We start from the raw sequence: 72,089 nt of genomic DNA, 5'->3' as shown, positions 1-72,089 counted from the left end.
TGGGCCTGCCCGGGTCACCAGCTGGCTCATAGCCCGGAGGCTGCTGCCGGGGGCCGGAGCCACAGAGCTACCCGGCATTGGGTATGAGCTTATTCTTGTCTTTTCTCGCTGGGAGAACACTGCACTCAGAGACAGAGTCAGCGTTTGAGTGGCTTAACAATTAGCTATGCTGTATGGGAGGGAGTTTTTATAAGAAGCTTCCAGAAGTCTCTCCACAGCCTTTCTACCCTCCGCCAGCAGGCACAGTAATGGTACAACCGAGAGCCCGAATCTGTTGCACCAACCAGGGTCCTCACGGGAACGAAGAACACAATCAAATGAGGATAATCCAGGAAGGGTTTATTTACACGGTTACAAAGGCGTTGGTGGGGCGTGGGGAAAGCACGGAGATAGGACAGGAACCCTTCTGCCAGTAGCTGCAGGGCCGTCCCCACCCCTAGACCTGGGGGAGCAAGGAGAGCAGAGAGAGAGGCTATCGAGTCTCGAAGGCAGCTCGGGTCGGGTGGCTCTCTTGAGAGGAGCACTGGCCTGTCGTCAGGGCTGCAGCCAGCCCGAGGTGGCCTCTGAGGAAGAGAATCAGGTGAGCAAATGTCTCATCCTAGGCCAGGCGTGGTGGCTCACGCCTGTAATCCTAGCTCTCTGGGAGGCCGAGGTGGCCGGATTGCTCAAGGTCAGGAGTTCGTGACCAACCTGAACAAGAGCGAGACCCCATCTCTACTATAAATAGAAAGAAATTAATTGGCCAACTAATATATATAGAAAAAAAATTAGCCGGGCATGGTGGCGCATGCCTGTAGTCCCAGCTACTCGGGAGGCTGAGGTAGGAGGAGCGCTTGAGCTCAGGAGTTTGAGGTTGCTGTGAGCTAGGCTGATGCCACGGCACTCACTCTAGTCTGGGCAACAAAGCGAGACTCTGTCTCAAAAAATAAAAATTAAAAGAAAAAAAAAAAAGCCCCATCCTCACCATCCTTCCCCCTTCAGATCTCTTACCCGGAATCCTCCTTGGCTAGACCCAAAAGGAGGCCACAGGGATTGAGGTTCCTTTGGTACAGTCCACACTCGTCTGCCTCCCAGGGCAGTGCGGAGAAGGGGAAGAGAGATCTGTGGAGATCTTGAAAAATACTTGGCAGTGGGGTCAGCTAGACCATTGACAGATGGAAGCTGAGGTAGAGACCATCCACAGATGGAAACTGAGGTAGAGACCATCCACAGATGGAAACTGAGGTAGAGACCATCCACAGATGGAAACTGAGGTAGAGACCATCCACAGATGGAAACTGAGGTAGAGACCATTGACAGATGGAAGCTGAGGTAGAGACCATCGACAGATGGAAACTGAGGTAGAGACCATTGACAGATGGAAACTGAAGTAAAGCCCACGCCGCTGTAGAAGGCAGGAAAGAGATTCGTCTCATTGGAGCAAACACCAGCACGGGAGGGCCTTGCTGACTCCATATTGATGGCTGCAGGCCAATAGGACAGTAGTCTGTGACTGGGGGTCAGGGGGTCGTTTTGTTCTCTGGTTGTTGCACTAAATGGTGTGGAGGAAACATCTGGAGGTAGAACAAGACCGTCTCTATCGGGACTCACAGAGACAATCACGCAGATTCGACAGTTGCGACCACAGAGGCGACCTTGCGGCATAACCTGTTTCCTTCATCGTGACGGAAGGGCTTGCTGAAAGGTGGTAGGTGCATGTATCTTCCTGTGCCAACTGTATGGAAATCTGAGACCAAAACAGCAGTTTTATCTGGGTCTCATCTGTAGCATCTGAATATGATACAAAAAAGCAGTTAGGACAGGGATCGGCAAATAGCATCTAAGGGCCACATCCATGCTGAGCCAGCTTTTGTAAGTAAAGTTTTATTGGAACGTAGCCATGGTCATTCATTAACATATTGTCCATGGCAGCTTTCCTGTTACAACAGCGGAGTTGAGTGTTTGTGACAGACACCGCGTGGCCTGTAAAACCTAAAATATTTATTTGCTGTCTGGCACTTTACAAATAAGAGTCTGCCAGCCCATGAATTAGAGTCGGTGTGTTTTGCAGCGGAATGTGATGCACAGTGACATCATGAGCGGGTTTGAAGTGCCTGTGTCAATACCTACCACTAGGCTCAAACTTGGAAAAGGCGGCAGCCATGTCTGTGTTAGTAACCCAAGCCCTGGTTCCCAGCACAGGCCCCGCGCAGAGTGGGTGCCGGGTGAATGCTTGTGGAGTAAAGGCACAACTGTTCCTGCGTGCAGAGGACATGGGCATTTCAGAGACATTAGACCCAACGCCATCACTGTCCCTAAAGGAACTTCCCTTCAAAGAGACATGAAACCCACAAGAAGATTTTATGGCATTTCTCATGACTGGCTTTGTTTGGGATCTTGTCTTTATCTTTCTTCTTCACTTGAGTGGGGAATTTTGATGGGAACTGTTTGACAAAGAGGAGAAGGAAGGGGCAACTGTCAGTGGTGCATAGACTAAATGGGATTTTTTTTGATCTGGTCTCTGTTTTCTGATTACATTTCCCGCATCAGGTCTGTACTACTGATTCAGTAAAGAAAGACTGAGCCCAGAGATGCCCACAAGGTCTCCCCATGGCTCTAAACCCTCAGACTTCACCATGTTATGTGCAAGGTCTGTCTCAGCCTCTGCTGTAAACAGGGTTGAGACTTCAGTGCAATTCAAGTGATCTGACTTCCAGGTGGGCAGGTGGGGAGAGATGGTCAAATATTCACTTCAGAGAAAACACTATCTTCTGAGGCATTCATTCATTCATGCAACACATGTTTATTAAGTGCCTATTTTGTGCCAAGCTTTCCTCCTGGTTTAGGAGACACAGCAGTGAACAAAACAGACAAAAATAAAATTTTTGCGGTCATGAGCTTATATTCTTGGACTTGTATGTAAAAAAAGAGGGAAGAGGCAAAATTTTTGTTTAAAATAAGTGGAACATACAGTATGTCAGATGGTGATAAGTTCTATGGAGAAAAATAAAGCAAGGAAGGGTGCTAAAGAGTGCCAGGTTGAGAATGTGGGACATTTCAAGTAGGATATCTTGATGTGTCTGAAATATCTACTGATCATCTGAAATCAGATGTATCTGTTGACTCTCATGGTGGTGGGTAAATGAGCTCTTTCTTACTTTAGCATTTGGCATTATGAGAAAAAAACATCATCATTGCACTAGAAAAGTAGTTGGCCATTTGATCCTTACTTCTCGGGGGAAAGTGAAAAAAGTCATCTATTGAACACTCAGCTTTGCTGAGGTTTGAAATTGTTAGCACTGCTATAGTGGCAATTCATCCTTTGACTTCTTGTGTGCCTCTTTGATATAACACACTTGGCCAAGTGCAAGTAATACCTTGATCACAAAGGAAACAAGGAGACAGAACACCAACGTTGACTGAAGCTGGCCATTTGGAGATAGGCTGGCCAACATGACGTAGACATTTTCTGATAAGGGCCAGAAACCTCGGCAAGCCAGGTCACTACCCTGCACACACTCTTCGTCCATTTTAGGTGTTTTCCAAACAGAAGGAGAGACCCTGTGCTTTGGCAGTTCTGATCAGAGTGCCTGGGTGATCACATTCGAAAATACCCCTTCCTGCTTGCCAAGGCCCCCTCTTGAAAGGCAGTGCTGAGCCTTGCAAGAAAGCGGAGACCTAGGGAGAGGACGCAAATGTGAAACATACTCTGAACACACTGAAAACCGTGAAAAATGGTCTTCTCCAACACCTAATTGGCTTGGCCCGAATAATGAGAAAAGCCTTCAGTGTCTGATGAAACCACACCAACCTCCCAGCTCTCAGAGGGTGGAAAGGGGGCGGTAGGACTTCCTCTACCCTCTGAGAACCCCAGGTGGTGTGCTGAGTGGGGACAGAGGTAAAACTGGGAAAGAGCTAGAGACACTTCTGTGGATGTTCCTGGGGGCACTTGTCAGCAGGATTGAGGGTCTCTGACTCCCACAGCTCCCCAGGGGCCTCGTTGGAGATTTGGTTCCTACAGCCTCTTTCCTGGAATAGAAGGGCCTCTTCTTCACCTCTCCCCCCCCCCATTTTTGCCAGAGAGCCAACAAGTCTCCATAGTGCAGAATGGGGTCTAGAGTTTCCCAGGCCTGGGATGCAGTCAACAGAAGCCAACGAGAGTTAAGTTCAGAATTTCCTACAGCCTCTGCACTCAGGATTCTTCCAGCTCAGCTGGTCCCATGGGGCAGCTTTGAGAACCATCCAAATATGCATGATGTCTCTGCTCTTTTCCTATGGATTTGTTGCCCTTTCCTACACTGCAGGCAGAAAAAGCAATCTTTGTATCCTTAGCTTCTCTCCTTCCTCATTGATCTTTATTCTTACCTAAAATTTGAATACAAGTTACCTAAAATTGTTCTTATGATTTTTAAAGATGTATATCAACAAAATCACTCTGACAGTCCCCCAGTTAAACAGTTTGGATGTGACCCTCAGGCTGAGTTGATCATTTGGGCTACATTTCCCCCATTTGGGAGCAGTAATAACTCCAGCCTTCTTCTTGTACTTATGCCAAGATGTACTGCATTTAAGAAGGGTTGGAATTCCTCATGGCATTTTCTTTTTAATGTTTTAAATATTTGCTTATTTTTCCCACAAGAAACTTTAGAGTGAGATGTGCATTCCTAAATCAATCATTGTTGGTTCCCCACCCCACCCTCCCAATGTTTCCTCCTTCAGCAAATCCTTGGGAAGCTCATTACAGACATTTCTCCTAGTTTGACACCTCATAGCAGTGCAAAATAGTTTCCTTTGCATTGCATGATTTGATCAATGGCGGCCAGTTTTCTCATTTGGTCAGTAAATCTTAGCTATTGCCTTGTTTAGGACTCCACTCCACACATAAGAGGCATCTCCAAAAGCCAATTGCACCCCATTATTTTTTAATCTCTCTTACATTCAGACTCATCATTTTCTCTTGACGACAGCTCCAAGAGCTCCCTGTGGGGCTGGCCATGTAATGCAAGCCCCACTGAACACTCAAAGCCAATAGCTGTTTACCAGGTTTTGTTTCCCAGTTATATATGAAACACCACAACAAAAGGAAACAGGGATTCAGTGAAGATAAACTAGAAGCAACAGCTAATGCTTGCAGAAAGAAGTTTCAATCCGAACAATCCAGGAGATCATTTTACAGTGTTTATTCTTTATTTGGGGGGAGATGAACAGACCATCAGAAAATATAACCAACTAATTTTTATCTGCCCCATCTGCCAACAGAATAAGCCAGTGAAACACATCTCTGCTGAAATTCTTAACTTCACATTTTTATCACAGTCTTGTGAGCCACACAATGGTACTGAATATCAGAACAGGTCACTGTTCAGAGGACACATGGGGAAGCCCTTTGTTATGAGAAGCCAAAGGCTGGGTGGCATTCTTCAATCTTGGAAAGATCCATCATTGAGCCTTGCTGTAAACACAAGAGCTTCCTAAACTAGATGGAGATGTTGTGGTCAGTAACGTTTTCCCATGACTGGCTGTGTATCCATGTAAGCTCAGAGCAGAACTCTGAATTAGAAGGTGGGACATTTAAGAGCTTCAGAAGCACTTTTCATGGCTGGATCTAGATTTAGATTCAACCGAATTCCCTGAGTACTTATGAAGAATCTGCATTGTGTATGCGATTGTGCTTAACATGGCCATCTCATTACACAACACCAGTGGGGGAGGTATTGATAACCTAGTTGATAACCTAGTCTCTCAGGATGGCCGCCCCAGAATTGCACAGTCCAAAGCCTGCTCAGCCATATAGTATGACCATGTTGCTAGATGCCACAGGCTTCTTGGAGTCTGAGGAGGACTCTCTCCACCTTCAAAGACTTTGTAGTAGGGCAGGAAGGAAAAGATCGCTACAGAAGTAACTGTAACACCAGGCAGAGCAACTCGGCAGTAAAATGGAAGTAAGGAACCAAAAATGAACTCACAGTTAACTCAGAGTGTAAGCAGTAGGCAACAGAAAGAGGGTAGAGGAGAGAAGAGGAAGCTGGTATTGTCTTGTGAGAGGTTCCATCCAATGCTGGGTCTTAAATTGGTAAGACATCAAGAATTGTGCTTTGGGAAGATAAAGCTGACAAGAAAAATTGGCACATTTTTTTTGAAGACTGGAAGCCAGATAGACACTTCAAATAGTCTAAATAAAAGATAAGGGGGCCTGAATTATAATAGTTTGATAACAGCCAAAAATGCAAGAAAAGATGATGAATTTGGAAGATGTTTTGAAGTTTACAAAAATTAATTTTAATTAACCATGCAGCCAAAGGTAAGATAATTGGTAAAAAAACAAGGTGCTGATCAACTCCAGTTTTAATAACAAGAATCAACAAATTAGGTTGAGTAATATGAAATTACCCTTCTTGTAGGTTAAAGAAATAGTTGGCCATTGATAATTTTATGAAATTGAAGCTTACTTTATAATAGATGCCCTTAAATACCCAATTGTAGAAAAAGCATAGCCCCAAACTCAACACCATCCAAAGAAATAAAAATTAAACATGAGCAAAAGAGAGCTGGAAATCATTTATTTAGCAGTGGGACAGGTGAAGTCATGTTTTCAAAGAACAGACACAGTTCTTAAAGGATATTGCCTACTAGACAATCTCTGGTGGCTTTCAGCCTAAGGCGAAGTTCCAGAGAAAAGTGGTTAGGTCACTGAAAGCCCAGCACTGTTTTGGAATAAAGGAAGAGCATTGTAATTTACTTCAATTTACAACCTCTTATACACCTCCCTTTGGGGATTTTCTTAACAGAAGATTTGTCCCTGCGTCATTGGCAAAGATTAAAAGCACTTCCAGTAAATTTTCCCTGAGTCCATTTCTACCCAGGCTCCCTTCATCATGGTGAAACTGAAGACAGAGATTAGAAACAAAGAAAAGTTAACTATGTTAAGCTAAACCTTGAGCAAACTTTCCATTACATAAGGATGTCATTAGGTCACCTAGCACCTGAGGGTAAACTCTGGGAATCCCAGGCAGAATGATCCATAATTTCTACCTCCAAATTCAGAGCCACATCAATGTGCTTCCAAGCCTTTGTTCTTGGCTGGCTCTTTTTCCCACAAAGTTCTCTGCCTCCCCTGCTTTTCTGTCTCCCAAGGAATGACAACTCATCCTTCAAGCCCTGAATTCCCAGTTCACTCCAGAGGAACTAATTGTTCCTCTGTTAACACTCAGTTCACACTTTTGTTTCCATTGATTTGAGTTTGGTGTCTACCAGTCTAATTTGGGTTTTCACTCTTAAATTCAATCAAGAAAGGAAAGCAAAAGTTGTGTTGATCAGTACGACAAAGTAAAATAAATTTCAAGGTTATGTGCTGATAATATGCTGCATTTGTGTTAATAAAATGTAAAAAAATGCATTGTAAAAGAGAGTGTGCAATTTCATTTGTGTATGAAAGTATACATGAATTATGTATGATAGAAATATGTTTGCATAGGTATAGAAAACGTTTGAAGGGATACACATCTTTTCCCTCTAGGAAATGGGATTGGGGGTGCTGGGGAAGATTAGGACTCTTACACTATTCTTTAATTATTTCTTCATTGCTTGATTTTATTTTAAAAAGAATCCTTTAATTAACATACCCCCCCATTAGGTCTTAGAGAACTACAGTTCATTCAAGATCAGCATTAAGATGATATGTACCAAGAGCCCACAATACCTGCTCCCAAATGAGACCTGTCCTCAAGCATGTTCCTTGGTGGTTTTTATTAGAAAGCGTTTGTCATACTACAGGATGACCTCTACAAAGCCAAGCACAGCTAAGCCAACTCACTCAGGAGGCAACTCTCCACAGCCTTTTATGCTGATAATCTGGGGTAAATGAGCCAGCCTTTTACTTACGTTTTATAGTAACATAAGGGGATTGTTGCCCAAGAAAGACACAGGACAGCAAAAGTTATACAGTAGCTCAACCTATTCACAGTGGATACTTTCTAAGACCCCCCAGTAGATGCCTGAAACTTCAGATGGTACCAAATCTTATATACACTATGTTTTTTTCCTACATATACATACCTATGATAAAGTTGAATTTATAAATTAGGCACAGTAAGAGATGAACAACAATAACTAAAATAAAATAGAACAATTATAACAAATGTCAGCATTACTATCCTTGCACTTTGAAGCCATTGTCAAGTCGAATAAAGGTGACTCCAACACAAACAAATACTGGAACAGTTGGTCTGATAATTGAGATGGCTCCTAAGTGACTAATAGGCAGGAGACGCTGGACAATGGGTGAATTCATGTCCCAGGCGGAATGGAGGGGGTTGGCACACCAGTTAAAATATGTGAATTATTTATCTCTGGAATTTTTCGTTTAATATTTTCTGAACTCAGTTGACCACAAGTGACTGAAACTATGGAAAATGAAACCACAGATAAGGAGAGAATGCTGGAAATGCAATATTTGATGTCATTGTACTAAGCCTTAAGCAGCCATTTCCTGATATAGGGTATTGCTCTCAGCCACATAAACCTTTAGCCTGAGCTGCCTACTGTCTTCTTATCTGTCTTGCTTCTCCAATATCTTCTCTTCTGATTTCTAGCCACCAGCCTTCAACCCTCAAACTCCTATTCCTTTTTTATGCTAATCTTTTTATCCCTTCAATGTAGGCTTTAGATTTACCTTTAGATATCCAAAAATGTCAAAGATTATATTAAGGAGACCCTGCCTCACAAAGGACCTTCTCTATTCACAGTGTCTTTCTGTAGCAACCAACAAATAACCTGGTGAACCCACATCAGATTCTTAGGCAGGGCTCTTAGACTATGAGAGCCCATTGGAGATTCTATCACTCGAGTCAAAAATAGGTAGTTATGGCTTGGCTTTATCAAGGGTGTGCCTGATGTCAGGACTTCGATGTTGGAATAAGCGTGGAGGGAAGGTCTTCCTAGAACAATAACAATGAACATTAATAAAGCACTTTCTATGAATCAGGCACGAGACAAAAACATCTTTTGTGTAGCATCTCATTTAGTCTTCACAGTTTTATGAGGTTGTAATAGAAAAAATTATCCCAAACCTGGTCTGTGTGATGTAATTATAGCCTCGTTCAGAAAATAAATTAGAATTTTACTGATAAGAGTTCTCTGATTAGCTTCAATGGGATTAAGACTTGCTGTGATAAATCATCACCTATGAATCAGTCAAGAATCTAGTGACTTTTTCTAATAACTTGTTTTAAGAATTAGTCTAACAATAATCATCTTCACATTCTCCTGTCCTATAAAATGTCTTTACTATAAGTGAATCCTACTTGGCCTATAAGAGGATTTTTTTTCCCCTTATTGCAAGATTTTCATAAGATTTGGACAAGCAAATCACAAGCAAATTGCCTAAAGATTCTTTTAACTAAGAAGATACTACTATTTCCCCATTGAACACGTAATAAACAGTAGTAGAACCAGACCAGGAAGGTAAATTTGTCTGACTCCAAAATCCAGGCTTCTCACTTCATTTGGTTCTCATCCTGCAAAGTTTATGAACATCAATCGCATGTCTCCACTAAAGCTGTTTTCTCAAAGTCCTACCAGGCAGGAAATCAGGCATATTTTTGATAAAGTCAAGCCCCAACTTTCCAGTTTTGACTCTGGTGATAGAATCTCCAAATAGGGAGAAAAGGCTGGATTTGCAGCCTAACACTTGCACCTCTATAGATGATCCTTCACTTGGAGATTCTCCCTCAACTCCTAACTGTCCCTGCCACCATTACACAGCCCCCAAAGGGATACACTTCCCCCTTTCATATCTTGAATTCAATGGTCACCAAGTGTATTATATCCTTCTCCCAGCTGAGCGCTGCCCTGACATTAACACTAAGCTCTACACAAGGCTTGGGAGAAATGAAGGAAGCACAGAGAGCAAGATGCAGGTGGATAACATGCCATGTAAGTTACAGGAGCTCACAGTTTAAAGTCCTCCAAGCTACCCTACAGATTAGGGTCCCCTGCAGGCCCACAGATAGATGTCATCTTTACCTGCCATCCTGGAGGGTCCTCCGGTATGTCCAAACTCCTTAAATTATAAACCCAAGAAGAAGAGGCCAAAAGGCATCATTTACCTGCCCAATTACCTTTGGAGCTCTATTTTCTGTCACACCAGGACTAAACAAGAATCTCTAGTTACCATTCATAGGAACACTCAGTCTATACTCCAAAGGAATGCCAGAGGGTGTCTAAAACACATTTCTCCCCTGTACAAAAGTGTCTGATTGTTGAATATTCATTCATTCATTCATTCAGCGAACTTCCCCTGCTCGCTCTCTTTCCTCTTCTGCCTTCTATCTTGTTATTCTTCTTTCTGAAACATTCATCATCCCCTTCACTTGAAGTAAATGACTCATTTTCATCCTTTAGCTTAAATGTTTCTTCCTCTAGAGAGCTTTCCCAGGCGCCCATAACACCTTGCTCTTCATCTGCTATAGTTCTTACCCCTCTTTATTTTAATTACCTCTTTTTTTTGTTTCTCTTTGTCACCAGACCCATAGATAAACTCCTCGAGTTGAAGAATTGGATCTACTTCATTCACCATTGTATCTTCAGTTCCTGCCTTAAAGAAGGCATTAGGTAAATTTTTTTTGAATAAATGAATTGTGTAACAAGATGCATTGCACATGGCTACAGATAAATGTTGGTTGGATTAAACAAAGTGCTCAAGTTGTGGTATTGTCCATCTGGGGTTGCTGATGTCTTCAGTAGAAAGAGCTTCAATTGCTCAATTTCATAATCAATTCAAGCCAGTTTTCTCTCTTTTGCCCTGAGAGAAAGGAGTCTGGAATATATCCATTTGCTTCCCCTATCCTTCTTATGCACCGTGTTTCTGCGAGATAATTTAGTTAGACTACATCGAGGGGGGCTATCCAGCTAATAGGACAGCGCAACAGGTGATAAGACCCCAGATTTTGTTCCTAACTCCGCTTACTACCTAGAGCAGCCCACTCCCCTGCCTGCCAAGTCCAGCCATGAATCAGGACGTTAAATGACCAGTGATCTTAGAGATTCCTGGGTGCAACCGTAATTCTCAATTACACATAATAATCTCATTGCAATCATTACTGGTGTACGTGAGGAGAGAAATTGAACCTAATTAAAATTCCATTTGGAAAAGTGCTGTTGACTGTAAATTTAACATCGGGCCACAGGCACTCATCTGACACTCACAACACTTACATACAAAGTACTCCTGTCAAGCCAAAGATTGATGCAAAGCAAACTCTAGTTAATGGGAAACGTTGAAATTATAAATCCTCCTGCATATGAGTCAGGTTCTCATCAACTTAGCTTTCGACATTAACTGCTACTTCCAGTAAAACAACAGGCTTGTGGGACTTATTTTTGGTTCAGGGACAAGTCAGATCATACTGTTTGTCACCTTTTACAGAACAGTGTTAACTTTAGTGGAAGGTGGGCAGGAACTGTGGACCACATACTGTAAACAAGTCTCCTCTGCTCTGTGAGCTTGGTTACCCCTTACATCGAAAAGAAATATACAAGGGTGATTTTTTTCTCTTTATATTTATCCCTTATAATTTATTTGTAATCTATAAAAATGAAAAGATTTACAGAATGGTATTTTAACTAACCAACAGATTCTTCGTCTATAGGAACATAATTCCAATGGGTTTCTTTTGTGGGAAAATGAAACCATAACCCTTATATGGAGGAACTTCAGAGTGATACATCTGATGGCAAGAGTGGCTCTGGACAAACACACACCAGGCACCCTCTGTGATGGAAGACTTAGTCCTTCTCAACTTGAGTGCGTTTAACAGCATCACATTTATAGCCTTGAAGATATTGAGGCTGTGTATAGCTCATTCTGATGAACTGGTCAGAGTGAGCTATACATATGTTTTAGCCCAGATTCTAAGTAGGAAGTGGCTTTGTCACCAAAAAGAAATTTCATATCCTCCTCTCATGAACTCAGTGAAGGATGCTGATCCCAGAGATAGTGCAGCTGGCAGAGAAAACACAGGCAAGACTTCAGTTCACATGAAAGAGAAACTTGCAGAGTCAAGGAAAGAGCCAAATGTTATCTCTTTGACTAATATGTAAAAAACCATCAGCACTTTGCAGAGGAAAAATGTAGAGACTCCATAATGACTGCATTCAGTGTGGACTGTGTTCTGCATAGGCTATGACTGAAGATCATCTAGAGACAGTCACAGTGTTTTGAAAGTCACATCCTAGTGCAGAATGGCATGAGATGAGATGTCATGGGACCTGTGGAAGAGAATTGGTGGAACTTGAATGATGCAAGAGAAAAAGAGATCCAAGCTACACAAGAAAGACCCTTCCCCAAAACACACTGTTTAAAGGGCCTCCCTAGATTCTTTGTAAGAACTGTAGGCTTATATAAGAACCCAGTAATATATAATATTCAAAGATACCTGTATATATGTGTAAAAACATATGTGTGTGTATATATATATATAAACACACACATATGAATATATGTGTATATATACTCTAGGCCATCCTCATCATCAGACTCAGTCTTCTTGCTTTCTATCATTTGAATATCTGTCCCCTCTAAAACTCATGTTATTTAATCCCCAATGTGGCAGTGTTGAGTGGTCTGGCCTTTATGAGGTGATTGGGTCATGAAGGCTCTGCACTCATGAATGGATTAATCCATCAATGGAGCACTGGGTTATCATGGGAGTGGGACTGGTGGTTTTACAAGAAGAGGAAGAGAGACCTGAGCTAGCACATTCAGCCCCCTCTCCACGTGATGCCATGCGTAGAGCCACCTGGGGACTCCTGCGTGATGCCACCTGCCCTCCATGATGCCACCTTGGGACTCTGCAGAGAGTCCCCACAAGCAAGAAGGCTCTTACTACATGTGTCCCCTTGATCTTGGTCTTCCCAGACTCCATAACTGTAAGAAATAAATTCATTTTCTTTATAAATCACCCAGTTTCAGGTATTTTGTCATTCACAACAAAAAACTAAAGCATACTTTTTTACACTCAAATACAGTGTATGGGGTAATATCTGTGTTGTACCCTTCAATATCCACCATGTTAATATCTGTGTTACACCCTTCGAGGAGTTTCCATGGACAAAGTCATTGTTTTGGACAGAAATTGAAACAGGACAGAACATTATGCCCTGGCTCTGAGAAGAAAATACAGGATGTGTATACAGGAAAAGCTTGTTCCCCATTGGCACTAACACTTTGCCGTGGTGCAGGAAGAACTGGGAGGAAGATAGAGCTGTGCTTCCGGTAGAGCTTCCTGCATCGGTAGTCTGCACCACCCACACAAGCCACAGGTAGCCACTGAGCACTTGAAATGAGGCTAGTGTGAGTCACAAACTAAATTTCAAATTTAATAATTTAAATTTAAATTAGATAATGAAGACCTGGAGTCTAAACATGATCAGGAGAGACTAGAAATGGGGAAAAGCTAAATGGAGGACTTGAAATGAAGCCCCCAAATTTATTCAAATCGAATCCAGTGAACATTAACAGAAAACACAGTTAAGGTAAACTAAACAATAAAGTTATGCAGATTATTATCTCTCTACCTTTTCTATGATCGTGTTTACTCACTATAAAGTACCTAAATAAATAATAAGTGAGTAATTGTGAATAAGTGAATAATAATTCACTTAATAAGTGAATAGTAATTTTGAAAAGACTGTCTATACTCATTATTCAAGTCAGCCAAAATAGTTGACCTTGTAAACTCAATGGCCACAGTCTTCCTGTATTAAAAAAGATTAGACAAAAATAATTATTCTTATGCACAAAACCCCCCACAATTTAATGAAGTGCGTGTACAAGATAAAAATTCAGTAGAAGAAAACTCCAAGAACAACAGAAAGAGTCATTAACTTTTTAATAGTAACAGGTAAAAGGGAACAGGAAAGAGGAAAGGGAGAGGAAGAAAAGAAGAAGGGAGGGTTGGAAAGGAGAAAAGTTAGAAAGAAGAGAAATAGAGGAAGAGAGGCAAAGCCAAACGAACCCTCATTTATAAATTTAAAAGCTGTTGGCATTTGGAGGAAGCTTTTGGGAAGTCCCTAAAAGTTGAAGCAACTATTATTACTTTTGAAAAGAAAACCCCAAGACAGATGGCATGAGGAAATGTTATATGGAGACATCTGAACAGAAAGATGCCAAATCCTACAGACCAGCTAGAACCTGGAAGACACCAGACTGTGATATGCTCTACAGCTGGATTTAGGATCTAGATAAGGAACTCATAATAGCATATAGGTCACTTGGAATGCTCCCTGAGCTCACCATCAAAACCAGGAATCCCATTTCTATGATAACTTAGACACAATAAAACGTTAAATCTGGCAATAATCTATTAACATTGCTAAAAACAATCTAGTAACATCCATTTTGTTGGGGGAGTTTGTAAAATTGCCCATGTCTAAAGCAGAGGAGAAAGGGGGTTAGGGGGATCCCTCAACAGTGGGGGTGGTGAAAATCACCCATATGTCAGAAAGAAGGATCAATCTTTAGAAGATCAAAGGTTGCATGAAGCTTGTGAGAAACCCCAGTGCCTCTTGTGTATGGAGAAGTGACTTAAAATTGTGTCAAATTCTATTGCATTTTTACAAAACTTGGAATCCATGACATGGATGATCAGTTAATCCAGGCTGCATACTTGTCTGGTTTTTTTTTTTTGTTTTTTTTTGTTTTTTTTCATAGCTCTGCAAATCCAGAGAATTCATTGAACTTTCACAAAGTGTCCAGAGCTGGGAGTGGTGTGGACACATATGAAATGAATGGCTGAATAAAATAGTAAATCACACTTATTTAGAGGCAGGTCTTGCAGGTATTATAAAAACACTTGTCAATCATGAAATAAGATGTTTGTGTTTTCGTAACCTGTTCGCTGATTCATCAACGTTCTCCCCAGGGACTTCCTTTGGTTTGCCATCCATTCGGCTGGCTTCCTCAGCGACAGTGGACATCCTGAAGAGGGTAGATGTGGCTCTGCCTTAGTTCCATCCATTGCCTACTCTGGTGGGTTTCTGGAATTTTCCATAGCAGCAACAGCTATGAAATATGTCCATATTGTATAATCTTATTGTTTCTGTGGATTTAAAGAAATAAGGATGGGTTATATCTATTGTTTGACTAGTTTCCATTAAAAACAATTTAAAATGATAGGTAAAATGAAAACAAACAAAAACACATTACATCTTAAATGCAACCATAAGCTGGCAAGGTAGCAAGGAATCCTCAGATTAAAAACTAAGTCAAGGCAAGCACCCAGAAACAAAAGCAGGGACAACCTTTGCCTTGAGAATATTTGCCATGAACTTAAGCCTGGGTGTTCAAGGTCTTGCAGGGTTCAGAAAAAAGATAAAAGGACCAGAACCCAACCAAGAAATGATTTAGTAGAAAATTCCTCCATAAACCCTGAATCCCAAAGCCTATATTCTAAGGGTATACCCTAGACAAACTTGCTCTCTGTCCCTCTCCCCGGGGGACAGTGAGAATCACACTATCTGGAGTCACTGAGTATAAAAGGGAAAGTCTCGCCTGAGAATTTACAACCACACGCTAGCCTTTGCACGGTTTGCAACCCAAATTCACACAATCTACGTTGTCCAAAAAACATCAAGTCACAAGTATAAAGTGATTCCAAACTGGTAATAGTACTGGTTGCCTAGCAGAACTAAATCTTTTCTGGATCTTTTCTGGAACAACTACCTTGATTCTGGAAACAAAAGACAAGATACGACCTAAGAAAAACTGTGAATTTAAAGATAAAGCTGAAGAAATCACTCAGAGTAAAGCACAGAGAGATAAAGAGATGAAAAACAGGAGAGTTTAGGAACCATGGAAGATAGAAGGTGAAAGGCTAACATAGGTCTGATGTGGGCACTTGAGGGAGAAAGGGAAGGAACAGACAGAAACAATATTTGAAGACAGAATAGTTGAGAGGTTTTTGGAACATCCGTCTACAGATTTAAAAACCCAACTAGAAATATAAACAATAAAGCAGGACAAAGACAAAGAATTCTACCCCTGGACACAGAAAAATGAAAATGTAAGAACCATGAGAAGATACTAAAGGCCTCCATAGAAAGAAGACATATAACCTTTCAAGAATTAATGATTAATTTGATAGTTCACTTTTTTTTTTTTTTTTTTTTGAGATAGAGTCTGCTCTGTCATCCAGGCTGGAGTGCAGTGGTAGGATCATAGCTCACTGCAGCCTCAAACTTCTGGGCTCAAGCGATCCTCCTGCCTCAGCCTCTCGAGTAGCTGAGACTACAGGTGCACGCCACCACGTCCAGCTGACAGGTCACTTCTTAGTGACAACAATGAAAGCCTGAAAACAGCAGACATGTACAATGTATCGAAAGGAATGAAAATACCTATGTCGAAGCTGAAACCCAGCTACAGCATCTCTCAGGAATGAGAGCAAAATACATATATTCAAACAACCAAAAACTGACAGAGTTTGCAACAGTTAGATTTTCAGTGAGGACAATTCTAAAGGATATTTTTTCAGGCAGAACAAAATGATCCCAGATGGAAATTCTGAGGCAAATGAAGGATTAAAGAACAAAGAATATGGCAAATGTGTGTAAATCAAAGCTAATATTGATAGAATGAAACATAATTATAATATCTTGTGGAGTTAGAAAAACATGATAGAACTAAACTACTTGGCAATAGCATATAGGAGGGAAGCCAACAATATTTTGAGTTTCTGTGTTTTGGGGGGAAAAAGATAAAATTACTGATTTCCTTTAGAATACAGTGTAATTTCCAAAATAGAAGAAGAAAAAGAAAGAATGAGAACATAACAATCAGTCCAAAGGCAGACGAGAAAGAAGAAATGAGGCGGAGAGTAAGAGATGACAAACCAAAGCACAAAATAACCTGGTAAAAATAAACCTAATTTATAAATCCAGTAATTATAACAAATGTACATAGACTTAATTCTTTAGTTACAAGGCAAAAGATTACAAGACTAGGTTTACATAGCGCAGATAGAGGCTTTACTTAAATCATTAAGATTGAATGGAGGGGGAAAAGATATGCAATATGAACATTAGCTGAAAGAAAGCTAGTATAATTATATTAATATCAGCCAAAATAGACTTACTATCTAGACACTGATTGGACATTAATATACAACATGTGTTTTTCTCACAGTAAATGTCAGCAGAAAACTTCATGTGGACACCTGTGCTACATATCTCTTTCTTCATTCTTTAACAATCTCAGGTAGCATTATTCCTTAGGAAAGTATTGAGGTCTCTCTCCTAGAAATTACCATACCTTTTAATTTTTTTTATTTTTTTGGCATTTAGGCTGGAGAAAAGTCTTTTATGGTGAAAAGAAGTTGTTCTACCTCCTTCAAATATTGCTTAAATCTTTAACCATTTTGGCCTTGTAACATCTCTCTCATCTGTTTTTCCCATTTCCATGAAAACGTGCCTGATTTATTTTAATGGTGCCATCCATGCTTTTCTCTTAATTTCTGAAATTTTCACTTAGACTCCATGGGATTCTCTTTCTATTGAATTCCTGTTGTTTGGATCATGGCATTCACTCATGGTCCAACTCTCTCATTAGGGTTCAGTGTATTTTTAGGTGAAATCGATCGACTTTGTTGCACTTTCAAATGGTTTCATGGAATTTTAAGTGACAACACTGACTTCAATTAAAGCCTTCCTTTTTTTAGTACATACCATTCACTTGAAATTCTCATTCCTTTAAGCTGAGTTTGACCTTGTATTTGACATTAAGTCCATCTCATTTTTCTGTTGTAGCTTGGATTAATCCCTTGGAGCTTCTTGACTCATTTGTTTTACTCTAATTCCTAAGAGGTCAAGCACATTCAATTGTTTGGTCACATAACAGGTTTCCCCTGTCTGGATTTTTACACTGCATATGTCATGGGGTTGGTGGCCTCGTTCTAAGCTTTTCCCAACAGTGTATTATGCACACAGCCAACTGCTTTGTTGCTTCTGTCATTATCACCAGCTCAGGATCATTAAGTGCTCAGTGCCTATGTCAACACCGTGCTTATGAATCAAGAGGAATATTGGTTCTCGGTCACCATCCGTTGCCTGGCTCTGATTCAAAGGACAGGAAATAATGAGATCAGTCACAGCAGACAATTGTACCCCCGGAACGGAGCCCATCTCCTCCTCCTCCTCCTGGCACTCCTAAGCTCCACAGAAAGAGCATGAGTTTTACCATCAGAGGCTTTGGATGGGTGTTTAGACTCTGTCATGAACCAGCTAAGTGAGCTTGGGAAAATCATCTAATTTCTTCGAGCCTCAGTTTCTTCTTCTGTGGTATGAGGATCTTTATTGTCATGCCTGCTCTTGTGAAGGCTAAATGTGACAGACAGGGAACACTCTTTGTGCACCGTAATCTGACTAAATGCAATCTGATCAATTAAATAAATCATGATTCACCTTAAAACTGAAACTTCCTTCAAATCAAGACCCTCATAGACAGTTTCTGGGGAACAATAGCTCTGACTCTTTCAATTAGATGACCAGTAATTAGATTTGGTCTGTTATAAGATAAACTTGGGCATATTAAAAATTTAAAGAGTATGTTTATTTGAGAAGATAGCAATTCATGAATCTGGCAGCTACAAACCAGAAGTAGTTCCAGGCTCTGCCAAAGGAGAACGAGGGAGTGGCCTTCACAGGGCGAATGCAGAGTAGGTAAAGTTTCAGCAATTGCCTTGTTTGAACTCTCTTGGTGGGAAGTTCATGACAATCTACTTTTCCTCTTTCTTGTAGGTGGCTCCTGGATCCACTGGAAGAAGTGAGGCAAACTCTTCTGTCTAGTTGTTAGAGATATTCTAGTAGATGCTTTTAAATAAAAAAGAAATGTAGTCTTTCCTCATGAATTGAATAGCTAGCTAGATAGGTAGATAAAATAAGAGAAATGCACTGGAAATAGAAACATCTAGAATTCTAAGTTGACTTTTCTTGTTGACTTGGGCAAATTATTTAATTTCTATGGACCTCAGTGTTTATTCTTCTAATCTCCACTTTATCCACTCATGAGGGTTATGATAAGCCCAACATATACATCCACCCCTCATTGCCATCATTGTACATCAGGGATTGTCTTATTCAGCTCAAGTTACAGTAGCAAAATGCCATAGACTCAGAGGCTTGAATAACAAAAATTAATTTTCTCACAGTTCTGGAGGCTAGAAAGTCCAAGTTAAAGATGCTAATAGATTCAATTCCCTGGGAAGGACCGAGAGAGACATCTTTCTCTCTCCTCTTCTTTTAAGGCCCCCTAATTCCATCATGAGGGCCTCACCCTCATGACCCAATTTAACCCTGATTAATCTAATCCAAAAGCCCAATCTTTAAATCTCCAAATAACATCACACTGTGGGTAAGGTGATGTCTCCTCACATGAATTTTGGTGTGTGTTGGGGTTGGGGGGGGACATAAATATTCAGTCTGTAGCAGGGATATAACTTCTTTGGTTGTTGTCACATTTGCCATGAGATACACACACACACATTTTTTTTCTTTTTATGCGATTACTGGATTGAGTTCAACTCCATTATGGAGAAAACCCAACCCTTCTATTGAGAAGAATCCATTTTCAGTATAGGAGTAGGTCTAGAAAATTTTAGTAACATATATAGTAAGGAGAATCTAATTTCCATATTTGACATCTGGAAAAATGTTCTGATAACAATGACCAATAAGCTGAGTCTAGGACTTTTTCAGATGAGCTCTGTGTACCTAGAGTCTATAAAAGTCTTGGTCACATTGCTTTCTGTGACTCTAGCCAGATAACCTTTGCTGAGACAAATGAATCTTTACACATTGCTTGTTTCAGATCTCAACAGCCTTGAAATATTTGAGAAGTCAGGCTGATTCATCAAAGAGTACATAAACATCAACTCCAAGAGGGGGAAGTCCACTGCATCTCTGACTGCTTGTCATGGAAGACTTCTGGTAGATGGAGGACAACAACATGTCATAGGTTCAGGGCCCCCACTAGGCCATCTTGTTGGGGGAAGGGGGGAGGCACCTTCAATTACCTCCAAGTATGACGTAAAATATTTTCTAAAAAAGCATAAATGAGCTGATTAATCTCTGCTTTTCAAGGTGAAATATTTTTCTCTTTTCTTTTAATTTTTTGTTTGGACATTTCTAGCCCCTGATATTTATATACTCTTTGATGGATCAAGTTGATGCCCCACAGGACTTATGCTCAAACCAAGCAATGTGCAAAGATTCACGTGTGTTGATAATAGTATCAGGCTAGAGTCCTTAGAGGGCGAATTGGTCCATAACAACCAAGTCAATGTCATCAGAGGTAGAACCTCTTCTCCTTGATTTTGAGAATTTTTGTTGGGAGCTCTTATTTGTTGGGATTCTAGGTATGAAAATTCCATGAGAGCTAAGTTAATGGTTTGTGTATCGAGAGAGGATTTGCATTTGCTTTTTCCAGGTGCCTGGGAATGCTATTCCTGGTTTGACTAATTTAGAAGTCTCATCATTAATCTATAATTAATTAATGTTTTTGTTATTTATGAATGATTCCTAGTTTTCTGCTCCCTAGTCAGAGAATATGGCCAATAAAAATGTTCTTTGGGAATTTTTTGAGGTTTTCTTTGTAGCCAGGTAAATGATTTATTTCCAACTGTCTGATGGATGTAGTGAAAAATGCATTTTTATCTGTAGGGCACAGAATTATCTACATACCTATTTTTACATATGATTGTTGATCATATTATTTGCAATATCCATACCCTTACTTAATGTTCACAATTTTTTTGAAAAGACATCTTATAGTCTCTGCTTTGATTTTGGATTTTATAAGATCTCTTTGTATTTCTAGTTTTAATTTGTTTGTTTTGCCTTATATCTGTCACTGCTATGTTATTTGGATACATAAAAATTTATTAATATAATCTCTTCCTTTTAGATTGTATCTTTTATCATTTTCTCATAAATGCTTCATGACTCAGATTCTTCTTTATCTGGTTTTATATTAATACAGTTGTTTTCTCTTCTCTTTTATGTTTTGTTTAAAATGTCTTTCTAATTTCATTATTTTCCACATTTCTTTACTATTTTGTTTTTGTTAGATTTATTTTTAAATAACATATAGCTAAAATTTGTGAGCATTCTGAAGTTGCTTGTGTTTTAATATAAGAATCTCTTCGTTTTCATTGTGATACTCAATATCTTTTGTTTTATTTTTCCCTTTTACTTTATGTTCATACTCTATTATCATTGTTTCTTTTTGGATACTCTTCCTTAATTTGCTGTATTAATTTTTTTTTAATTTTCACCCTAACTCTGGACATTAATTAGGAAATTTCTGCTCTTTTTCTCATTCTATCTATCTTTTTCTCAGCTAGTAATTAGTTTCCTGATTTTTAAGTCATAAAGTCATAGATATGTAGTAATAAATTTTAATTAAATATCATTAATGCTCCTCATATCAACATTTTTATTAATCTCTCTACACCATTAACTCCAACCAAGGTAAGAGCTTTCCATAGCCCTCACACTAACTTTGTTGAGATTTATTTAAAATTAAACTCTTACCCATTCATTAAGTAAATATTATCAAGTATTCACTGCCTGGGGATATGGCTACTATTTCATACAAAGCCGTGAAGTTTGTGTCTTTTGTTAGTCATTACTTAACCCACAGTTCACAGGCACATTTGCATCATCCTTTAGACGTCATTATACATTTTGTGAGAACATTGCTGTCTGCTGTTTTTTGTACTCTTTTTGTCCCAGGATCTAGGTTGTACTTAAATTTTGTTCTGTTGGAATAGTTTCCCCAATAATATAAATAAGAGTGTTTCCTTAAAAAGAGTGGGCCCCGGCACGTTTAGTAATGGCTTTCTTCTATCCTCACATTTAAATGACATTATCATTTCATTTCTCTCAAAATAAATGACATTGTCATTTCATTCCTCTCAAAATATTGTAAATGATCTTCACTATTTTCTAGCTTCTAGGGTTGTAAAAAAGAAGTTCGATGCTAGTCTCATTCTCTTCTTTATGTATTAATAACAGCCTTTTCTTTGCATGGGAAGTTTATTAAACTTCCTCTTGTTGGACTTAGAAGATTCACTTGGATGAGTATGATTTCTATGTCATTGCCATTAAAACTTCTTGGTGTTAGTTGAAAACTTTCCATTTGAAAAAGCAAGATTTTGTTAAGCACAGGAAAGCTTTATCTATTGTTATCATTTAATTAGTACTTATCTTTTATATATTCTTCTTTTCGTTTTTTAAAATCCTTACCTGTGTCTTCCATGTCTTATGTCTTTTCATCTATAGTTTCCATTTCTTTGTATTTATACTCTATATTGTGTGCTCTTCCCTCCACTTGATCTTTCAGATAACCAATTTCATTTTCATCAGGAACTGCTTTTCTTTAAGTTCCTTATAACTTTAAATTCTGAAGTGGATTTTTTTTATTTCCAGAAACCTTTTTATATTCTATTATTTTATCTCCTTAAGACTTTTATGCTTTTATTAAATCTCTAGTCTGTCTTCCTATTAATTCTGCCTCAATGAGTCCTATGTAATCTAGTTCTTCATGCTGTTAATGCTCATTGAAATGATTTGTTACTTTCTTTTCCTACTCAGGCCATTGAGTGTGGATTTCATCAGTGAAAAACGATGCAAGTCCAGCTTGGGTCTCTCTGGGGATAGATAACTGACAGGCAATCGATGGCATGCCTGCTTTTTCCTTTTAAATGGGTCAGTAGTGAATAAGTTTGGGCTGCTAGGTAAAATCCCTCCATTTTCAAGATTCCCCAGGTTCCTCAGTCCAACCTTTTTCCTCCTGAGCTTCAGATCTGCTGGCAACTGCTAGATCAGCCCCTACACAGGCAGACGTAGTATCCCTTGGAAAGATATCATCTGGCCAGCCAGCTGGTACAGGAGGATCCACGTGGCAATGTATACCCAAAGAGAAGAAGACTCCATAGACTTTGATAATTTATAACCTCATCATGACCCCACCCCAAAGCCTGTAAACAAATTTTGTTTATAAGGAGTTGAGGAAAAACAAAAAAAAGAAAAAGACATTTGAAGTCATTTATCATTTCTCTCCCAAGGCCCTACTACAATTATAAGGAGAAAATTGCAAAGGCATAACCAACAAAAACAAAAAATAGAACAGGTGACATCAGGGATGAGATTTATTTTAATGTTTATAGATGAAAAGTAGATGGAGATACAGGGATGGATTTAGCAAAGGAGAAGAGTCTGCTGGTCTTGAGAGGGGATGAGGTGAGAAGAAAGCCCACTCCCCTGCAGGGCGGATGTCTGCCGGTAGGAGGCACCTGGCAGGGGAGGGGGCTTCACAGCGCCATGGGGTAGCCTTGAGAGTCTCCTTCCAGGAATCCAGGAACAGGAAATGCAGCAACCTGGCACCTGCAGGTGGCAAGAGGCTGCCCACAGGTGGCAAGAGGCTGCTTTCTGGCGCTCTTCTGTAGGCCAGTCTGGAACAAACAGTTTGCAAATATGATTATGTGATTAAACACTAGGATACACTTTCAGGAAATTCACAGGCCTGAATTTAGAACCTTAATCCAGTGTTCTTTGTGGCATCATGTTTAGAAACAGGTGGTTGGACTAGGTTCATTCATCCTGTAACAACAACAGCAGCAACAACAAAAGAAACACATTCGATATTAGACTCATTTTATATCTTTTGTGCCTCTGGGATTATCTTATTTTATGGGGCATGGGGGCAGTGGGTACTGTATAGCAAATGATTATCTGGTTATAAACCATTGAATACCAAGATCCACAAGAATCCATAATATTTCTTCATTGCCTTTCATTTGCCCAGAGTGAAGCAAAAATAAAGACAGGGAGGAGTCTGTGGTATATACCAATCATTTATAGTTTGAGCTTGTCTCTGATAGGGAACTAATGAAATCATGTAATGCAAGTAGAATTCCTGCAACCTTCTTCTCAGAGACAGTAATGACAAGCTAAATACCCCACATTTTGTTGAGTTCATCAGCTATTTCTCACGGATGTCGATTTATGATCTCACCACCGAGTCTCCCACCACCGAGTTCCTCTGGCTCACTCAAGTCTGGATTCACCCGCACCTCCTAATCACAAGCTCTGCTGGCAAAAGTCATCACACCATTATCCTCTCAATTGGCAAATACAAGGTACTTTTCTCATCAGAGTCTCTCTCTCTGCCCTGATATCTCTGCAACACACAGTTGTGTTCACAACATGCTTCACCTTGACAGTGTCTCCCGGGTTAACACTTGTTCTTTGGATCTACCCCTTTGCCCATCCTTTAGTGCTGATTCCCCTTAGTTTCTTGATCTTATTAGTCTGCGCCTACACCTACTTACGTAGTTCGGTTCCATTCCATAAGCTGACAGCATATGCACACAAAAATATATGGAGGACACACTTTTTGCTGCACCCAGGCCTATGTACTAACATCTGGATGTTTCCTCTGGAGCTCACATAGGAAGCAGTTTGATATAGAAAGATAAAACAAGGATTCTGGACACACAGTGCCTATGTTCAAAGTGCCACGCTGTCATTTGCCGGCTGTGGAATATTAGGCAAATTACTTAACTTCTCTGTGCTTCAGTTTCCTCATCTGGTGAACTGGAATAATAATAATAATATTACCTAAACTGATTGGTTGTTAGGTGCAATGAGTTATTATTAAGGCATGTGAAGCACTGGGACCAGTGCATGGTATATGGTAAGATCTACGTAAAATGTTAGCTAGTGTTGCTATGATTGCTTCAGATAAAGGATTTGAAAACAAATTTATTTTCTCTCCATTCTTATTTATTTGTCATGACAACATCGTTTTTCTCCTGGTCTTCTAGACCAGAAATGTGGAAGGCATACTCCACTCCTCTCTTCATATTCATTAAATGCAGTTGACTTGACTTCCTCTCTATTTCTCTATCAGCCACCCTCCCACTGTTCCTCCTGCCCTTGGCATAGGCTCTCTGGACTCTCACCATCTCTCATCTGAAATATTGCAACAGGTTCTCAACTGGCTGTGTTTTCTATCTCCCCTTATTTTAAAATCATTGTCTGCTTTGAAACCACAATGGTGGTAAAAAAAAAAAAATCTTGATAGCAATGATGACACTAAAAGTGTTTTCAGGCATTACCTCCTTTAATCCTTAACACAAATTGATGAAGCAGAAATATTTATTACATTGTTTTATAAAACTGAGGTTTTGAGAGTCTAAGGAACTTGCTCAAAACACAGAGCTCAGGCCCAACAGTTGCAGAATAGCAATGCCAGCTGTCTGATGCCAGAACCCGCACTCCCAGCCTCTGCTAACTGCAGGTCCATTCCTCTCAGCCCTTCTCTGGTTAATGATTTCCTGCAGGTGAAAGTGTGTTTCCATAAGACTTACAAGCCCCTCATCAGCTCATCCAAGGAAACTTCTTTAGCCTTGTACCTTAATCATATCTTCATAATCTCCACTTTGCATTTTTCTCATCAGCAATACCATATGGCTTATGGGTCCCAAGCACTTCATGGTGTTTTTCTCCTCTATGTCTTTGCCAAAGTGCTTTCCTATTCCTCCATTTGTTGACCTAGGAAATGACTGTTGAGACAACCTAACTTCTTTGTCACCTCTCTGGCCCTCTCTGACAGGTAAGCTTTCCCACCTTTGGCTTTCTTCCAGCCATCTTTCATTAACACATTCTATTTGTATTGGTTTGTAGATCTATCTCCCTTAGTAGACTGAGAGCTTTCCAGGGGTAAGGATTGTGTTTCCATTGTATTCCTGGCACACTCTTGACACTCAAAAAAACCATTTATTGAATTAAATTTATTTCAAAACAATTGGCCTGGTGTACACATAAGCCATGCTCACATGGTTTCTATATTAGTCCTTCTTTTTCCAACTTCATTAGCACTGACATAGTTGGGAGTCTGCTCATCCTTCCCTGGGAGAGCACTCACCTTCTGTCTTCATTTTCTGCTCTCTAGTCATCATTTGTCTACATAACTTCTCCTACCCACCCACCCTGGCTCCATCCTGTCATTTTACAATCTCCGCCCTTCTCTCTTCCTGCAGACGATGAGGCTGGAACCCACAAACAGGCCAATAGGAGACTTAGCCTGTGGTCTCCACCATGCTACAGAAAGGCCTATGGGGCCCAGCTGCGGTCAGGGCGCCCAGGCAAGCAGCCAGCCTGGATCAGCTGCAGCATTATGTGCAGGAGACATCCTAATTGAACGAAAAGGAAAACTAAATCAATAGTCACAGACGTGGGGGACTCGCACGTTTCTTATGTCTCTCAACATTTTAACAGCATTGCTAGTGATAGGGCTATCAGGACTCATAACAGATGACCCAACAAAGAGATATTGGCCTTTTATAATTGCTCCAAGAAATGCTGTCATTCTAGTGGCAATGAAATTAATCAAAAGAGGTCTTTTTGCTTTATCTATACACGGCATGATAACCTTTAACATCCTTTATTAGCAATCGATATTATGTCTTGTGGTAGCCGAGGAGGAAATGTACAAAAATTTTTAAAAATCCCCAGACCCTATATTTGGCTTTTTTCTGCTGTCTGCCTGGTAGATTGCACTGTCTGTGCGGGGCCTTTAAATGTTCTTTCTTTTATTTTCTTTTAAAGAACTGCAAGATTCCAGCTCCTCAAGACCTCCATGCTCTACAATATTCACACTCAAGCAACATCATTACTGAAGGTAGACAATAGACTCAGGCAGCTATTGCAACTCTCCCAATCAGATGATGCTTTTAGATGTGTCTGCATGCAATATAAAGGTTTAAAATACCAGTTGTAAAATGTTCACATCAACGGCAATTTTATTTATTTATCATATATATATATGTATTTTTTTTTTTTTGAGACAGAGTCTCACTTTGTTGCCCAGGCTAAGTGAGTGCCGTGGCATCAGCCTAGCTCACAGCAACCTCAAACTCCTGGCTCAAGCAATCCTCCTGCCTCAGCCTCCCAAGTAGCTGGGATTACAGGCATGCATCACCATGCCCAGCTAATTTTTTCTATATATATTAGTTGGCAAATTAATTTCTTTCTATTTATAGTAGAGATGGGATCTCACTCTTGCTCAGGCTGGTTTAGAACTCCTGACCTAGAGTAATCCGCCTGCCTCGGCCTCCCAGAATGCTAGGATTACAGGCATGAGCCACCGCGGGGCCAACGGCAATTTTAATTGTGTGATAATTTTGGGAAGCAACTTGACAATGTGTGTCAAAGACTTTAAAACTATCATATGCTTTGTCTGAATAACTCTAATTTAGGACTCATGTTAGTAAGGTGAGTAATCCTAAACAGGGAGGGAGGATCAAGATGGCAGACGAGAAACACCGCCAGACAGAGTGTCTCTGCAGAAAAGGCAGATTCTAGCAGAAATTAGAAAAGAGAAGCAAGAAGACGAGAATACAGCGGACGACGGCTGGAAGGAGGGGTACCTGAGACTCTGGGAGACTCCACGGGAGGAGGCTGTGGAGGAGAACTGGAGGCTGAGACCGCCAGAGCAGCCCGGAGACCAGCGGCAAGGGTAGGTGGATTTGCTGTTTCCCCTCCCCTGCATTTGGGACTGCTGGTGGGCTCCCCAGCGGGTGGAGAGACCTGCGGACACCAGCCCAGAGACAGCTGCCGCCAGCCAGCGGTGAGCCTGTAGCGGACGTGGCACCAGGCTCCCAACTCCCTCCCAGCACCTCCATATGCACAGACCCGAGATGCGCAGCAGGCGCCATATTGCCTCCTCCTCCCCTCTGCCAACGCTACCCGCGGCTGCCCAGAGAGACAATACAGCCACCAGCCGGAGGCACCTCCAGGGAATGGGACCTTCCCTTTTGGGACCCTACAGCTGACTAAGGGGAACTCAGACTGTGAGCTCCCTACCCGCCAGCCCTCCCAGGTGCTGCTGGCACAGAGTTCCCAGGAGAACAGTGCCGACTCAGAGGCTGAGAGACATAGACCCAGCTTGGGCTCCCTGTGGGTGAATTGGGACCAGAACTCCTCTCCCTGGTGGGGATACAGTTTGAACTCTGGGACCCAGAGGTCGGACCTGCAGACCAGATCCCCAGCACCGAGGTCTAGCATTGCCCGGGGCACAGAAGGGTTATACGTGAACAGCCTTCTGAGGTGTGTGTGCCTTCAGGGGCAGATCAGCATCCTAGAGGGCAACCCTCCTCCCAAAAGGAGGCCATACGCCCAGCCCAGGTGGCGTTCCTGCGCAGGGAACCTCCCCACCAGTATCACAGTCTGGGGAGGCCTGGTGGCATGTGGTCTGGCCTGCTGGCAGAGACCAAGGAGTAGCTGCAGAGTTGGGGAGGGTGGAAAGAAGCGAGGCCCGCTCCAGACTGCGGGTCTCAGATAGCCCCACCCCCACAAGCAGACTTTCTGGCTGAGCAGGACCATTCCAGCCCCCCTGCCCCTGACAGCTTTTCCTGGAAGTAGAGAACAGAACTTTGACCCCTGCTAACGACATTGGTGGTGCCTGAGGGCAGGCTTACCCAACCCAGCTCCGCCCAGAACAAGAGCTGATAACAGGACACAAAATCAACAGCATAGCCTGTTCCTCCAAGCAAGCGCCACCTACTGACAGGGACGGCATCCTGCACAGCCTTTCCACGGCACCCACTGACTCAATATACAGAGAGTGGTCGAATCTCACCCACAGCACCACCTAATGGCTCAGAAACTAAACAACGTGTGTGAATACCCAAACAAAAACCTGAAGGAAAGGAAAAACAACGGATTGACATGGGAAGAAATCAGTGAAAGAACTCAGAAAATATGAAGAACCAAACGGAAAACACACCCCCAAAGAGGAGAACCAGCCCCCTAGAAATGGACACCAATCCAAATCAGGCAACCAATATGACAGAAGAGGAATTTCATATGTGGATCATAAGAACACTCACCGACCTGCAACAACAACTCCATAACCAACACAAAGAAACCACAAAAAGCCTCCAGGATATGGAACAAATGTTCACTAAAGAGATCGACACAGTGAAGAAAACTTTAACCGAAGTCCTGGAGATGAAGAATCAACTCAGGGAATTACAAAATACTGTGTAAAGTCTCAAGAACAGGGTAGATCAAACAGAAGAAAGAATCTCAGAGATTGAAGATAACACCTTCCAATTAAATAAATCAGTCACAGAGATAGAGCAGAGAAACAAGAGAAAAGAGCAAAGCCTACAAGAGCTGTGGGATTATGTGAAAAAACCTAATGTGAGGGTCATAGGGTTAGCAGAAGGGAAACAAGACAACACTCAAGGGTTGGACAAGCTGTTTGAAGATATAATAGAGGAAAATTTTCCAGGCCTTGCTCAAAATGTTGATATACAAGTTCAAGAAGCTCAGAGGACCCCTGGGAGATTCAATGCAAACAGGAAGACATCACGTCATGCAGTCATCACACTGACCAAAATATCAACAAAAGAGGCCCTTCTAAGAGCTGTAAGAAGAAAGAAGCAAGTGACCTACAAGGGAAAGCCAATACAAATAACACCAGACTTCTCTAATGAGACTCTACAAGCAAGGAGAGACTGGGGCCCCATTCTCACTCTTCTGAAACAAAACAATGCCCAGCCTAGAATCTTATTCCCTGCAAAACTAAGCTTCATATATGAAGGAGAAATAAAGACATTCTCAGACAAGCAAAGTCTAAGAGAATTCACCAAGACAAGACCAGCCCTACAAGAACTACTCAAAACACAGTTATGCACGGAGGACCATAATAAAAACTCATGAATATAAAAACAACAAAAACCCAAAGATTAAAGGCCAGATATTACAATGGCTCAAGAGAGAAATCAAAGCAACAACATCCAACCCAACAGAATGAACAGTAATCTACCTTGCCTATCAGTTCTCTCAATAAATGTGAATGGCTTAAACTCTCCACTCAAGAGACATAGGCTGGCTGAATGGATAAGAAAATACAAGCCAAGTATATGCTGTCTTCAGGAAACACATCTAACCTGCAAGGATGCATATAGACTAAAAGTAAAAGAGTGGACATCAGTATTCCAGGCAAGTGGAAGCCAAAAGAAGGCTGGCATGGCAGTTCTAATTTCAGACGATTTAGTTTTTAAACCAACAAAAGTAGTGAAAGACAAAGAGGGTCATTATATAATGGTGAAGGGCACACTTCAACAAGAAGTGATAACAATTTTAAATATATATGCACCCAACTTAGGTGCACCCAGTTTCATAAAGCAGACCTTAATGGATCGAAGCAAATGGATTAATAGCAACTCCATAATCACCGGAGATTTCAACACCCCACTGATGGCACAAGACAGATCCTCCAAACAGAAAATTAATAAAGAAATAATGAACTTAAACAAAACCCTGGAACAATTGGGTCAGACTGACATCTATAGGACATTCTACCCCAAATCCACTGAATATACGTTCTTCTCATCAGCTCACGGGACATTCTCTAAGATTGACAATATCCTAGGACACAAAGAAAATCTCAAGAAATTTAAAAAAATAGAAATCATACCATGTACCTTCTCAGATCACAGTGGAATAAAAGTAGAAATCAACCCTAACAGAAACTCACATTTCTACACAAAAACGTGGAAATTAAACAACCTCCTACTAAATGATTACTTCATAAATGAAGAAATCAAGATGGAAATAAAAAAATTCTATGAAGAAAAATACAATGGAGAGACAAGTTATCAACTCCTCTGGGACACAGCTAAAGCAGTTCTGAGAGGAAAGTTTATCTCCATAAATGCCTATAACCAAAAGACAAAAAGATCACAAATAGACATTCTAATGAAACGACTCAAAGAGCTGGAAAAAGAAGAACAGACCAACCCCAAACCCAGCAGAAGAAGTGAAATCAATAAGATCAAATCAGAACAAAATGAAATTGAAAACAGGGAAGCTATTCAGGAGATTAATAAAACAAAAAGTTGGTTCTTTGAAAAAATAAATAAAATTGATACACCATTGGCTAAGCTAATGAAAAGCAGAAAAGAGAAATCTCTAATAAGCTCCATCAGGAATAAAAAAGGAGATATCACAACTGATCCTAAAGAGATACAAGATATAATTTATGAATACTACAAAAATCTTTATGCACACAAACTAGAAAATGTGGAGGAAATGGACAAATTTCTAGAAACACACAGCCTCCCTAGGCTCAATCAGGAAGAAATAGATTCCCTGAACAGACCAATCTCAACAGCTGAAATAGAAACAGCAATTAAAAATCTCCCTAAAAAGAAAAGTCCCGGTCCAGATGGCTTCACACCTCAATTTTACCATACTTACAAAGAAGAACTAGTACCTATCTTGCAGAAACTATTCTACAACATTGAGAAGAACGGAAACCTCCCCGACACCTTTATGAAGCGAATATTACTCTGATACCAAAACCAGGAAAGGATGTAACAAAAAAAGAAAACTACAGACCAATATCCCTAATGAATATAGATGCAAAAATTTTCAACAAAATCTTAGCTAACCGAATCCAGACACTTATCAAAAAAATAATCCACCACGACCAAGTGGGCTTCATCCCAGGGATCCAGGGATGGTTCAACATACGTAAATCTATAAATGCAATTCACCACATAAACAGAAGCAAAAACAAAGACCACATGATTCTTTCAATAGATGCAGAAAAAGCTTTTGACAAAATTCAACACCCTTTCATGATACAAACACTTAAGAAAATAGGCATAGAAGGGACATACCTAAAAATGATATAAGTCATATATGACAGACCCATAGCCAACATCATACTGAATGGGGAAAAATTGAAATCATTCCCACTTAGAACCGGAACCAGACAAGGCTGCCCACTATCTCCACTTCTGTTCAACATAGTGCTGGAAGTCTTGGCTACAGCAATCAGACAGGAAAATGGAATCAAAGGTATCCAAATAGGGGCAGAAGAGATCAAACTTTCACTGTTTGCTGATGATATGATATTGTATCTAGAAAACCCCAAGGATTCAACCAAGAAACTCCTGGAACTGATCAATGAATTTAGTAAAGTCTCAGGATACAAAATCAATACACAGAAATCAGAGGCATTCATATACGCCAACAACAATCTAATTGAGAACCAAATCAAAGACTCAATTCCCTTCACAATAGCAACAAAGAAATTAAAATACCTAGGAATTTACTTAACCAAGGACGTAAGAGACCTCTACAGGGAGAACTATGAAACACTGAGGAAGGAAATAGCAGAGGATGTAAACAGATGGAAATCCATACCATGCTCGTGGATCGGCAGACTCAATATCATCAAAATGTCTATACTACCCAAACTGATCTACAGATTCAATGCAATACCTATTAAAATCCCATCAGCATTCTTCACAGATATAGAAAAAATAATTTTACGCTTCGTATGGAACCAAAGAAGACCCCGAATATCAAGAGCAATTCTAGGCAACAAAAACAAAATGGGAGGCATTAATATGCCAGATATCAAACTATACTACAAAGCTGTAGTAATTAAAACAATATGGTATTGGCACAAAAATAGGAATATTGACCAGTGGAACAGATGTGAGAATCCTGATATAAAACCATCCTCATACAGCCATCTAATCTTTGACAAAGCAGACAAAAACATACGCTGGGGAAAAGAATCCCTCTTCAATAAATGGTGCTGGGAAAACTGGATAGCCACCTGTAGAAGGCTAAAACAGGACCCACACCTTTCACCTCTCACAAAAACCAACTCACACTGGATAACAGACTTAAACCTAAGGTATGAAACTATTAGAACTCTAGAGGAAAAAGTTGGAAACACTCTCCTAGACATCGGCCTGGGCAAAGAGTTTATGAAGAAGTCCCCAAAGGCAATCACAGCAGCAACAAAAATAAATAAATGTGACATGATCAAACTACAAAGCTTCTGCACAGCCAAAGAAGTAGTCATGAAAGTAAACAGACAACCTACAAAATGGGAGAAAATTTTTGCATCCTATGCATCCAATAAGGGACTGATAACTAGAATATACTTAGAACTCATGAAAATCAGCAAGAAAAAATCAAATAACCCCATTAAAAAGTGGGCAAAGGACTTGAACAGAAACTTTTCTAAAGAAGACAGAAGAATGGCCAACAAACATATGAAAAAATGCTCAGCATCTCTAATCATCAGGGAAATGCAAGTCAAAACCACAATGAGATATCACTTAACCCCAGTGAGAATGGCCTTTATCAAAAAATCTCCAAACAATAAATGCTGGCATGGTTGCGGAGAGAGAGGAACACTCCTACACTGCTGGTGGGACTGCAAACTAGTTCAACCTCTGTGGAAAGCAATATGGAGATACCTTACAGCGATACAAGTGAATCTACCATTTGATCCAGCAATCCCATTGCTGGGCATCTACCCAAATGATCCAATGACACTCTACAAAAAAGACACCTGCACTCGAATATTTATAGCAGCACAATTCATAATTGCAAGGCTGTGGAAACAGCCCAAGTGCCCATCAATCCAAGAATGGATTAAGAAAATGTGGTATATGTATACCATGGAGTACTATTCAGCTCTAAGAAACAATGGTGATATAGCACATCTTATATTTTCCTGGTTAGAGCTGGAACCCATACTATTAAGTGAAGTTTCCCAAGAATGGAAAAACAAGCACCACATATACTCACCAGCAAATTGGTATTAACTGAGTAGTACCTAAGTGGTCACATAGGTACTACAGTAATAGGGTATTGGGCAGGTGGGAGGGGGAAGGGGGCGGGTATATACATACATAATGAGTGAGATGTGCACCATCTGGGGGATGGTCATGCTGGAAACTCAGACTTGTGGGGGGAGGGGGGAAATGGGCATTTATTGAAATCTTAAAATCTGTACCCCCATAATATGCCAAAATAAATAAATAATAATCTGAAACAACAGAAACAGGCTTTTGTCACAAAGATTTTCATCACAGAATTATTCACAATAGTAAATAATAACAAAACCTTAAATGTCTAAAATAGAAGAATGGCTATGTCAATGATACTATATACTAGCCACTTAAATAAGGGGTATTATGGAACCATAAAAAATTGTTTCAAGTCAGTCCAATTCAACATTTATTGACTGCCTCAAATTTCTAGCACTGTTCTAGCAGCTCGTAATCCAGTGTTCAGACAAATAAAAAAGGATATTTGAAATAGAACGTAAGTGCCACAAAAATATAAGGGAGGCCTATATTTTTAGGAGGAGCCATAAGAGAAAGAGGAAGAGGCAATGGGGGAGGAGCCATGAGAAGGAATACCAGGGAACACTTGGTTTATAACTACTGGTAGCATCCTAATTTGGCTATTTCATTTAACGCTGTAAATAGTCTAATAGGGGAAATTCAGTGTGCATGGGAGAGACTTCTAATAGACTCCTGGAAGAAACAATGATCAAGATGAAGCCCAGGGATAAGTAGGAGTTAGCAACAGAACAGGGGTAGGTTTAGGAAGAGGTAGTCTAGGCAGAAGCACAGAGCCACACGGGGTGTTGGGGCCGCAAGCCTGAAGACATAGGTGCACAGAACCTGGAGGTTCCTGAAAGATGTATTCATTTTAAGGATAACAGGAAAGCACTGGGAGTGTTCATGCAAGGAATTGGCCTGCTCAGGTTGTCATTAGGAATAGAGGAGGAGCAGGTTTAGGGAGAAAAAATGATGAGTTTGGTTTTATGCTAGTATAATGTAAATAAAGGGTATTATGAAACTATAAAAAATTATGTTTCAAGCCAGTCCAATTCAACAGACATTTATTGACTGCTTCAAATTTCTAGCAGCATCCATCAGCTCATAATCTAGTATTGAGTCGAGTCTCCAGGCAGGCAACTCGGGGGTGTTCAGGGGGTGTTCAGGGGGTGTTCAGAAAGGAGCTGGGTCAGATGTAAGGATTCAGAGTTACAAGCATTCAGATGATGACAAGGCCAAGACTATGGGTGAGATGGGGGGGGTGGAGAGGTGAGGTGTGTAAAGAGCTTAAGAGGGGGCAGGAGCCCTCAAAGGACACCGAGTCAGGGTGGCTGGAGAAGCAGGTGACAAACACAAAGGGTGTGGTGTCACAAAATGCAGAAACAGTATGCTCCAAGAAGTGGGTGATTGTGCCAAGAGCCGCTGAGGATCAAGTAAGAGAAGGACTTGAAATATTCTAAGGAAATCAGCGGCAAGAGCGTCAGTGAGCCAAGCAAGAGCAGTTTTAGCAGCATGTTGAAAACAGAATCCAAACAGCAGAGCACAGGGGTGTGTGGGTGGCACAGAAGCAGAGATGAGAGGAGAAGCAACCCTTTCAAGAAATCTGGCTGGAAGAAGTGGGGAGCTCTGAGACAGCACCGAGAAAACTGTGCTGTCAATGGGGGTGTTCTATTCTACTTCTTTCCCTTTAGATGGAGGGTGCTGGTATTCAATGATTGGATGCTGGTGGAAAGCATCTATTAAGGAGAGTGGGGGGTTGAGGGTATAATGAGGTTCTTTGGGGAGGTGGGAAGGGATAAGATCCAGAATCTTAGGTGGAGAGAGGACACCTTTCTACTATATTTTTATTCTAAGAAGGAAGTGATGAGGTGGATGTAGAATAGTTTGAAGGTTTGGAGTTTGGAAGTTGGGGGGAGGGATTTGTCTGATGGCCTTTATTTTCAATAAAGGGGAGAAGGTATATAAGCATCTGCTAAGAGTGTATAACAGGAGGTGAGGAAGGAGGTGAAAGAAAAGGTTTGTGATAGCTGTTATGGAAATTGGGAGGATTAATTAGGACCAAAGAGGAAGGCAGGGTAGTCCCAACAATGACACAGATTAGTACAGTTGTGTGACATTTTTTTCCATCAGAGCCAACTAACATCTTTCTCAGTTTTTATGTCCAGAAATATGTATATATTTAAGATAATTCAACTGACATCATTCCAGCTACCAAAGTGCAACTTATGAAGAATTTACCATTGGAACATCCAAGTTATTCAGGAAACTTCATTTATTATTTTCCTAGATTATTGGAAAAGCACAGAAGAAGCCCTGGTAGGGAAAGAAGGACATGGCAGAAAAATCCAGGGAAAATTTACTATTTACATATTATGCATCATAATTCATGTATATACCTTAAATATTATATATAATACTTTTTCAGTTAAAGAGGTATTTTTAAAAATATTAATTCACCTAGTCTTCACAATAATTTGCTCAGAATCACAGCATAGAGCAGGTGGGACCATGTTAAGACCAGGCTATCCCCCAATTTTCTGGATTTAGAACACTTCTCTTTTTAGTATACCATGAGCCTCTCTGAGCCCATTAAAGTCGTGCTCAGGAGGTAACTGCAGGAATTATGTTTAGCATCTGACCCAAGGATTATTCTATAGTGAAGGTCCAGGATCTTCCCTCAAAGATACCCTGAAACACATTGTAAACACATACACATACCTCACCTTCAGCAACGACTAAAGGAATGTGCTCTGCAATTGACTTACGGTCTCAACTCACTGTCTGGCTACTCAATGTCAAGAAGAGAAATAAAATACCTCCTGCCTTCTCTGGAATAAGTGATTTCTTGACCTAGAGAGTAACAGGAACAGGAAACTCATGTTACCAAGAGCATATGCCCAATTAAACAGCACTTTTTCAGCTGGTATGAGTCACTTATCTTATATAGGAGTACTACAAGTCTTTTTTCTCCCCTTATGAATGGGTAACAACCGTAATCATCATTGTCTGTTTTGAATTTTATCACAAGATACTGATTTTCGTCAAATAGTTGGGATTTCTTATACTAATATGGAAATCGAGGCTTCCAATCAAAGAAGAGGTCATTAGCCCTTGCCATAGTCGCCATCATCATCACCATCATCAAATTCTTTCCCATGATTTCTACCAAAACGCAGAGACTATGTTGAGGAGAAATTTCTGTCTTATAGGAGGAAAAATAAAATGATAGATATGTCAGAATTTCACAAGAATTTAATATTTGGTTCCTCTCAACTAAATGGAAAAAATTCAAATATACATGCTTTGTTACCCTTTTTAAAAAAACCAAAAAATAGCAACTTTGAAGCAGGCATAGGATTTAGGCAGGATTGAGGATCAGGCAGACATAGAGTCCAATTATAGTTATGCAACTTACTGGTTATATGAACTTGGTTAAGTTACTTAATCTCTTTGTGCCTCAGTGTCCTCCTGTAAAACAGGGAAAATATCTCCTTTACAGCATTTTGGGAGGATTAGTAGAGATAGTATACATGACATAGTATCTCTTGTCTTGAATATATACATATTCACAAGCAGACAATAGACATTTGGATACTGGTTTCCAGCCCTCCCCTTTCTAAATACTTTACCACTTCCTAGAATCATAAATAGTTCTCCACAAAATATTACTTAAAAAATTAAAATATTTGTTGAGAAAAATAACTTTGCAGGTGTCAATGTTATTTTTATTTTGTTCTGTGAAGACATGACAGGACTGGACAATCTTCCCCCAAAGCCTAATTAGAGTTTTCCATTACTCTATTTGTGTTTGTTTTTGCTTCCTTTGTTCAAGTTGGGTTTTGAAGCAACCAAAATGAAACACTCACCGAAGAGTCATCCTTTGTAGCAATAATGACACAAATTACATTGTTCTCTGGGGTTTAAAACACCCAGCTATTAAATTTAACTATGTGAGCTTGGCAAATCTTTTCAAAAGCAAAGCAGCTGTTTCCCTTTTGCTCATTTTTTTAAGGCTTTGCTCAAGGGCTTAAAGATATACACACTCCTATCATAAGCCCAGGGAAATATGGAGAAGTTCTGTGAATACTAGCGTGAAGGCCACAGCCATCCAAAGGGAATGAGGCGTTGAATTTTATTTTTGAGCAATTGCATATTTTCTATTTGTTAAACAATACAGGGCTTATGATGTGTCAGGCATTATTCCAAGTACTTCATGAATAATAATTTGTTTAATCCTCGTAAGGTAGGTGCTGTTATGATTCCCACTTTGCAGATGGAGACTGCAGCATAGAATATTTAACAACTTGGCCAAAATTGTGCATCTCCTAATGGGCAGATTGGGCTTCTGGACTCAGGCAGACTGTCTCCATGGTCAACGTTTTAAAGCAGATTCTTCTACCTCTCATTGACTTATTTATTCAATTTATTCTATTTATTCTTAATCATTTATGCAACGTCCCTCCGTTGTTTCTGCTCATCCTCTTGTGACTACCTCCTTGTACCAACAAAGATGGCATCTGTGTCTCCAAATTGGTCACCACCATTGGAACTGCCCACAGCTGTGCCTCTCCGTGGGTAGGGGAACCAGTATGAAACTCAACTCTGGTCAGTAATTCACAAGATGACATGCAGCTCAGATAATGGGTAATGTCATTACAGCTGGGAGAGGCTTGGCAAAGAGACCACAGCCACAACCCAATTGTGCCTTCCACAGCGGTCATCTTCTCAGGTCTCTCAGCTGAGTCCTTCCTGCCTGTGACACTCTTAGTTCCCAAATCTGTTCAGTGTGTACATGAGTATGGGATTATATCGCTACTGCCCCTGGCCACTACAGGGGCCTTGAGTGAATTAGAGACAGGCGTCCCCCTAGACATATGGGCTGGTGAGATTGTCTGGGTGTGGTCTGTGGGCAAACAGGATGCTCACTTTGGGTCAAGAATAACTTCAGAGATCACCTGGTGGTCCAGGCCCAATCACTAGGTCCCATGAGAACAATCTAACAAAACACTGCCTGAGCATCTCTTGAAGACGTGCAGGGGGGATGAAGAGAACTATGGCAGGCTCCCTGCCCCCTACGGACAATGCCAATAGCAATGTCAACATAACACAACATAACACATAACACAATAAATATTCTATGCTGCAGTCTCCATCTGCAAAGTGGGAATCATAACAGCACCTACCTTACGAGGATTAAACAAATTATTATTCATGAAGTACTTGGAATAATTCCTGACACATCATAAGCCCTGTATTAACAAATAGAAAATATGCAATTGCTCAAAAATGATAGGGTTATGCATGATACATTAGAGAGCAGAGGGGAGGGTAACCCATCTCAAAGGGGTTTTCTTGGAGAAGGCACCTGATCATAGTGCTTGACACATAGTAGGTGCTCAACAAATATCTATAGGAGTGCACAAATGAATGAATGAACAAATGTCTGCATGCATGTCTTCAAGAAAGAGTAGGCATTAACGAGACAAAAAAGGAGAAATAGATCCCAGGCAAAGAGACTAGCACAGGGGAAGCCCAGCGGAAGGAAACAGCTTTGTGTGTCTAGGGAATTTCAATTCAAATCCCAAGAAGGGAAGTGGCAGGACTTGAAGTCAGAAAGTCAGGAGCAAAGTCTTACTCCATAGGAAGGAGCTCAAGCCTGACCCAGTAGGTCAGTGCTTCTCAAAGGTGGGATGTGTGCAGATTACTTAAAGATCTGATTCTGATGCAAGAGGTCTCAGCTGGGCCTGAGAGTTTCTGGTTCTAATAAGCTCCTAGGTGTTGCTGCTGCTGCCCCATGGGCCACACTTTGGTAGCAAGGCATTAAGAGGTGATAAAAAAACACTGATACATTTAGGAAAGGAGAATGGCATGTGTTTGGCTCCTGGTAGATAGTTGAGAAACATTATACAACAAGACTAAAGTATGTTAGTATATGAACAATGATCAAAGTTTACTTTATTTCACAAAGGCAAGGGGACAAGCATTTATTGAGTGCCTTCCTTAAACTAGTCACTGCACTGGGTATCTGATAAACATTATCTGCTCTAATAATAGAAATTAAAGCCCTCATCTTTGACCATATCACCCTGAACACACCCAGTCTTGTCTGATCTCAGAAGCTAAGCAGGGTTGGGCCTGGTTAGTACTTGGGTGGGAGAAATTACATACCTCACACAAATTGCACCACTTTTGACAAAATGACCAGTATAATCAAACTCTTTTGATTAATTTTAAAATAGAATTAACTATATTTAAATTAACTATGAACCAGAAATTTTTAGCATTGTGTATTTGTGTATTTAAAAACACAATAGCACTTTTTTCTTAACTCATGAGTCCAGGTATGTCTTACAAGTTGACTAAGCCACTACTCACATCTTTAATGCTTGTTCCTGGGTACGAAATTAGCTTAAACTTGAGCACTTGGTCACCACCTCACAACTCCTGAAATAGGCCCAGATCCCTAATTTTAAATTCAAAATTACACTTTTCTCTGTGTCTAGCTAGACTTGGGTGTTTCTGGTTAGTGGCACTGCCTAAAGCTGGGTTATTTGGAACCAGTGTTTTCGGAGAGAGAATGACAGCTAGAGTAGGGAGGAGAAAAAGAAAAGAGTGAAGCAGAGAAGTACGGGTGAGCTGCCCAGCCCTGTCCCCACGGTGACCACTGGAATAGGCCCAGGCTGCTCATCTGTGTCATGGCTTCCTCCTGGGCTTACCGTGCTAACCCCTCAGCCTGGCCAACACATCAATTCCTCCTAACTTGTTTACATTGGGAGGGACGTCTGCAGGGGTGGAGCAAAGGACATATAAACAAAAAGAGAAATAGTGCAAAAAAGGAAAGGCCAAGATGTGTGAAGGGAGGTCCGACACCCTGGAGCTGACTCCTTTCCTTGGAAATCAGACCTTTTTTCAGAAGAGTTCAAAAAGTTTAGAAACACAGCCTGTGGATCCCCTGGGAAGTGGAGGTCACCCTCATGCTACTATGTTAAGTAGAATAGAGAGGGGTTGACAGAGGAAGAAAGGAGGGAAGAGCAGGTTCTTGGGAATTAGGAAGACATGGGTTCCAATTTTAGAGTTGTCACTGAGAGTCGTGCCTTAGCATATTAACTAAACATATTTGACTTTCTTTCCTCACCTTTAAAATTAGGGTAATATTATGGAAGACAGTTTTGATCTCTGCCTTTGCAGCATTTCTTCCTTGCCTCTTTTGTTAGCAGCATCTCTCATTTCCTTTCGTAGGGTAAAGACAATCTTGGGGGTGCTGTCAATCAATGTACTTTAAGGGTAAAGAATGACTCAGGCCAGGACTCAGAGTCCCCACCCATCATCATTATCATCATCATTTGCGGGGCTTCAGCCAGGATCCCAAACCAATCTGAGACTGGCTGAACAAACTGTTCATTGGTTCCTGCTCCTAAAACCCATGACCCAGGCTCTTGCTCTAAATCACAGGTTGTGGAAGGTTAAATTGCCTTGGTTCCTGTTCTTCCTACAGCCTGTATCTCATACTGTGAGCCCAACAAATTCCTTTTTAGGTAAATTTAACTAGTCTTGGTTTCTGTTGCTTGCCACAAGGAACCCTAAATGAGGCACCTACTCAACCTCTTAGGGCTGCTGTGAGGATGAGCAGCAATACATGCAGTTCTAGGTTTAAAATAAAGCCTCAATATCTGGTCCAAAGATTTACTCTTAGGGAATAATTTAAGGTTATGTCACATGGAATCAATCCTAGGAAATTCACAAAGCTAACAAGTCTCCGCCCCTGGGTGTTAAGCCACAGGTGTGCCCCTTTGGCAGTTTTTTTCTATGGTCTAATTAACTGAGAAGTTTCAGAAATTTCCCAGATCAAAAGCACTTTCCCCTCCTGGCCTGCCTTCCTCCTGAAATCCCCATCATTGCTGTCATTTCTGTAGTTTTATCATAAAGAAGTACTTACTTAACGCACTTAAATATAGTGCTTCCTTAAACCAGTTAAAGGTACATTACTGGGTGGGATGGGAGGATATGTATAAGTGCTTATGTGCTTTTTCTCTAAATGTAAAGAATGTGTTTGACCAATTTGGAAAGAAGCCTAAACTCACTATGCCTAGTATGCTATTTATGATCAAGGTTTATAATCATAAGCATTAATTTTGCTAAGAAGTTCTGTGTGTGTGTGTTTTTAATAGACTTTATTTTTTAGAACAGTTTTAGGTTCACAACAAAATCGAATGGAAAGTACCAAGTTTGTATGTGTGTTTAAATATTTTATGATGACTTCAATTTTTCCTTTGTGATAAAACATAATTATCCAGTCCTATAAAACCGTAAATTCAATATACTCTATTGAACGGAGGAGGAAATAGCAGGACATTTTCTTGGTAAAAGATGGTGGTTTTCACTATGTGAAAACCTATAATCCACTCTCTGTGCTCTCTTTGAACGAAGCCAGGAGTCTCAGCCTCTTGCTCTGAACTCTGCCTATATATTCTTTGTTTGTTAGATTTCAGAGGCTCACTTCCTCCAGAGAGCCCGAGGCCATGTGCAAAGGACTTTGTCTCCTTGGTCCTGAACGCCCATCTCACCTCCTAACAGCCCAAGCAGCAGGAAGGAGGGAGAAGGGTGAGAGACAGGCAAGGAGCTCCTCCAGGTGCTGTCTCCGGGCCACTCAGCAGAGCACAGAGCAGTCTCCCGTGTAACTAGGGGGTCTTTTTGCTTTCCTTCCACGAAAAAATTAAAAAAATGATTTTTATCCAAAAATCAGAAAAAACAAATAGTACAGAAAATACAGCTGAACTTCCAGGCTCTTGCTCTAAATCACAGGTTGTTGAAAATTAACAGACGTGATGCTTCCAACATCATCACCACCACCGTCTCGGGGAGTCAGTGCGTGCTCGCCGCGTGCCAGCTTTGCCAGCCCTTACTCTGCCCTCTTCCACGAGGAAAGCCCCGTCCATACCTTCATGTTCCAGCAGAGGAAGCCGGGGCTCGGAGACTTGCTTTGGTAGAGCCAGTATGCGAACATCAGTGCCTAAACCTTTCATTATTACGTGTCTTAGTTCAGGCTGCCATAACAAAATATGTCAGTCTCGGTGGCTTAAACAATAGACATTTCTCTCTCACGGTTGAACAAGCTCAGAAATCCAAGATCAAGGTGCCCACGGGTTGGGTTCCAGGTGAAAGCTCTCTGCCTGACTTGTATCTTGCAGTGTGTTCACCTGGCATTTCCTCTGAATTATAGAGAAGGTATCCAACATATATACAACTAAGGAGGGTAGCCAACCCTGTTTATTTAAAAAAAAAAAAAAGTAGTTTCTCCAGACAGACTATACATAAATGCTTTTTTTTAGTTCTTTTATTTTTTTCCTAGGTATTTTAAACACAAAGGCAGCTGTAAAGATATGGATTCTCACTCAATTCAATATAAACATTTTAGAGGCACTATTTTATGCTATGGGAAGTCCTGGGCACTTGGGTTTCTGCCCCCAAGGAGATCTGCAACAGAAATGTAGAAAGCTGAAATATAGTTTTGTAATAAAGATATGAATAAAATACAAATAACCATTGTGTTTTGGGGGGAGAGGTGCTACATTTAAATCTTTTTACATATTATAAAATGCTTCATTAAAGAGTATACCGTTTCCCGTACCTCCTCTTCCACTTTCTGCTCAAAAGTAGCATGTGAATTTTCTACTTCTTTCAATGAGCCAGTTGAGAAGAAAAGATGGGTTTTCAAAGTAAGCATGTGTCAATGATCTCTGAAAAGACATGTCCATATGCTGTACACCATCATCAAAAAGCAAAGCAAAGCAAAGCAGAATCAATTTTATTTTAACATCTTCAATTTTAAGGACAAGGAACACCTCACATGTATTATATCATGGAAGTCTGCCAACCTTCCAGCAACAATACTGTTATTCTCATTTTACAGATGCTGCATTTGAGTCTCGGAGATTAAAGCACTCAATAAATACTTTGATGACTTTCCCAGATAACACAAGGGAAGAACTGAAACTTAAATCTAGGTCTTCCGACTCCAAATCCTATGACCTTTAGAGCATGTTTGGAGAAGAAAATTCGTGTGTTTTTATCTGAGATACCCACTCCTCTTTCCAAAATTATCCAGGCTGACTCAGGTGACTTCTAACACTAACATGCTGAGGCTCAGTAGAGAATGCTGTGGTGGCTTCGTAACACATCAGCTTGACCAGGCCAAGCTCCATGTCCCAGAAATCCCTCCCTGCGTGTTTCTGGGTTGGGTGGGAGACTAGGGGGCAGAAGGAAGGCACAGCCATGCTGTAGCTCACGCATGCTGTCACAGACCTGCCAACTCCCCTTGTGGCTCTGAAGCAGCAGCTGGGTCTGCAGCTATTCCACCTTCTCCTGAATCCTTCTTCAGCTTCTCTGAAGCTGGGCCAGGTATGTGTGCACATCCTAGGGCCCCAGCTTCTGCAAGATGGCCTTGTCACCAAGACCCAATGCATCAAAAATAACACAGACTTTAGGTCATGCTCACGGGGCTCATGCTTGTGAGTTCCAGCTTGTTCTTGATCATTCTTTATACCCACCTTCCCTTTCTGATCGCCTGACGTTGTGGTCATCAAGCTCCAGCAACAGAGCCATAGACAAAAGCTGTCCAGAGGCTGCTTAAGCAGCTCCCACAATTGCAGAAGGTCAAATCCCTGTATGAAAGTCTGCAAGATAGATAATAGATGGATGAACACATCCATAATTGATAGATGGATAATAGATAATAAATAGATGGATGGATGGATGGATAGACAGTTGATTTATAGATAGATATGGATGAATGGATAGTTACAATATTGATAGGTAATAGATAATAGATAAATGATAGTTGGATAGATGATTTATAGATAATAGATAGATAAATGATAGTTGTAGATAGATGGATAGATACATATATGGATGGACATTAGATGATTGATAGGTGGAAAATAGATAATAAATAGAAAAATGATAGTTGGATAGATAGATGATTTATAGATAATAGATAAATGATAGTTGTAGATAGATGGATAGATACATACATGGATGGACAGATAGATGGTTGATAGATGGATAATAGATAATAAATGGATGGATGGACAGATGATTTATAGATAGATAATGGATGGATGGATAGTTACAATATTGATAGGTAATAGATAATAAATAGATAAATGATAGTTGGATAGATAGATGATTTATAGATAGATGATTGATATATAATAGATAAATGATAGTTGTAGATAGATGGATGGATACATAGATGATGGACGGATATATGGATGGAAGAATGGATGGACAGAAAATAGACTGGTAGATATAGACAGTTATGGACTAAATTGTATCCTCCAAAAATTTATATATTGAAGCTGTACCCATCAGTACCTTAGAATGTGACTGTATTTGGGAATAGGGCCTTTAAAGAGCAGATTAAGTTAAAATGAGGTTGTCAGGGTGGGTATTGATCCAATCTGACAAGCCTCCTTAAAAGCAGAGGCTATTAGGACATGCAGAGAGAGACACGGTGAGAAAGTGGCCATCTGCAAGACAAGAAGAAAGGCCTCGCCAGACCCAAACATGCTGGCACTCTGATCTCACATTTAAAAACACTTACAAATATATACATTTTACCGCATAGATGTGGTTGTGGAAAACGTTTAGAACCATGTCCATGTTTCCTCACCCAACCTGTTGTAGTCTTTAACAGCTTTCGTTCCCTATGACGAAGTTCTTAAAGGCTAAATGATTCCATACATCTGTGTCAAGATATGAGGAAGACAGAAAGCCAAGAAACAGGGTAGGCTCTCTCTATCTGAGTGTGATTTAAACAGAAAGAGAGGGTCGGTCTGAAAGTCATCCGACTGCAGGAGTTTTGACGTAGGTCTGCCTGGAGAGGCAGCTTAAGAAAGACAGAGGCATGGTACGTCTGCCACCTCGCTCCCTAACCCCGGCCATGCGTCCCCTTCTGGCAGTGGTGACAAAGGGATGCAGGATGATAGAGGTTCCTGGGTCGTCTTTGCTCCAGACTTTTTGTCTGGGCCATTCTTTACACTTTGCATTAACCCGATGAGGAAGCTGGGGGCGGGGGCGTGGTGGGGGGGGCAGCAGGAGAAGCCCAAGGGCAGCCCCTCTGTGTGCGTGTCACAGACCCGATCCACCACGCAGAGTGGAGCCCCCGCTGAGCACTCGCCAATGTCCAGCCTGACGCTCAGCTCTGTGGGCACACAGAACATTTACAAGGCCCCCCCAGAGTCCCTGCCCTTGGAGACTTACAATCCCCCTGGCAGGAACAGCCGACACAGGAGAGCAATCAAGTGCTAAGCTAGTGGATGCTTTGGGAAGAGACAGATCAAAGCAGGTTCCCTGCTAGATAGGATCTAGTTTCCTGTCTCTAAACTGGGGCCAGGATTATTAACTTTCTTGGAATGGACCAAGTTCTTGCTCTTACCTTCCTTAAATAACCTTCAAATTCCCATATCATACAAAAGTTGTATTAGTGCTGTGGGGTGTGGGTTTCAATTAAAAACCCTCTATCCCCAAGGACACAAATCCTTTTCTAATAACACTGACGATTAAAGATAGTTGGAAGCTAAAGTATAGTCAATTTATACAATTGGAAATAGCCTGAGGGAATATGTATGCACTTTCTTAAACCGAGGTGCATAGTTATTGAAAGGTTATTTCTTTTTGCTAAAAGTAGACCTACAATTCCATCCAGATATCCCACTATTGGGTATCTACCCAAAGGAAAAGTCATTTTACAAAAAAGACACCTGCCCCTGAGTGTTCATTACAGCACAATTCACCATTGCAAAGATATGGAATCAACCGAAATGCCCATCAACTGAGGAGTGGGTAAAGAAAATGTAAGATATTTATATATCACATATATATATACACCATGGAGTACTACTCAGCCATAAAAAGAAATGAAATAGCATCTTTTGCAACAACTTGGATGAAACTGCAGGCCATTATCCTAAGTGAAGTATCTCAGGAATGGAAAAGCAAATTCCATATGTTCTCACTTACAAGTGGGAGTTAAACGAGGAATATATATAGTCGTAAAGCCGTTTAATGGGCATGAAAACTAAGGAAGGGGGATTGGATAAAAATCTCCCTATCAGGTGCAAGGTACACTATTCTGGTGACAGGCACACTAAAAGCCCTGACTTCAGCATTATACGATTCATCCATGTAACAAAAAACACTGGAACCCGCTAAATCTATTGAAATATAGTAAAAAAAAATGGTCATATTTTAAATAATAAAAAAAAAAAAACATTGTCATACCATAGCAATGAGATTGGTAAGTAATACAGAACAGGCTGAACTGATAAAAATATCTGTGAAAATGTCCAGATTGATGAAATACTCTAAAAATAAGTTTAACAAAATAGTGAACAAAACGAAATGGGCCTGATCTTCCATACACGCCATTTCATGTTTTATTTTTTTGAAAGCTAAAATATTCACTTTGAAAATGATTTTAGCACTGCCATCTGGTAAAAAAGAAAGTGAAAAGCCCTAGATTTGGGACAATAGAAAGCTACATCTATAGATCTAAGAAGTAAAACTAACATTCTAAGGGCAAACCAATGTACACGTAGCCCAGTGTTTAGAGTTATATCTTCCCCATGCTAAGCCTTCAAAGTAATATCTTTTGAAATACCTGCATGCTTTGCAGTAAGCACTAACTTATTTTTCCCCATTGTTATTATTTATTTCTCTTTTCGGGATTTCAAAGCAGATGAGCGGTGGTTGCTTTGCCAACTTTCAGAGGAAACAGAATTTCCAATTATAAATTCTAACATTAGACTGATCCAACTCTAACAAGGAAATTGAGGGTTTTAGAGCAGCAGTGTTTTAAGAGAAGAACTGCCAGCATGTGTTAGTGTAGATTTAGAAGGAAATTTGCTTCAGGTCTGCAGTCAGTCAAAGGCTCTTTGTGTTTCCAGGGTAGATTCTGAGAAATGAGTTACAAAGCTGAGCTACTCCAAAAGATATTTGGATATTTTTATATTCTTCTATGAGTAGTAGGAAGGACAAAACAATAAACTGCGTTTTATGGGGTCTTGTGCTATATCATTGCAAGAGTGTGCTGGGGTGTATATGGGATCCACATCTTCATTCATTCAATTCATTCACCACATGTTAAGTGAATTGGACAGATAGGATACGTGCTATGAGCACTATGCTAGCTCTTGGATATGTGATGATGAATACTACATAACTCCTGTCCATAGGAGGTTTGGAGAAGAAAGCAAGTATCTTTTAAAATATTATGACATAACCCCTAAATACTATTAATTATATTAATAATTTATGTTACTATCATAAATTTATATTAAATTATAAAATTAAATTATATTACCCATTTAATATTTATATTAAATATACAATTAAATTTATATTAATAACTTATGTTAACATTAAGATTGAAATAAAGATTAACTAGGTTTAAATATTGAGTAAATATTTAAATTAATAATTTGTATTTATATTAAAATATCAATTATGACATAAATATGTAAAATTATCTTAGGGGCCCAAAGGAGATAGTGGTTGATTCTCTTGGAAGAGTCAAGGAAGATCTAATAAAGGAGTGCCAATTTTGCTAAGATTTGAAGATTGGTAGATTCTGTATGTGGTGCAAGGTGGGAGGATCATTTCAGACCAAAAAGATACTGTTAGGAAGGTCATGTGTAGGAAGTGGCTATGGCTGGAGTGGGGATACAGTGGTGGGTTTTGAGGCACTGAGAAGTAAGGGGCCAGGTTGCAGAGGTAAATAAGGACCTTGCTATGTAGGGCTTTGTGTGACATGTCAAGGAGTGTGGATCTTATCTCATATGTAAAGGACAGCAATTCAAGGCATGTAAGGCAAGAAATAATGTGCTCGAACTTACACTGGCATATGTAGAGATTGGACACAAGTGGAAAGCAAGTAGGGGAAGCATTAAGGAGGCTACAATAGTAATTTGATTGACAGAAGAGGGCATGAATGAAGGCATGGGAAATAGAGATGATGACGAGGGGATGTTGGAATTGGCAGGATTTAGAGGTCAATTGCACTAAAGGATGAAAGAAGGGGAAGAGATTGGGATGACTTCCAAGTGTTTACCCTGCAAGGATGGGGGGATGGTGGTTCCATTTACTACGATGGGGCTATAAGAGGAAAGTGGGTTTGGACACAATGAACTCTCCAGGCTGTAAAATCCTTGAGGGCAATGCCAGGAATGTCATATATGACATTTGATATTCATTCTTTAGGACAATGATTAGAATATAATAGAATTCAACAAATATTGAATGAATAGATGAATTAATGATTTAAATGAAAGAAACCATGCCTGTTGGACATCTGGTAAACCACTGGCCATTCAGACTAGACACATAGTTCTGGGAGATGGTTGAAATCTCCTGAAAAAGCAAGTAGATGAGACATAAGTCAATGATAAAACTTCAGGGAAATACCAGAATAAAAAGGTCAAGCAGAGAAAAAAGACAGCAAAGGAAACTTAAAATTAACAGGCAGAAGAATGAGAAGATATTCTCCATCTTCACATGTCACTATGCCAAATCCTACCAGTGCCCCTTGCAGGTTGAGCCTTTGAAAAAGCATTTAATCTCTTGAATATCAGTCACCTCATCAGTAAGATGTGAGCAATGACAATACCTACCTTATAGAGTTGAAGATTGACTATATGTTCATATATATAACATGTAATAAGTGCTCAATAAATATTAGTCCCATTGTCCTTTTAAAATATAGTAAATACAATTTCACCTTGGAGTTCCTGGATTTAACAGCTGTGATTTCAATTATTTGTAAGTATCTCAGAATGCCCAAGACCTGCCATGATAGCCTGTCTTTTGAGATTATGATATAATCCCTAAATACTATTAATTATATTAATAATTTATATTATTATTATAAATTTATATTAATAACTCATGGTAACATTAAGATTGAAATAAAGATTGACTAGCTAGGTTTAAATATTAAATAACCATTTAAATTAATAATTTTTATTGGTATTAAATATTAATTATGACATAAATATGTAAAATTATCAAGACACCAATCTGAATGTAGACAATAGGAGGTCAACGTGTGAGAACCAATCACCCAGCTTTCAAATATTAAAAAATATTTCGTGTTTTCTACTCCTCTAAATATCTTTATTTGCCTTTACCAAGTTCTACAGTAGCACTTTTAAAAATTGAGTATTTTCAAATATGTAGGTCTTGATAAAGGGCCTCCTATAATACAAATAAGAAATAAAATTATGGATGGAAACTCTAAGCTAAGTAGCACACTGAAAAAGGTAACATAAAAACCATTGGAAGGAAAAATAGTCTATATTTATTTAGATTTATTACTATTATTTCATAATTTCTGAATGATTACTATAACTTGAATCTCCTTTCATGGGTTTGAGTTCTTTCTTGCTGGAGCACATCTCTTTCAGTAATTCTATCATAAGATCTTAGGGTGGTGTCATCTCTCCATCTTTGCTTATCTCAAAATGTCTTTATTTTGTCCTCAGTTTTGAATGACAAACAAACTGGATACTGCATTCCCATTTGATATTCACTTTCTGTCTGCCCTTTGTAGATGTTATTCTGTTGTCCCTGTCATTGATTGTTACTAATAAGTTGGTCACTGCCAGTCTAATTGTTGCACTTTTGCAAGCTCCTTTGTTCCCAGGTAACTTTCAAAGTTTTCTTTTTCTCTTTAATTTTCTGAAATTCCACTACAATGTGTATAGGTGTGAATTTATTACTATTTATCTTGCACAGAACTTAGATTCTGATAGTTACAAATTGGGTTCTCTGAACATAGACACTGTGATAGAGTGTGGCAAGCATCATATTTATCACAGTGCCAACACCTGGCCTCTCTGGGGAGGCAGGTACTGTCATCCTCATTGCAATCCTCAAACCAAGGTCTCTTAAGGCCTCTCTCACTGTCAGCTCTGGTCTGCAGAGAGCCGCCATGGAACATTTAGTGATGTTTATAGCCCGCCCATTGGCATATGCCCTGCAGGTTTGAGAAACAGTGTGTCACCTAGACCTTCGTATAGTACATAGGCATCTGTCCACATGCCTAGGTGTGTGTAGAATATCCATTCTCATTGCACACTTCCTTAAGCCCTTTCATCCTTCCCTAATTGGCAATGTCTGTATCAACAATTCTGGCATTTCAACTTCACTCAGCACGTGCCATCACTTTTCCCATGCAACTGGGAGCCGTCCTAGTAGAAATTTTGAAACATTTCTTGGAGTCCTTGCCAGAGTTAAGCTTCTTTATACTGTATCTCTGGAGAGCACTCCCAAGCAAATGCACTTATCTATCCAATTTTCTGTTTGCGTGCTCTTGATCGGGTACCTGCAGAAGCCAGTGCCAGACATACTGTCCAGCTCTGGGCTGTGCTGGGCGGGTGTCTGTAGCACCTTTGGGGTACGGTCCCTCTGTTCCCTTATCAGGCCCAGCACATCACCAGCTGAACTGTGCTGCACCTTAACCCTAATTACTGGCCCAATGTCCCAGAGGAGATGTGAAGGCGAATTCTGGAAAGAGAGGGAGGACGTGTTTCCTTGGAAGAAAGAGTCCTTACTCCAAGAAGGGCCCTGTGGACCAGTGGGGAAGCTCTGGGCAACACCTGCAGGCTCAGAGGGTAAGAGGAGTCTCAAGAAGTCAAGATCTTCAAGGGCATCCACCTAGATGTTCCCACGCCACATGTCCCACGAGTCTGGACCCCAGGTTTTCCCAACTTGGTGCAACAGACCTTCCCTGGTGGCACATTTGAAATTCAGCCATCACACTCTTAATTTCTGGGCTTGGTCCTCATTTTCCTCTGCTAGAGGAGATGAGAACTTCTTTGTACCTACCAAATGTACCCCCTGGCTTTCCCACCTGGCTCTCAGTTGCCTCTAACTCATCCTGAGCTGCTCTTCATCTTTCTGCAGAGCATCAGCGCTGCTTAGCAGTAGACACACACAATACCAATAATTACCATTTTGTGCATAATCTTAAATACATGATATATCCAACCCATGAAAACATTCCTTTCCATTGATACACCCTCTCAGTTTACCACTAGTGAGAGTTTTAATGATATGCCAGCTTGTGCCAGGGGCAGCAGAAAGCAGGAACAGGGGAGGGAGTCCTTGCTGCCGTACATCTGAGACACTCTGCTGACATCTCATTTCATTAGTAAGCATTGACCTTTGGAGCTTTTCTAAAAGCTGGAATGATCATTATTATTATTATTTTTTGAGTCAGAGTCTCACTTTGTTGCATTGGCTAGAGTGCTGTGGTATCAACCTAGCTCATAGCAACCTCAAACTCCTGGGCTCAAAGGATCCTCCTGCCTCAGCCTCCCAAGTAGCTGGGACTACAGGCAAGTCCCACCATGCCCGGCTAATTTTTCTTTTCTTTTTTTTTTAGTAGAGACAGGGTCTCGCTCTTGCTCAGGCTGGTCTCAAACTCCTGACCCCAAGCGATCCTCCCTCCTTGGCCTCCCATAGTGTTAGGATTACAGGCGTAAGCCACCTTGCCTGGCACTAAAAGCTAAAATTAGGATTATTTATTTCCACTTAAATTCATTTATGCTAGCTTCCTGGAGTTTATGTAAAAACTTCAAGAGAGTTTTGCAGTAATTTACAGACACCACAAAACTTCCACCATGTACAATGATGCCATCATTCTACAATGATGACATGTACAGCAATCTCCCCTTACCAATGGGGGATACAAGACCCTCAGCAGATGCCTGAAACCATGGATAGTGCTAAACCCTATATCCTGTATATTGTGTTTTTCCTATCATCATACCTATAATAAAGTTTAATTTATAAATTATGCACAGTAAGAGATTAACAATAGTTAATAATAGAACAATTCTAACAATGTATTATAATAAAAGTTACATGATTGTGGTTTCTCTTTCTCCCAAAATATCTTACTGTATTGTACTTGCCTAATTTGGGACCATAGTTGGTCTTACACAAGGCAATCAACTCCTCTAAAAGCTTCTGAGTCTTATTCTATAAAATGGTAATAATACTACCTCCCTCATGGGGTCGCATTGAGAAATAAAGATCATATTGACCTTAGGTAGTTGACCTTAGGCAACTGAAACCAAGGAAAGCAAAACCACAGACAAGGAGAGACTACAGTACCTTCAAAATTAGAATATTTGTGTTGGGGTGTTTCACATCATAATTTGCACTGTGCAATGTGAATTGCTAAGTAAGCACTCATTAAGATATTTAGGAAAACAAACAAAAACATCCTTTCAAATGGGCAACATATATAAATCTTTTAAGCTTAAAAAAGACACAGTTTTATATCATAATAATGATATTGGCAAAGGAAGTTATTATTTAAGTTAAATTATCTGTGAGATAAAGTCATGCTCCTCACCCTAAAGGTAGAACTACCTAATAATGGCATGGGCAGTTTAGTCTCTGCTATGACAAGCAGTGCTGCCCCACTCTGTGAAGTCAGAGAGAGGCACTGCCAAGGGCGTTCAAGGACTTGAATGAGAGCACATTTGTGCAGCCAGGAGAAGCTAAGCCTATGGCAAAGGAGCTGGACCTCTTCAAGGGCAGATTTCAAGTAGAGTATTCTCAATTACCTACTATCTATGCAACCTTTGCAAGGAATTTAATTGGAACAGAGTATATTGAAGGGGAATAACTAATGCTATAATTGATTAGCAATAACCAATAGCTGCACTGGTTAAACCACAGTGCATTCTGAGAATGGCATTTTTGCTCCTGGAGGAAAAAAAAAATTATAATTGTAATTTTTCAGCATTCAAAACTCTGGAGCTTCTAAATGCTCACATTCATTTACAGAGAAGATAGACTCTAACTGTTCGATGATTGTATGTTAGCAAACGTCGACAGCACTGGAAATCAATAGCCTAAGTGCTCCGCTCCTGCTAATTGGCATTAACACAAGTAGCCCTTGTACTAGATTAACTCTCAGTTTGTCTGTAAAGCATATTTTTCTTCTACCTGTGGTCCTAGAGTCAAAACAATGACTCGAGTGTGTTTCATCAACATGGACAACATACTGTGAAGACACTGTTATATTTCCTTTGTTTCTTTGTATAAGAGAATATTGATTACAATTAAGAACTTTCAACTCCAATCTTCAACTAGAGAATCTATGTTTCCTGTCTACCTAGCAAATGTGAAAGCACAACATCATTTTACTGTGAGTTTCAGAAAGGGTGGCTATACATATGTAACTTCAGATTCTTTCTAGGAAAGATGTCATATCAAAGAAAAATTTTCTCAGAAACTGAAATGTCACCGAGTTAAAAATTATCACATTACATATAAATTAACACATGTCTTGCTCACACATTTCGACATCATTTTCAAGAACACTCTGCGTGTTTCTTGATGTATATATATTGTGAGCAATGGGATAAGGATAGAAAATATTTTTTCTAATTTTTTTACTAATATTCTTTATTATTTTCCCTCTCATAAGCCATTCCATGTCAGTAGACTGTCAAGTCACAAACCGTAGGTAAGTTCATACCCACGCTTTCCAAACTTTCTAAACTTGCCTCTATAATTCAAGGTTAGACTTTGAGCAACTCACTGAGAATGGAATGAAAAAGAAGAAAGAAAATAGAGACCAAGAAAGCAAAAGTGAGAGGAAAGAAAGAAAAGTGTGAAATGACCATTGCGAGGGGAATGCATGTGAGAGAGGAGAATGATGTGAAAACAGTACAAAGAAGGAAACGGTATGCAAGAAGTGTTGAGCAAATTAAAGTTTTCATTCTTGGGCTATGAGATAAACAGTTTATGGCCCTTTACCCCTGTCCTAACAAACATTCACTGGCTACTCAACTGTTTACAGGTCTTCACCTGTTCTTTATTCTTCTTTAGCCACTTCTATGGATGGGATAGTCATTATGGCTCCAAGATAGAAATGAGTCTTTAGGCTTTAGGTAGAACTCTGCCCCACAGAAGAGCAGTTTGAGAAATGGTTCCCTAGATCAACCCATTCAACCTACAGAGGAGTAAGGAAGGAACCAGAGAGGTAAATTTAACACCAGCACTAACACTGAAGAACACAGGCACCCAACAGCCTGCCTCTACCACCTCCTAGTTGTGTGATCTTAATTAGACAGGTCTCAAAACCTCTTTGAACCTTAGTTTAATTTGTAAAATGAGGTATGACTTTTATGTCAAAGGAAAAATGAGATGTATAAAATGCCTAGAATTGCGTTCAAATGCAGCAGGTGCTCAACTAACAATGGCTGTGATTACAACTTTCCACGCCCTCTGCTCTTCCCACCCCACTACCTCACTTGCGAATCATAAAGTAAATGAGCGCTCAATTCATGAAAGCGTTTACCACGGGATTATCTGAAAAAGTATGTTCTCCAATTATGTGTAAGGATTTATTTATACTCTACTGAATAATTGACAGAGAGGTGAGGGAAAATTAGAAAAGGAGAATGTCAAGTTTTCCCAGCCACCACCAAAGAAATGTTAATCTGGAAGTAAAATAGCCCTGAAAGTATCATGAAGAAATAAAGAAATATAATCTTATGCAACTTATCAGGCATATATTTATCATATTAAGGGGCACATGTGTGTGTTAGTTTCCTGGGGTTGCCATAACAAATTATAATACCATAAACCCAGTGGCTTAAAACAGCAGAAGTTTATTATCTTATAGTTCTGGAGGCCAGAAGTCTGAAATTAAGGTGTCTGCAGAGTCTCTAGGAAAGAATTCCACCTTTCCTCTTCCGAGTTTCTGGTGGTTGCCAGCAATCCTTGGCATTCCTTGGCTTGTAGCTGCATCACTCCAATTTCTGCTTCCATCTTTGTGTGATTATCTTCCCTCTCTGTGTGTCTGTCCAAATCTCCCTCTTCTTTCTATTATAAAGACACCAGCCATTGGACTTAGGACCAGCCCAGATTGAGTATGACCTTGTCTCAACTTGATGACATCTGTAAAGTCATCTGTGAAGTCATTCACCAGTACTGGAGGTTCAACTCTAACACAACTTTTAGGTGGCCATGGTTCAACCCACTATAATGCATAAAATAAAAAGTGTGCTTTAAGGTAACAAGGTCAACTTTGATGTAGGGCTAATGGAATCCATCTTGATACCTTATCAATTATAATAATTATAACTGATAAATCATAAAATCAATTATTATAAGATATATTTAAAGTTGAATAATATTAAAAATATTTTTAAAGCACCAGTCTTATTAATAATTATGTTGGCCTTCACAACTGGTCTATCTCATCTTCATGACACACGGAGATACACCAAAGACCATGTGTCCTAGGTTTACTACTTCCTGTATGGCCTTATTGATCATGTCTACAATGTACTGGACCCTTGTGCTAACCACTCTACAAATATGATCTTTATTTCTCAATGCAACCCCATGAGGGAGGTAGTATTATTACCACTTTATAGACTAAGACTCGGAAGCTTTTAGAGAAGTTGATCCCCTTGTGTAAGACCAAACAACTAATAAGTTCTGGGGTGAAGTTTGAGTCTTTGTCTGCCCATTCCATTGTCCATGCACTTAATCATAATGCTCTTTTTTACTTTGAGCATAAATTTTATTTCTAGGAGCCTCTCAAAGTTCTAATATCTCCCAAGCAATCTGTAAGGATTTGGCTCCTTCAGCCATGACTCTGCCCTCCTGAGTGTGCCTTCCTATAACACAGAGGCTGGCAAGCCTAAAACTACATTTCACAGACGCTCTTGCAGGTAGGATTCTGGGTATCAGGCTCTGTCATTTAGATCTCCTTCTAAATGATCTAGAAGACCAAAGAGAGACAGAGGCCATCTCCTTGTCATTTTGGCTACTTTGTTGCTAGCAAGCAAGGCTGTGGGAAGTGAGGTTTAGGGGCAGTAGCTTTTCAGCGTCTATTCTCCAGGTTCTCGGGTGTTAAGAGGAAACGTTGGCGAAGACGGTGGATGCACTTCCTATTCCAGTAGCCAGTCACCAGCTCTGTGGGTGCAGACAGCAGGAAGAGAAGGCAACTTTCTGCCTAACTTCCTAATCATCGGATTGTAGCTGTGGTCCTGTGTCCTTGAACTCAGAAGTTCCAGGGGCAGCCTCAGAGATAGTATCTTCCTAGGTGGTTAGTTCTGGATTACTTTGGAGACATTCTGGATGGCTGAGCCTAGAATCCATTTCCTCTAGCCTTTCCAAAAATTCTATAAGCATCCAATAACTTTAAATGATTTTCTGTTCAAACTTCCTAGAATGGATTCTATTTTATGCACTGAACTCACCTTGATTAATACATAAATCAAGATGAATAATACCTACTTTAGAAAACTGAATGGAAAAATTATATATTAATAAATATATATCACAGTGCCTATTTATGAATCTCCTTGTATATTTTCTTTCTCAATTCTTCTTCTTGTAAAATCAAAAGAATGGACCCTGTCAGCTTGTGTTAATAGATACTCAGCATTTCCCTACAAACACATATCACCAGAACAATCACACCAAGAGGATACGAACCGGAAAGACAAAATATTTCTATGCAATCTCTTTCCATTCTACTGCCTGATTTTCTTTTGGTTGACTTGCCTCATTTATATAACATTTATGGAGAGCTTATTCTATGCCAACATTGCTTTATGCTTATTTACATAGTAAGAGAATTTTCCTGCAAAATAAAAGGCATCCTCTGTAAAAGATTGAATTCCCCTGGACATGAACTTCAGGCTCATAAATGAATTCTTGGCAACACGGAAACATTTCGGGATCATGAGATGATGTTCACTTTGTGATTTGATCCCAGCAAAGATCCTCTCTGTGAAGCAGATCTGCTAGGGCATGTTGCTCCCCCAGGCAGTTCATCATGATGAGAACAAATGGCCAAGGACCTAAGGTCATGCCCTTTGGGAAGGAAAATGTCCTCGTTCATGTCGAAAATGGATTTCCAATCAATGCTCAGCGTACCGGCCCGCTCTGCAGGCTGCGTACCACCCCCGAACTGCATATGTCCCGAAAGGCCAGTTATATCGTAGAAGCAGGGAAAGGCAGGACACAAAAAGGAAAGAAACATTTTCCCAAATTAAAAACTGTCTGGGACACTAAAGATAGCCAAAGGTCACCAGGTGCATCAAAGATCCATGCATTGGACCCCTCCACTAAAGAGAGTTTACTTCCCTCTCTCAGGATGTTACGAAGCATCCTTCTCAGGCAGCAGCCAGGCCTCAGTGAGGCCCAAGCATGGTCTAAGAAAAGCTCCCAGAATTTTCCCTAGTGAGGTCTAGGACTGTCAGGGAACCAAAAAGATTGGATTTCCCTTTTTCAGGCACCCCACACACACCCCTAACCGTATCTGTGGGCTCATTCTTCTGAAAAGACACTGAGTTTTTTTCCTAGACAGAAAGGGCCCAAGGACCTATTTCTAGTAACCAAAAGAAACATAAAAGCCTCAGAAGCCACAAACACAGTGCACCTCCCACCCCCCACATACACACAGGCTGTGATTTTGTGAAAACACGATTCACTGGATATTGGATTCTGTTTATTTGCTGAACAAAGGCCGCTCCCTGCTTCCTTGTGTGACGGGCGTAATTACCAACATGATCCAAGGCTGCACATGCTATTTTCCTTCCACTTGCTGCAAGTCTGGAGCATCGACGAGAGAAATGACAGGCCCAGAAGTGGAATCAGCACACGCTCCACACGCTGCTTTCCTGTCTTCCCTGGCCGCCCTCTAAAACAAAGCGTTACAGACCCTGAGCTTCCCCGGCCTCAGAAACAAGGTCCTCAATTGATCAAACCCTGTGGCAAGTACTAGTAGGCAGAGAGGCTGAGATTAACAGAAGCTTTTAGAGAAAGGCTGGTGTTCTTACTTGAATTAAGACTTTGAAGATAAGGCAGGGTGCTAATCTGGATTCTCTCTGCCAGCAGTGAGTGCTTGTCAGTCTCTCCTATTTAAAGGACTAGCAGGGAAGAGAAAGGGACCCTTTGCCTTCCTTCAGACTTGTAGTGCCATCCCCACCCCAGCATATCAGCTACAATCCACGTCTGTCCACAGGTGACTCCATATTTCCCTGTGTCTGCTCGTGCACAGAATTCCTGGAGAGATGAGTAAGTTTGCTAGGTCCTGCAGGACTGTGCTGGTCTTAGTGACCACTGGACAACACAGGGGCAGGCTGAGGGTGAGGCAGGAGGCAGTTCCAATAGGTGCCCTGCAAAGGATTGCAGCTGAGCCCTCTGGGGAGGAATGGCGTTGGTTGCCCACTTGAGTTTTGCTGTTTTGAGTGGAAAGTCCTTATGGTCTCTGCAAGCCTTCTGCAAAGTTTCTCTGATGTGCTTTGAGTACCCAACTGAGAGGTTAGGGCCTGTCTCACCTAAATGGAATCTGTGCGGAAGGACTGGTAGCAGCAGGGAGAAGTGATTATGAGATTGCAAGAGAAGGTTAGAGCCCACGATCCAGAAAACACTAGACAGGTGTCAACAGGATGGATTTGTAGAACACGTGAGCATTCCCAAGGGAGACACAGAAATAACTGGGTTGAGATGTGACAGAGTCTGCCCAAAATACTTTGCCTTGTGAAAGGAATGTCCTCTCAAGGACTGGACAACCAGGGAACCTATGACAATGCATTTCTTTTTGTCCCCGTGGCAGGCCGGGAACTTGGGAAGACATTAGCATACTGCAATTTCAACTAGACCTTGAAGGATCTGACAGACTCTCACAAAGAGCTACTTTCTGGAAACCATTGATTCACCCAGTCCAAGCACTGGAAGGCACAAGTGTGTGCAGCCATCTCCCATGGCATTTCATGAGCTAAAAGCAGAGAGTTCATATGTTAAAGATCAAGGGTACAAGACTATCTAGACATCCCACTTGGGATCTTTACTGGGTAAGTCTGAAAAGGACAGTGGACGCAATGTATTCTGGGTCCAGGGAAGGCCAGCTGCTGGCGTGAGGACAAGGATGCTGGTCTGAGTGGGCATCTGAGTTCCAGCACTTACTCTGAGTATCGCACATCTCCTGACTCTGCTCTGTCGTTCACAGTGGCAGCTGGGGAGGGGATCACAAGACAACGGCCAATGTCCTTTACAGCTTGATGACTTAAAGTAGGAGACAAGGACCGACGAGCTTGATATACTCATTCCCCGAATGACAGACCAAAATAATCTACCCAATCTACCTACAGTGAAGGCAGCTTGATCCTCAGAGGAAAAGAAACTGGGATTTTGGACTTTTTTCAAGAGTGAACACAAAGAAAGTAAATGTTCTAGAAAAGGCAACAGAGTAATTAAGAGAATGAGCTCTGAGAACAGACAGATCGGAGTACAAAGCCTGCCTCTGTCAGATACTCGCCTCATTTTCCAAGTCAGCAAAGTGGGGACCATTCAACCTACCTTGCTGTGCTATGGCAACAATTAAATGGGGTGATGCATGCAGCGCACTTAGCATGCATGTAGGAGGAGGCCACTAGACTTGGGCTTCCAGCTCCACCTCCTTCTGCCGTGCCGCCCCGGACTGCAGAGTCTGGGATGGTGTCCGGCAGATGTGCTGCCATGCACTTTGGAAGGCGGAAGGCAGGAGATGCCCTGGCCCTGTTGCTTTCAGCTTTCCACTGGTAAGCAAGGTTGTGCGGAGGTGGCATTTCTACAGTCATGTCCCATTGTCTAGACACCATCTCCAGGGGTGTCAAGAGGCAGTTTGCAGTGGTAGTGGCAACTTTCTTCTCCCAGGTTTTTTGATTATTGCCATGGTGATCTGTGTCCTGGAATGCAACAGGTGCAGCGGCAGCTTCCTTATGTGCCCCCTTCCTGGTTAGAACAGAGATTGAAGTTTCCCTAAGTGGGCTGGTCTGGGAGCCCAGCACTCACCCCCAAGCACTTCCCATGATTCTGTCAGCCACACCTTCCCCATACTAATCCCTTCCTAATTAAAATGCCAGGAGTCTTTCTGGATCCCTGCACTGAACTCTGACAGTTACACACCCCATGGAGCACCATGTAAACTTCCAATAAAACTTAGCTATGTCTAGAATTCCAACTGAGGACCTACTATGTGCCTGGTCCTAATATACCTGTTATTTTAACTCACAACGATTTTGCCAGGGGTGAATTATTACCACTTTATTATTTTTACACAAAAAAGGTCAATGGCTTGCCTAAGATCAGTCAACTAATCAATGACAAATGGGTGTGTGGCCACAAAGCTCCTAAGACCACAAAAGAATTTTAGACCTAACAGAAGTACAAGCCTCATTGTGCTTTTGCTCTTCTCTACTTACACCTTGTCAAAGCCCATCCAGAGAAAAAAAGGATCCTAGATGGCCTCTGGGGGCAATTAGCTGCTTTTTGGGAAGCTTTTCACCTGATGAAGGATGAGATGCAAAAATCAATGGAGACTTACTTAAAAAAAAAAGAGCACCCATCATTAATGATGTTAGAACCAGAGAAAAGAGAGTTATTCAACCTTGCAACTCAAGATGCAGACTGTGGCAACCATGAGAATGACCTTCAATGTTGGGCAGTGAATTAACCAAGAGCCTAGCCATCACATTGTGGCTATACCCTGCAGCTGGCTTTCTGTTAGACACTGGACTCTGCTGAAGGTTGACTTTGGTCCAAAGACTCCCGATGAGCTTGACAAACCTTTCTTACACTGCATGGTAGTCTGCACTGCTTCCACCCAACCTTCCTGCCTCCCTGATTCATGGGGGTCAGACTCACATGATGAGCGGAAACTTGCCCAGCCTTTTCTGATATCCCTCATTTTCTCTCACACAGGAGTACCCCCTGATGAAATCTTCACATGTGTAATCCTGTCTGGCATCTGCTTCCCACATGGAATTCAGCATAGGAGCTGGGATCCCACGGAACCATCTTCCCTCCCATTGACAAAACAAGAATCACATTTTATTTTGCAATATGAGATGCATGAGCATATTGAATGTACTCTGACCCAGGTCCAAAGCATGAGAGGCAACGTTCTTCGGCAGCTAAAACCGTTCGCCACCACCTCAAGAGCTAAGGGCCTGAAGTTTTCTTTCAAAAAATAGGTAGGGTATATTTTAAATAACATCTGAGAAAAGAATATTTAACTGTGAAAACAACTAGATTCCACTGAAACAGGAGTCAGAATTGCTAAATGCATCTCTGCTCAGAAGGAAAGCACATGTTTGCTTTTTTCCAGAGATTCTTTTAGATTCTTCTTCTTCTTCTTTTTTAATACAATGAGTAATGGGAAGGCTGAATTTGTGGGGCAGTTAAAACCCACGAGACACAGAGAACCGAAGATTTCACTCTGTGCCTCATCCGACTTCCCCACCAGCTCTCCTTTGTCCATTATGCCTCATATGATGCGTTCTAATGGCTTAAAATGACAGCGTTTTGTTTACGAAATAGCTCCATTCCTCAGAAAACCTAAGAGTTTGTGCATGGTAACAGGGCTATTGATAGAAAATAAAGTGCACAGTGTGACAGAAGCCAATCCCACCTTCCTGCTCTGTTATCCATTTTGGGGTCAACTTTATCAACTCAAGAGCAAGGCTTGAGAGGCATAGCCTACCCTACCTAAGAGAACTACGCAAAGAACTCTGATAGTGAAAATGAGGTCAAATGCTCTGCACTAATCCCAAGGAGAAGGATTTGACCCAAGTTTTCACTAAATATTCTGATCTGGACATGCAAGTCCTGCTATCATGTGCATTTGCTCTCTCTGCTGAATATTAAAATGGCTGGCAGTCTTAAACTAGAGCTTTGGCAGGGGGCTCAGCAGCCTCTCTCCTTTTTACTTTCAATGACAAAAAATGGAAACCACAAATATTATCTAAAACCCAAGGAAGAGAGCCTGACTTCTCTAAGAGGCAGAATTTACAGGCTTAAAACAAGAAACCAAATATTAGCCCTTAAACTATCAAATCCCATGGTCTTAGGCCCCTTTGATCTTCTATGAGCAAGAGGAAGAGTTTTGCAAGAGAGAGTTCTAGGCAATTTCTTAGAAATAATAGGCCCATGGACACGGTGAGTGTTGTAGAGAGGAAGGGCATGCCCCTAATCCTTGCTTGGGTGAGGCAAAGTCATAAAATGTAACCAAAATGTTTGTATCCTCATAATATCCTGAAATAAAAATAAATAAATAAATATAAATAATAGGCCCTGAATTAATTTAAGGCAGTATGTGTTTCTTTGTTACTTTTACATATTGATCAAATGATCTCTCCAGCCTTGGACTATATAGCTGCATCCCCTCTTTGAGAACTTCCAGGTAGTGACTCTTAGTTATCTGGTTTTTATAATAGCACCCAGTCATATAGTAAGCAATTTCAATAAGCGGATGAATGTGTGAATGAGAATAGGCTCTTTAAGGGTTAAAACAATGCATGTTTATATTTTATATCTAATTCTTTAGATATAGTGGGCATATAATGGAATATTATTCAGCCTTAAAAAGAATTTCTAAAACATGCTACAACATAGGTGAATCTGGAAGACATTATGCTACACAAAATAAGCCAGACACAAAAAGACTAATACTGCACCATTACACCTATATGAGGTATCCAGAGTCATTAAATTCATAGAAACAGAAAGTAGATGGTTACCAGTTGTTAGGGGGAGAGGGGAATGGGGAGTTGTAGTTTAATGGCTATACAGTTTTAGTTTTGCAAGATGAAAAAGTCCTGGAGATTGGTTACACAACAATATGAATATACTTAACACTACTGAACTATATACTTAAAATGGCTAAAATAGTAAATTTTATGTTATGTGTATTTTACCACAATTTAAAAAATATCTTAATGTATTAAAGGGTTTACTAAGAGATTGCATTTTTCTTCAGAGTCTCTTAACAATGCCACAAACATTATTAAAACCACAACTGAAATTCACAAAGCCTGGGGGTTGCATTTGTTCATATTAGGTGGGGAAAAATAGCTTACCAAGAACAAAACCTGACCTGGGCAGGTTTTGCTAACTCTGACAGTTCTGAGTAAAGCAAAGGATTTCTGAGGGAGAAGAAATGTTAGAAAGATGCCAGCCAGCATGCTCCAAAGTAGTTCTTCCCAAAGCTTTGGAGCAGTATTAGTAGAAATATTAATCCAATTTCTTTTTCAACTAGCCCACCCATCATGCGCATCTTGAGAGATAAGGATTCCTCCTTTCATCTTTTTATCAAGTGTTCTCCTGATGAGCAGATAGTATCCATATTTGCAACACATAATAAATTTTTCTTTGGCTAAAAAGGATTAGTAACTTTGACATCAAAGTTAAACAAAGGACCATATTAAGAATGCATCTTGAATTTGGTAAATCACTACACAGAGGGAATGACATAATTCCAGGTTTTATTTGAGCTTAATGTTCAAAAACTGCTAGCTACTAAACTATTAAATAGAGAAAATAGGATCTTTTTAAACATACCACAGTGGTATGGATTGTGATCTGGTATATATGTTGGTCCCTCACCAACCCTGGGAACTCCCATCTTGGTAGCTACCATGATTGGCAAAATCAGCCATGTAGTTAAATTGTAGTTGAATTGTATGGATGTGAGTTGTAGCTCAAGAAAAAGAAAGGAAAGAGAAAATGAGTGAATAATAATCAAAGAAATTGGTAAATACATGGATAAGTAAATCTACTTGCTAAAAACTGAAACTAAAAACTAAGCAATAACATTTAAAATAGAAAGGTGTACAATTCATTTTAGTAAATTTGCAAAAGTTGCACAAACATCACTATAACCAATTTTAGAATATTTCATAACCCCAAAAAGAAACCTCACACCCATTAGCACTCTCCTATTTCTTCCAAACCTATCAGCCCTAAACAACCAGTTATCTACTTTATGTCTCTAGATTTGCCTGTTCTATACATTGCATATAAATGGAATCATATATGGACTTTTATGGCTGGCTTCCTTCACTTTGCATAATGTTTTCAAGATTCATCCATGTTATATTAGTAGCATGTATCAGTACTTCACTCCTGTTTACACTCAAATAAAATTTCATTGTATGGATATATCACATATTATTTATCCATTCGTTAGTTGATGGGCATTTGGGTTGTTTCCATATTTTGGCTATTGAAAACAATGCTTCTATAAACATTCATGTACAAGTTTTTATGTGTACATATTTTTTTGGTTTTCTTGAGTATAGACCTTAAAGTAGAATTTCTGGGTCATACAGTAACTCTAGATTTAACCTTTTGAGGAACTCCCAGGCTGTTTTCCAACTTTACATCCCCACCAACAGTCTATGAGGGTTCCAATTTCTCCACATCCTCACCGACACTGTTATTATTTTTCTTGTTTATGGTCATCTAAATGGGTATAAAGTGGTAATCTCATTGTGTCCCCGTCCATTCTTGCTTCACAACCTTCCAGAATTACATTCTTCAAAAATCCATTGAAGAAGATCTGTTGTTAATCATAAACTCTTCCTGTTTTTTGATGGTTTATGCTGTCTTTACTTTGCCATGGTTCATGTTAGGGCTCAGCTGGATGTAAAGGTCTGCTTTGATGTATTCCACCATCTCTCTGGCTTCCATTACTGCTGTTGAGAAGTCCGTTGTGTATTATTCCTTTGAAGATATCCTGACTTCTTTCTGATTAATGTTAAGGGTACTTTGCCTTTGGTCTCTGCAGTGTATCTAAATTCTCAAGTATCGATTTACTTTAATTTATCATCCTTAATAGGATTTGTGCTACCTCCATCTGAGAAATCATATCTTTCATCAACTCTAACAGATTGTCAGCCATAGTCCTATTTTATAGCCTCTACCTCATTCTTTCTGTTATCTTCTTCAGAACTGCTGTTAGATATGTGTTGGCCTTTCTTGTCTCCTAGCCTCTCACTAAAATCCTTCACCTTTTTATACTTATGATGTATTCTGGATAAAATCCTCATGTGTTTTTTTCCAGTTTAGCGATTCAGTTATGTCTAATCTGAGATTAACCTATTATTAGAGGGGTTTTTTGTTTCTCTATCAATGCCTATATTTTCCTTTTCTAAGAGTTCTATTTGGTTCTTTTTTAAATACGCCTGGAATTTTTCTTTTTTGGCATTTTCTTGTTTCTTTCCTCATGTCTTAATCCTTTTATAATAGTTTTACCTATCTTAAACATACATAATTAAGAGTATTTTTCTGTTAATTCTGTGATCTGAATTCTTTGGGGCTCTTATTCTGCAATATTTGTTTCTTGTATTAGTCACTCATTTTCTTTCTTCCTATGTCTTGTAACGTTAAGAGCTCTCAAATAACCAAAACAAAACAAAAAAATTAACATAAAAATAGTCATAGTCAGGTAATAATACTTTTGGGGTGCCTGGCAAAATAAATATCAGGAAGGACACTCTAAGCTTGGGCACACTGGATTGCCACAGATAAAGCAACTCGCTCTGAATTCTTTCCTTTTTCTCATCTCCCAACTTAGTCTTTACTGAGACCCAAGAGACACTGCAACCACCTCCTTACTTATCTCTCTGCTTAGATGCTAACCCTTCTCCAACCCATCCTGGACTGCTAATCAGAGTGACCTTTTAAAGACTTCACATCACATTATGCAACTCCCTTGACTAAGACTCTTTAGTGGCCTTTATAGATCTGGTAGAATTTGGCTGTGAATCCATCTGGTCCTGGCCTTTTTTAATTGAGATTTTTTTTTATTGCCTAGACAGAGCAATCTGGCAAGATAAAGACATAAAGCATATCCAAATTGGAAAAGGAGAGATCAAACTATCTCTGTTTGCTGATGATATGGTCTTATTCTAGAAAACCCTAAAGACTTATCCAAAAAAAAATTCCTAGAATTGATAAATTTAGTAAAATCTCAGGCTACAACAATTTCAGCTCTTAACACAAAAATTTCTACTTTGTCAGGAGGACAAGGCCACGGACAAGCAGCCTCCTCTCATTTCTTATCTATCTCTTCTCCTGCATCATTTACAAGGCTCCAGTCACACTGGCATCCTTGATCTTCCATGAAGCCAGCAGACAGTGGGCTCTCTGAAGGCAGCAGAGAGGATGGGAGGGTGCAGAGATGGGAACGCATTGCTGACGTTGTCAAGACACTAGACCAAGTCTGCTCTATCTCTGGGTTTTACAGTAATGTCTCATCCTTTTCCCTCTTCATTCTTTCCTTTCCAGCAACCACCCTCACACCCAGCCATGTTTTGGTAAGTCGGGGCCTTGATCTGTAAGGAACTGCTGTGTATCACTTTGTTCACCATCTCCCAGAGCCTTTCAGAGAAATGTTGCAATCAAAAGCTGAGTTAAGCTGTCTTTGCAGAGACCTGATTCTATTTCAGGGTCCAGCAAATGTTGATAAAGAAAAGATATTACTAATATATTCTTGAAGAATTCATATTTCTCAATACTTAGGGAGCGATCAAATATAATATTTCTATAATTTAATGTGGCAATAGCTCTTTCATTCGATTCACTATACTTTCTGACAGGCTACACACATTATTCTACACTGAATCATATTTGTATATTTGCTTTTAACTAATTTGATGCCATATAACAAACATCAATCACTCACTCTTCAGACTTTTATTCAGCATTAGTTCATATCACTACTCTAGTGAACCAGACAATGAGTAAGACACTTTTTCATGACCTGTCCAAACATTTTGGACAGAAGTGGTGAAAATGTACATCTTTGCCTTGTTCCAGTTCTTAGGGGAATGTTTTCTATTTTACTCCATTCAGGATGATGTTGGCTGTGGCTTGTCATATATGCCTTTTATTCTTTCTGAGGTACATTCCTTATGGTTAGTTTGTTGGGGGTTTTATCGGCTGTTATTGGTGTATAGAAATGCTATTGATTTGTGTACATTAATTTTGTAGCCTGAGATTTTACTAAATTTATCAATTCTAGGAGGTTTTTTTGGATAAGTCTTTAGGGTTTTCTAGAATAAGATCATGTCATCAGCAAACAGAGATAGTTTGATCTCTCCTTTTCCAATTTGGATATGCTTTATGTCTTTAGCTTGCTGGATTGCTCCATCTAGGCAATAAAAAAAAAAAATCTCAATTAAAAAATCCCAGGACCAGATGGATTCACAGCCAAATTCTACCAGATCTATAAAGAAGAACTGCATCTATCCTGCTGAAATTGTTCCATAGCATTAAGAAGGAGGGAATCCTCCCTAACGCATTCTTATGAAGCTGGCATCAGACTGACACTAAAGCCAGGAAAGGACACAACAAAAAGAGAAAACTATAGACCAATATCCCTCATGAACATAAATGCAAAAATCTTCAACAAAATACTATTAATAGGAAATAGAATCCAACAGCACATCAAAAAATAATTCATCACGATCAAGTAGGTTTCAGGGATGCAAGGATGATTCAACATATGCAAATCAATAAATATGATTTACCACATAACAGAACTAAAAAAAAAAAAAAAAGGACCATATGATCATCTCAATAAATGCAGAAAAAGCATTTGATAAAATCCATCACCTCTTGGTGATAAAACTCCAACATGGGAGAAAATATTCACAAACCATACATCTAACAAAAGACTAATATCTCAAATCTATAGACAACTCAAACAAATTACCAAGAAGAAAACAAATAACCTCATCAAAAAGTGGGCAAAAGACATGAACAGATTTTTCTCAAAAGAAGAAATAATGTGAAATAATTGCTCAACATCACAAATTATCAGGGGAATGCAAATTAAAAGCATAGTAAGATACCACCTTATCCCTTTCAGAATGGCCATTAGTAGAAAGTTAAAAAAAGAAAATAGATGTTGGTATGGGTACAATGAAAAGGGAATGCTTCTACACTCTTGGGGGAATATAAATTGGTACAATCTCTATGGAAAATTCTCAGAGAACTAAAAGTAGATCTACCATTTGATCAGGCAATCCCACTACTGGGTATCTACCCAAAGGAAAAGAAGTCATGTTATAAGAAGACACCTGCACCTGAATGTTTATCTCAGCACAATTCACAATTGCAAAGATATGAAATCAACCTAAGTGCCCATCAACTGAGGAGTGGATAAAGAAAATTTGGTGTATATATACAATGGAGTGTGTGTGTGCGTGTGTGTGTGTGTGCATATGCTCAGCCATATAGAGAATGAAATAATGTCTTTTGCAGCAACTTGGATGGAACTGAAAGCCATTATTCTAAGTGAAGTATCTCAGGAACAGAAAAACAAATTCTGCGTAGACTCACTTATAAGTGGGAGCTAAACAAAGTGTATACATGGTCATACAGAGTGGTATAATGGACTTGAGAGACTGTCAAGGGAGAGGTTGGGAGGAGAATGGAGGGATCAAAAACTACCTGTTGGGTACAATGTATATTATTCAGGTGATGGGTGCACTAGAAGCCCTCACTTCACCACTATATAATTCATCCATGTAACAAAACACCATTTGTACCCTCTAAATCTATCAAAATAAAAGAAAAAGAAAAAAAAAGACATTTTAGAAAATTCTAAGTACTTGTCATATTCTCTTAATTCAAAACATAGCAAAAAAAAAGCATAAAAGGAATGAAATTTATCATATTCAATAATAAAAATCCATAGTTGTAGGGTGTCTTCCAGTTTACAAGGTTGCTAAACATATGTTATCGTGTTAAGGACTCAATGCTGCAGTCCTGCAAGGTATGTATTATCAATATCATCCTGGTTTTACAGCTAATGGGATGAAAGTGAAAAAAGGGAAATAATTATTGAGCAATGGCTCTGTGCAAAACGCTGTCATAAAGAGCTTAAATATGTCATCTGCCTTGGTCACTCCAGAAAGCTGAATGTCTCCACCACATCACACATTCATTGCCAGCGGCAGAGCACAGAGCTGGTCTGCAGAGCCCTTTCTGCTGCCACTTGCTTCTTCAACCCAACAACAGGGAGGCCTCTTCTTTATACGAGGCTATAGGCTGAAAATGATTTATTCTTCAGGATCTCATTACTGCCTTCTTTTTTTATAGCTGCCACAGACTTCTCTGTCTAGTGTCTTTGACTTAATGTGATTGCTGCTGAGTTTGGCACTTCATTATTTTCAAATGACAGAACAATCAGCTCCCAAGACAATGTCGTTTGGACAAAGCAAGCAGTTCTTAAGATTAAATTACATATTAATAACAGCCCTTTCCATTAGAACTCTTTAATATTATAGCCTTGGGCATAGATCCTATTGTAGTTATACCTTCTGTGTTGTACAGAAGTATTTTTCTGGTGATGTTAATACTGTACCTAATATTAAAGGAAAACATCTCTTTAGAGATATAGATACTTGTATAATGCAAGCACGATCTAAGAGTCTTAGGTTGGAGTTTAAGATCCAAAGTGAGATTTGTTCATTAAAAAGTAAAACAATCATATAGTGCCTTCCTCTCCAACTATCTTTCTTAAACAAGCAATGCTAGTCTGTCTCCAATTCTTCCTATCTCCTTATTCTTTGTCTCCATAACAGTTATCTTATATATTATATATTTTATTTCTATCTCCCTCACTGGAGTGTCAGCTCCTCGAGACAAGGGACTTTGTCTCTTTTATTCACTGTTCCATCCCCAGCACATAGAATAGTGTCCAGCACATGGTACATATGCAGACCGAGGTTTATCATACTGGGGGAAGGGAGACTCTTTAGAAAAAAGACACAAACTACAAATATAAAAATTAGGTATGAAGTGTATCAATGTCGATACCTTAGTTGTGATGTTGTACTATTGTTTTCCATGTTATCATTCCGGTAAATGGGGTGAAGGGTACATGGAACTTCTCTGCATTATTTCTTACAACTGCATGTGAACCTACAATGATCTCAAAGTAAAATGTTCAGTTAAAAATAAGCATATGAAAATCAAATATGTAAGAGAATATTTATTTATAATGAAAAAAAGACATCACAATGAATTAAATAATAAAACCCTAGCAAATGCCACATATGAGATCTGTCTGGAAAGTATCCAGCCGTTGTTAATATAATGGTTGGATAATATAACCCAAGAGCGGTTTGAGTGACATTGATATAACCTGGCAGCCAAGGAGAGTGGACTGGAATGCACATGTGTGAACAATGACATCACTGTACTAGTCAATGGGTCTCTAGACTCCACTGAGTGAGCGTGTGTGCTGTGTGAACATTGGGTTTAAAATAACTGAGCAGGTAGAGCAATGAATCTGCACCAAAATTTTGCATTAAGCTTGAACATTCCTCTACAAAAACTTTTTGGATGATTCAGAAGACATTCAGGGATGATGCAATGAGTGCAGTGCAAATAAAAGTTTGGCACAAACACTTCAAAGATGGTCAAGAATCTGTTTAATGTGATCCACATTCTGGAAGGCCTGCAACAAACAGAACACCTGAGAATGATGAACGTGCATGAGTGAGGTTAAGAGATGCTGGGAGAATTGTGTGAGGTCCCAGGGTGCCCTACTTTGATAGGGACTGAGGCGTCATTGTCCCAGATGCAATGTATCTTGTATCTTACATCTTCTTCAGTATATGTCTCCATTTTTCAAATCACATGGCTGGATACTTTCTAGATAGACCTCCTGTATCACAACGTCCACAAAAGTATTTCTATACATTAATTCCCTGGTAAGCCTCTATAACCTTTTTCCTTTGTTTTTGTCCAGGTGCACTTTGATCATATAATAATGACTTTCTTAATATCTACCAAAGAGAAAATTGAAAAATACCAATTTTTTCTCTAGCATTGTTGACTGCATTTATTAGTTTAGGAAAGTTTCTTTCAACTTTGCAACTTGTTATTGATAATGCCATGTAAATGTTCAGGGTTGTTGTCTAAGTTGTGAAAATATCCATTTCTTGCATGTGTGAGCTGTAAAACTGTGGGTATTTCAAGTTTTGTTAGGCAGTGACTAACACTATATGCTCTTTGAATTAGAGACGCTCATTAACCAGTTTGTCAATGATGGCCTTACTGGAGTGATTTATTATGGGTTTATGTTATGTCTGAATATGTCAAAATTTCATGTGAAATAAGCAAGAAATGAGTAAGAGCTTGTACAGAAAGGTTTGAGCAAGGCCATTTCAGGGACAGGGGCATGGTCTAAGCTCCAGCTGGAATTGAGGGTGGTGTGTAAGGGTGGCAGCAGGTGAGATACCAAGAGAATCAAGCGTGTTGGAGCTAGAAAGGGCAGTAGGGATTAGCATGGGTGCTGGCAAGCATCTGAGCATACGTCAAAGATGTCTGCTAATGAAAGAATCCACCAAACAAGAAACACGTGATAGATTGTGGTGGATCATTAGCAAGAGAGTCAAATCTCAAGGTTTGCCACTTGCTCTGTCATGTATCTTTGATAGCAATGACTTAGCTGTGCACAGAAACACATCCCACTAAACTCAAACACAATAAATCCCCAAC

Source organism: Microcebus murinus, chromosome 13 (assembly GCF_040939455.1).
Source record: "Microcebus murinus isolate Inina chromosome 13, M.murinus_Inina_mat1.0, whole genome shotgun sequence".
NCBI classification, from domain to species: Eukaryota; Metazoa; Chordata; class Mammalia; order Primates; family Cheirogaleidae; genus Microcebus; species Microcebus murinus.
The sequence above is the reverse complement of the archived record's forward strand: the minus strand, read 5'-3'. Positions refer to the sequence as shown.